Source organism: Ylistrum balloti, unplaced genomic scaffold (assembly GCF_031769215.1).
Source record: "Ylistrum balloti isolate Yb309-2 unplaced genomic scaffold, AGI_CSIRO_Ybal_v1 Utg371170, whole genome shotgun sequence".
Classification (NCBI taxonomy): domain Eukaryota; kingdom Metazoa; phylum Mollusca; class Bivalvia; order Pectinida; family Pectinidae; genus Ylistrum; species Ylistrum balloti.
The window spans coordinates 301,725-373,813 of NW_026782639.1; the positions used below are offsets into that span (position 1 = coordinate 301,725).

At 36.1% G+C, this 72,089-nt stretch overlaps 3 protein-coding genes across 3 annotated transcripts; 1 reads left to right on the forward strand and 2 right to left on the reverse strand.

The window, feature by feature from the left end:
* Window positions 1-13,184: 13,184 nt before the first annotated feature.
* LOC132561184 (GRIP and coiled-coil domain-containing protein-like) lies at window positions 13,185-14,000 on the reverse strand. Its single transcript, XM_060225912.1, has one exon. The coding sequence runs from the start codon at window positions 13,998-14,000 to the stop codon at window positions 13,185-13,187; it is 816 nt and encodes a 271-aa protein (XP_060081895.1).
* A 681-nt stretch (window positions 14,001-14,681) lies between these two features.
* LOC132561191 (lactoperoxidase-like) lies at window positions 14,682-48,549 on the forward strand. The gene is made up of 16 exons (XM_060225918.1): window positions 14,682-14,748; window positions 19,816-20,085; window positions 27,214-27,681; window positions 28,055-28,513; window positions 29,037-29,175; window positions 30,046-30,266; window positions 35,001-35,189; window positions 35,949-36,009; window positions 36,347-36,453; window positions 39,814-39,915; window positions 40,171-40,263; window positions 41,924-42,398; window positions 42,907-43,119; window positions 43,500-43,654; window positions 46,617-46,713; window positions 47,510-48,549. The coding sequence occupies exons 2-16, from the start codon at window positions 19,824-19,826 to the stop codon at window positions 47,562-47,564; spliced, it is 3,096 nt and encodes a 1,031-aa protein (XP_060081901.1). The 5' UTR covers window positions 14,682-14,748; window positions 19,816-19,823; the 3' UTR covers window positions 47,565-48,549.
* Window positions 48,550-59,252: 10,703 nt separating this feature from the next.
* Window positions 59,253-65,014, reverse strand: LOC132561185 (transmembrane protein 26-like). Its single transcript, XM_060225913.1, has 3 exons — window positions 64,773-65,014; window positions 61,001-61,130; window positions 59,253-60,014 (listed from the first exon to the last, which is right to left on the reverse strand). The coding sequence occupies exons 1-3, from the start codon at window positions 65,012-65,014 to the stop codon at window positions 59,253-59,255; spliced, it is 1,134 nt and encodes a 377-aa protein (XP_060081896.1).
* Window positions 65,015-72,089: the final 7,075 nt, after the last annotated feature.

Below are 72,089 nucleotides of genomic sequence, written 5' to 3' on the forward strand. Positions count from 1 at the left end.
GGGATAGGTGATACAGTATAACAAGGAGGTGAGGGACAGGTGATACAGTATAACAAGGTGGTCAGGGACAGGTGATACAGTATAACAAGGAGGTGAAGGACAGGTGATACAGTATAACAAGGAGGTGAGGGACAGGTGATACAGTATAACAAAGTGGTGAGGGACAGGTGATACAGTATAACAAAGTGGTGAGGGACAGGTGATACAGTATAACAAGGTGATTAGGGACAGGTGATACAGTATAACAAGGTGGTGAGGGACAGGTGATACAGTATAACAAGGAGGTGAGGGACAGGTGATATAGTATAACAAGGTGGTCAGGGACAGGTGATACAGTATAACAAGGAGGTGAAGGACAGGTGATACAGTATAACAAGGACAGTTGATACAGTATAACACAGTGGTGAGGGACAGGTGCTACAGTATAACAAGGTGATTAGGGACAGGTGATACAGTATAACAAGGTGGGGTGGTGAGGGACAGGTGCTACAGTATAACAAGGAGGTGAGGAACAGGTGATACAGTATAACAAGGTGGTGAGGGACAGGTGATACAGTATAACAAGGTGGTGAGGGCCAGGTGATACAGTATAACAAGGAGGTGAAGGACAGGTGATACAGTATAACAAGGTGGTGAGGGCCAGGTGATACAGTATAACAAGGAGGTGAAGGACAGGTGATACAGTATAACAAGGTGATTAGGGACAGGTGATACAGTATAACAAGGTGGGGTGGTGAGGGACAGGTGCTACAGTATAACAAGGAGGTGAGGAACAGGTGATACAGTATAACAAGGTGGTGAAGGACAGGTGATACAGTATAACAAGGTGGTGAGGGACAGGTGATACATTTAGATATATGTATGTACGAGGTTGTTGTATGATGTCCTCGAATGGGCCCGGATGAAGCTGTAGTCAAGGGAATCACCGTACATGATCACTAGGTTGGGGCAAAACAGTTCATTCTTCGAGTCCGGAGGGAGAAGATACTGTCAATCGTCAACAACCCGGTGAAATGTGTAGTAGAGAGATGGTAAAAAGACATCCTTTTAGACTAGAATTACGTAAGGTTGGGGAGCAAGTATACAAGACTGAATAGGATGGACACATCGGGACCGCCTGGGAAATTTAAGGCTTGCTTTTATCAACATGATGTTCTTCTCTTTCTAGGCTCTCTTGGACTCTTATACTGTACGAGTTACCACTGACAGCAGTTGAATCCCTTGAGAGCTGTGCCAGCAGGAGATTACACTTTTAGCTGTAAGTACCATAAGTTCCAATGCGCCAGAGCTGCACAGCAGAACATCTCACCTTCAGTTGCTGATGTCAAGTCCAAGGAGTCCAAAGACAACAAGGTACGGGAAGCTGTGTTAGTCACGAGGACAGATCAGAAAGGTCAGCTAGTGCTAAAGTGAACAAAACAGAGAGCACACTGGAGCTTCAGAACATCATCAGAAACATGTCCCACTTTCAAAAATGGTTAGCTTGTGCTAAAGTAAGCAAAGTAGAGAGGACACTGGAGCTCCAGAACATCTAAGGAAACAGCACAATTTCACAAACGTTTTCCCGGGAATCACGGGGCTGAAAAAGATATACATACTGCAATGCACTTCAATCAATTTAAGTATTTTACATGTAGAAGATCTGGGCCCTAGACTGGTAACACGATTTCTGTTTTGATCTTTTAACTAACGCAAATCAATGTATCTTTTGGCCTACTGGGCTTCCACCCCGTACACATACACACATAAGGCAGGCACAACATTTACCGACTCTATCTGTTGATCGGACAATAAACATACTATTAATGCACCTTTAAACCAAACTGTCTTTATGGAATATGACTACCTTAGCATGAAGCGTTTATTTGAATTATGAATTTTAGCGATGATTCATCCATAATAAGTGATTATAATTTCGGGATCAAAATGACAAATTTGTATCTGTCTGTTATTTTTTCCACAAAATGCGCACACTTCAGACGTGTCTTCTAAATTTATTATCAGCCAACTAATCATTGTGGTTAGCTAATAAAATAATTTAAAAATTTAAACAAATTTTAAACGTTTATAATTTGTTACTGGCGTTGATGTTATATCTCAAAACTAATTATAATTCGAATATCTTGATTAGAATGAATTAGAGTGGTATATTAAATAAGTCACTTTTATATAAAAAAAAGAGTGCAATGTTGAGAGAAATATTCTTATACACAGCAAAGTTAGTAACCTAACAGATTATCTTTAGATTACAGTTCCACCTTTCGTGTTCTGAAGAATAAAAAATCACGTTATCTTTAACATGCGTTCTTTGTTTTGTCCTTAACAAATTACGTATTTTGTTCTTATCAGATAACGCAATTTGTTAATTAGGCAAAGATATAATTAATAAATTTAATGTAAAATGTATGACCGAAGGGATAAGTTTTGATAATGTAAAGCAAGGAGCCGATCAAATGTCTCGACAAGAAAAACCGTCAGGCCGGTCCTAGTGGGATATTGATACAGATTAAAAGAAGCCCTTTACCATCCAACATCTTTAAAAATTAAATTCATCAACAATGTCTTCTTCTTTACATCAAATATATGTATATGTAATATAGATACTTTTCTGATGGCCATCACATATGTAACCCCTTATATACATGATAAATCTCTCTCTAGATACTTTTCTGATGGCCATCATATATGTAACCCCTTTTATATATGATAAATCTCCCCTAGATATTTCAGATGACCATCATATATGTATCCTTCCTATATATATGATAAATCTCCCCCAAGATACTTTTCGGATGACCATCATTTATGTATCCCCCCTATATATATGATAAATCTCCCCCAAGATACTTTTCTGATGACCATCATATATGTATCCCCCCTATATATATGATAAATCTCCCCCAAGATACTTTTCTGATGACCATCATATATGTATCCCCTTATATAATAAATCTCCCCCAAGATACCTGATGACCATCATATATGTATCCCCTTATATATATGATAAATCTCCCCCAAGATACTTTTCTGATGACCATCATATATGTATCCCCCCCCCATCATATATATATATATATAATCTCCCCCAAGATACTTTTCTGATGACCATCATATATGTATCCCCTATATATATATGATAAATCTCCCCCAAGATACTTTTCTGATATATATATATATATATATGATAAATCTCCCCCAAGATACTTTTCTGATGACCATCATATATGTATCCCCCTTATATATATGATAAATCTCCCCCAAGATACTTTTCTGATGACCATCATATCATATATGTATCCCCCCTATATATATGATAAATATACTTTTCTGATGACCACCAAGATACTTTTCTGACCATCATATATGTATCCCCCCTATATATATGATAAATATATGTATATATATATATATATGATAAATCTCCCCCAAGATACTTTTCTGATGACCATCATATATGTATCCCCCTATATATATGATAAATCTCCCCCAAGATACTTTTCTGATGACCATCATATATGTATCCCCTTATATATATGATAAATCTCCCCCAAGATACTTTTCTGATGACCATCATATATGTATCCCCTTATATATATGATAAATCTCCCCCAAGATACTTTTCTGATGACCATCATATATGTATCCCCTTATATATATGATAAATCTCCCCCAAGATACTTTTCTGATGACCATCATATATGTATCCCCCTATATATATATGATAAACGTCCCCCAAGATACTTTTCTGATGACCATCATATATGTATCCCCTTATATATATGATAAATCTCCCCCAAGATCTCCCCCAAGATACTTTTCTGATGACCATCATATATGTATCCCCTTATATATATGATAAATCTCCCCCAAGATACTTTTCTGATGACCATCATATATGTATCCCCCCTATATATATATCCCCCCTATATATATCTCCCCCAAGATACTTTTCTGATGACCATCATATATGTATCCCCCCTTATATATATGATAAATACCCCCATATATGTATCCCCCCTATATATATATATATATGATGACCATCATATATGTATCCCCCTATATATATGATAAATCTCCCCCAAGATACTTTACTGATGACCATCATATATGTATCCCCCTATATATATGAAAGATCTCCCCCAAGATACTTTACTGATGACCATCATATATGTATCCCCCCTATATATATGATAAATCTCCCCCCCTATATATATATGATAAATCTCCCCCAAGATACTTTTCTGATGACCATCATATATGTATCCCCTTATATATATGATAAATCTCCCCCTAGATACTTTTCTGATGACCATCATATATGTATCCCCTTATATATATGTATGACCATCATATATGTATCCCCCCCCCCCTATATATATATGATAAATCTCCCCCTAGATACTTTTCTGATGACCATCATATATGTATCCCCTTATATATATGATAAATCTCCCCCTAGATACTTTTCTGATGACCATCATATATGTATCCCCTTATATATATGATAAATCTCCCCCAAGATACTTTTCTGATGACCATCATATATGTATCCCCCCTATATATATGATAAATCTCCCCCAAGATACTTTTCTGATGACCTCATATATGTATCCCCCTATATATATGATAAATCTCCCTTTTCTGATGACCATCATATAGTATCCCCTTATATATACTTCCCCTTATATATATCTGATGACCATCATATATGTATCCCCTTATATATATGATAAATCTATATATATGATAATATATCTCCCCCAAGATACTTTTCTGATGACCATCATATATGTATCCCCCCTATATATATGATAAATCTCCCCCAAGATACTTTTCTGATGACCATCATATATGTATCCCCTTATATATATGATAAATCTCCCCCAAGATACTTTTTCTATATATATGTAAATCTCCCCAAGATACTTATATATATGACCTGATGACCATCATATATGTATCCCCTTATATATATGATAAATCTCCCCCAAGATACTTTTCTGATGACCATCATATATGTATCCCCCCTATATATATGATAAATCTCCCCCAAGATACTTTTCTGATGACCATCATATATGTATCCCCCCTATATATATGATAAATCTCATATATGTATCCCCCCTATATATATGATAAATCTCCCCCTTAGATACTTTTGCGATGACCTCATATATGTATCCCCCCTATATATATGATAAATCTCCCCCAAGATACTTTTCTGATGACCATCATATATGTATCCCCTTATATATATGATAAATCTCCCCCAAGATACTTTTCTGATGACCATCATATATGTATCCCCCCTATATATATATGATAGATCTCCCCCTAAATACTTTTCTGATGGCTATCATATGTATACACAATACAAATATCACACCCCTTTATTAAAATTAAGATTTGATTTTAAATATTTGTGTGGAATAGATTTTAGAACTGCCAGTCATCAATAATTTGACTCCTAGAAATTTTAGATAATGAAGCTTATGAAATAACAAAAAGGAAACAAATCTTTACAGAGAAGTTTGGTTAATCAGTGTCTTTATGTACAGTGTGTGGTAGACTGTAAATTTACATGTACCGATGTCTCCTCTCTGTCAAGTGTGCCCTCTGCTCTCTTTCTATAAAATACTGCTAGACCTTGACGTCTGTCGGCAAGACGATTGGAGTCAACACGGAAGGAGTCCCGGAAAAACCAGTAAACCAATCGCCAAGTGTTTAAGGTAATAAACCTCTCATATCCCTTCTACATCAGCACACCCACACAAATCACAGATATAACTATAAAAAATCGGTATAGTGAACAGATATATACATCAGCACACCCACACAAATCACAGATATAATTATAAAAAAATCGGTATAGTGAACAGATATATAAAGAAGAGAGAGGGTGCAGAAAATAATAGATATTTGTAAAGTAAAGTAGCTTAGTCAATATGATTTTAAATGTTTCAAGACGGTACAATAAAACAAGTGTTAATTATAATTACACCTGCACCGAACCACTAACCATAGTTCGGCGGATGGGACTTTAAACGGTGGCCTGTGTGAGGATTGTCCAAGCTCGCACTCTTAAGATCCCTCTGTGGTTTTTCGAAAAAGAGTTTGCGTGATAACGCCGGCCCAGGGGTCTAGGGATAGTGTCAGACTATACAATTTTTAAAGGCATTAGACAGACTTCAAATTACCCGGTCACAAACCAAGTTTAGATATGCCCAAAAACTCGTCCTTTCTGCTTCTGGACATGTTTCAACTGATAGAGTTAGGATAAGGGACTGTAAGGCCCTGGAGCCGTCTACAACAACAAGTATAATCAAACGATCACCGCTTCAGACGGTTCCATCCCACTGAGGGGGGTGCAGGTCCCCCAACCCCACAACCCCTCCTCACGTCGCCAGGACACTGACGTTCGTCGTTGAGACGATACCCGGACATGGGAGGAGTCACGGAGACAGAAAACGTGTCAATCAATCAAGTCATAAGCTAGGTACTTGCTTAAGTTGTGATTGTCGTCTCGTCCGATAAAAGATCAAAAGTTCATAATAGTGGACTTACAAACCTGTTAGATTAAAAAAATTATAATGAAAAAGTGATTTTCTTCCTCAAATTAACCTTACACAATGCGAATGAAAAAAACTTCACACAAATATCACTTTCCTTTATCAAAACAAAATTGCTTTGACATATTTGTGTACAATAGATGTTAAAACTGCCAGTCATCAATATTTTGACTCCTAGAAATTTTAGATAATGAAGCTTATGAAATAACAAAATGAAAACAAATCTTTCTAGAGAAGCTTGGTTAATCAGTGTCTTTATGTACAGTGTGGTAGACTGTAACACAGGTAAATTTACATATACCCAAGTCTCATATCTGGTATGTGTGCTGTCTGCTCTCTTGTTAAAAAATAATGCCAGACCTTGACGTCTGTCGGCAAGACGATAGGAGTCAACACGGAAGGAGTCCAGGAAAAACCAGTAAACCAATGGCCAAGTGTTTAAGGTAATAAACCTCTCATGCCCTTCTACATCAGCACACCCACACAAATCACAGATATAACTATAAAAAATCGGTATAGTGAACAGATATATACATCAGCACACCCACACAAATCACAGATATAATTATAAAAAATCGGTATAGTGAACAGATATATAAAGAAGAGAGAGGGTGCAGAAAATAATAGATATTTATAAAGTAAAGTAGCTTAGTCAATATGATTTTAAATGTTTCAAGACGGTACAATAAAACAAGTGTTAATTATAACTACACCTGCACCGATCTAACTACTAACCACTAACCAAAGTTCGGCGGATGGGACTTTAAACGGTGGCCTGTGTGAGGATTGTCTACTCTCGCACGCTAAAGATTCCTCTGTGGTTTTTCGAAAAAGAGTAGGAATGATAACGTCGGCCCTGGGGTCTAGGGATAGTGTCAGACTATACAATTTTTAAAGGCATTAGACAGACTTCAAAATTACCCGGTCACAAACCAAATTTAGATAGCCTCTATCTCGTCCTTTCTGCTTCTGGACATGTTTCAACTGATAGAGTTAGGATAAGGCAGTATTAGGCCTCTGATTTCTTTATGGTTGGGGATACAAATATGATTTGACACCTGCAACGAAAGAGCTGACAAACTAGCAAAGAACACACCACACCAAATTATAGCATACTTGACATCGAAACAGAAGCCTATACCTTGATCAATAAAAAATAACACAAAAACGGGATAGGATTTGGAGGGAATCTAGAAATTCAGATAACTTGAGCCAAATTATAGAAAAAAAATAGTTAAAATTATACGGTCACAATAAATCAGAAGACAATATCACAAGATAAATATCATGCCAAACAAAATCGAACTCAAACACGGATATTATGATGAAACACCTATCACCAAATTATGAGATCTGTAATAATGTGGAAACAATCGAACATGTTTTCTTCTGTCCCAAACATTTATGAACGGCAAGGACGGAACGCTGTAAGGAATTAAACAGTAATAAAATCCCTGTTATTTCCACCAATCATATTTTATCCGCACGAAATAGGCAGGGCATTGTCCACAACATAATAAATAGATATGTACATTTGGAGACTAGGGCCCGTACCTAGGACACTGTGGGGGACGTAGTAGCGCTGCTCTTCAAATTACCAGACCCTTACGCAATACTCTGCGTAACAGAATATGACTCCCAGGATACCCATGGAGACTGTACCAGGAAGTATTAATATGCATCATCTCATAAATTAGTGCATAGTGACCTAAGGACGTCCGAGGTGTCCTCTGTGCCCCATCCCAGCATACACATTGTAAAAATAGTTAACACTGCGAAGGCACTGCAAGAGCACTGCAAAAACAATATTGCATGGGATAAAGTTACAGAATGAACACCCGGACTCATACCTATGTCGCTGTAAGGGACACAGCACGCCTCCACTTCTGATTATCAAAGCTTAACACAATACTTGCATAACTGATTAGATCTTGTGTAACACAGCACCACATTGACTTATTTAATATTTCCAGGTAAGACACGACACGCCTTTAACATTTGGCAATGTAGACTTTACAGCAGGGTCTTTTTGTTGCAAGCAATAAACCCACATGGTTTTGTGTGTTTTTTTAACAGCTTTGTCAACTCGTCAGGTACACTTACCCCCATCTTAAGTGAAGATCTGTATTATCACATGAAACACACATAAAATATATTAGAAAACAGAATATCATAGCTTAACATCACATTCATACAACACCTGGTTTTATGTGTATTTTACAGCGCCCTCACCTCGTCAGGTGAACTTGTATCCATCTAAATTGAAGACCTGTACTATTACATAAAACAAACTGTAAACACACACAACTAGTCCCTCCTCCCCTATAAAGGTTACAATGTAAAATAGGACTCGCCCAATAGGAACGATACGTGTACTAAAACCTTGAGGTTTGATCGCAAAGAGCGAAGCAGATCGCACGGATTGAGCGAGTGTTGAGGACGGGGCGGGCAGCACGACCATGCACGCAATCAGTTTTCTGTCGTGAAGACTTGGCATCGTTCATCCTCACTCTATCCGCGATTGTCCCTCGATCAATACACCTAAAGCTCAGTTTTTTGACATGTGAAAAATCAAGCTATGACATTTTTTTCGGGGAGACCATTTCTCAACCATGTGCGACCACGAGAGGCTAATGCGTGATAAACCCTCGGTCAGCCATCGATTACGTGTATATATTCTACAATTCAGGATGTTTTTTTTTATCTTTTACAGCCGGTGTCGCTTTGTATCATTTCTGTTGCCTTGAAGTGGATATGTCACGAAAGAGATGAAAAGAAATGTAATAAAGACTGGCATCTTTCAATTTTTCTCACGCGTTCTCATTTCATCTATTGTTCATGTAACATTTATGTTATTTTAAACGTATCATTTTATTGTAACACTTGCAATGGGATTATTGGACACAAGTTTTCCAGCTGATATTAAGCCCTTTCCCCATAAAGTTTGAGATCATACAAGACAAAAAGGCGTGTTTAAATACGAAATAACAGAGAGAGAGAGAGAGAGAGAGAGAGAGAGAGAGAGAGAGAGAGAGAGAGAGAGCATGGAGTGTGTCCTATATCAATTTATGTAATTTCGTGTGTGCATTAGTATCTCCTAACCGGACAACACTAGTATAAGTTGCACTGTACTTTAATATTTAGGAAGTAGTGGAGTCTGTTCGTCTGACCGTGATCAAGGCCGTTTTAGATATTAATGTTTTGATATGTACTTTAACAATCTGAAGAAGTTGGTATGTTAAAAGGGGCTTGCATTCTACAAATAAAAATTTTATTGTAGGATAGAACTTTTATAAACAGCAAGAACTGGGTACTTAATGGATATAAACGTGACGAATCCAAGGCCAAGCATGAGAAACATCCAATAAGTGGTGATTTAAGCACAAGTACGATTTGTTGACAAAAAATAAAAATGAAATGAAAATAAAATTAAAATTTTCGTTTCCTATACACTGACACGTAATTGACATATGAAACGATGAAACGTCTCAATTGTGCAAATAAATGTGTAATAACTTCGATACACATTGACGGATCGTAAAAGGAGAGTTGTGGGCATGATAAGAGAGTTCACACCCAGTTAGACAGTCGGACAACATTAAAAGTTCACAACTACGCTGTAGTATTAATTACAAAAAAAGTGGCTGTAAGGTAATCGTTCCATTTCTTTGCACATACTAATACAGATTCATATCTGCAGTAATTCAAGCACGCACACGATGTAATTTTAATGGAGCAATTTAAAATGTGATTTAATAAGCAGCTTTAGCTCCGCTACTTCCCGATATTCTCACGTTTCAATATCCTTCGGCACATAACGTGTCTCTGTTGACGTAGATTTTTTTCCGTGATCAAATTGATACACCTATGATTTCACAGGTGAACCATAACTATCTAACCATTTACTTTTTTACGTACATAAACGTTATTATGGAAATTCCTTACTATTGCAAATTATTAACTTTAACACAGACATAACAAAATGTCCCCGTCACCTTTCTTCATCTGTCTCCTTTACGTATAAATTATCTTTATATATCATTGCAATATGAAATGTAAAATCTAGTCTGCACATGGTTAAACATGTTGATTTATTTTTATGTTTAGTCATGATTTTCCCTGGGAAATGAAAAAAGCTGTGAACTTTTCTCTAGATATAGACCACATATGAACAATCATAAAAGACAAGGTCTGTTAGAGACAGGTTACGGCTTCCCAATTGGGACAAATGTTAAGTATGAAAAATAACAAAAGACAATAAGAGAGTTGTGATTCTTGTGCATTGCCCTACTTCATATTGAACTTTATTTACTTATGAAGATTCATGATGATACCTTTTATAGTTTTCGTGTTATGCTTTGGACAAAATCATAACGGACGAACGGACGGACGAACGGTCGAACAAAGCGATGACTATTTGCTGTACCTTCGAGAAGCATACAAAATAAGTAGTCATCTCACTTCTGCTTGTAATCAAAGCCACAATAAATGAAATATTCGAGGAGCGAAAAACATTAATCATTTAATACCGAGTCCAAATATGACAACGTCACTACAATCACTAATACTCACGTATTACATCACTACAACCATAAATACTCACATATAACATCAATACGGCCATCCATACTCACGTATAACATAACGACAGCCAATAATAATCACCTATAACATCACTACAACCATCCTTACTCACATATAACATCACTACAATCACTAATACTCACATATAACATCACGACAGTCATCCATACTCACATATAACATCACATCAGCCATCCATACTCACATATAACATCACTACAGCCATCCATACTCACATATAACATCACTACAGCCATCCATACTCACATATAATATCACATCAGCCATCCATACTCACATATAATATCACATCAGCCATCCATACTCACATATAATATCACTACAGCCATCCAAACTCACATATAATATCACATCAGCCATCCATACTCACATATAATATCACATCAGCCATCCATACTCACATATAATATCACATCAGCCATCCATACTCACATATAATATCACATCAGCCATCCATACTCACATATAATATCACATCAGCCATCCATACTCACATATAACATCACATCAGCCATCCATACTCACATATAACATCACTACAGCCATCCATACTCACATATAACATCACAACAGCCATCCATACTCACATATAACATCACTACAGCCATACATACTCACATATAACATCACTACAGCCATCCATACTCACATATAATATCACATCAGCCATCCATACTCACATATAATATCACATCAGCCATCCATACTCACATATAATATCACTACAGCCATCCATACTCACATATAATATCACATCAGCCATCCATACTCACATATAACATCACTACAGCCATCCATACTCACATACTCACATATAATATCACATCAGCCATCCATACTCACATATAATATCACATCAGCCATCCATACTCACATATAACATCACTACAGCCATCCATACTCACATATAATATCACATCAGCCATCCATACTCACATATAATATCACATCAGCCATCCATACTCACATATAATATCACATCAGCCATCCATACTCACATATAATATCACATCAGCCATCCATACTCACATATAACATCAATACAGCCATCCATACTCACATATAATATCACATCAGCCATCCATACTCATATATAACATCAATACAGCCATCCATACTCACATATAACATCACTACAGCCATCCATACTCACATATAACATCACTACAGCCATCCATACTCACATCACTTCAGCCATTCATACTCACATATAACATCACCTCAGCCATCCATACTCACATATAACATCACTGCAGCCATCCATACTCACATATAACATCACTGCAGCTATACATACTCACATATAACATCACTACAGCCATACATACTCATATATAACATCACTACAGCCATCCATACTCGCATATAACATCACCTCAGGCATCCATACTCACATATAACATCAATTCAGCCATTTGTACTCAATTATTCAATTATACGTCTACCATTAATACTCGCATACAAATGTAGCATCTCTACAACCGTCAATATTGACATATATCACGTAACTACAGCCATCCACACTCATACAAAATAACTTCAACCATTCGTACTCACATTTATACTTAACAACATCTGTATATAACAAGGCTTTAACCATTTATACTCACATATGAACATCTGCACAGCCATTCGTACTCACATCTGTAACATCACTATCTGCATTCATACTCACATCTATAACATCACTATCTGCATTCATACTCACATCTATAACATCACTATCTGCATTCATACTCACATCTATAACATCACTGTCTGCATTCATACTCACATCTATAACATCACTATCTGCATTCATACTCACATCTATAACATCACTATCTGCATTCATACTCACATCTATAACATCACTATCTGCATTCATACTCACATCTATAACATCACTATCTGCATTCATACTCACATCTATAACATCACTATCTGCATTCATACTCACATCTATAACATCACTATCTGCATTCATACTCACATCTATAACATCACTATCTGCATTCATACTCACATCTATAACATCCTGTCTGCATTCATACTCACATCTATAACATCACTATCTGCATTCATACCAACATCTATAACACCACTGTCTGCATTCATACCCACATCTATAACATCACTGTCTGCATTCATACTCACATCTATAACATCACTGTCTGCATTCATACCCACATCTATAACATCACTATCTGCATTCATACCCACATCTATAACATCACTATCTGCATTCATACTCACATCTATAACATCACTATCTGCATTCATACCCACATCTATAACATCACTGTCTGCATTCATACCCACATCTATAACATCACTATCTACATTCATACCCACATCTATAACATCACTATCTACATTCATACCCACATCTATAACATCACTATCTACATTCATACCCACATCTATAACATCACTATCTGCATTCATACTCACATCTATAACATCACTATCTGCATTCATACCCACATCTATAACATCACTATCTACATTCATACGCACATCTATAACATCACTATCTGCATTCATACTCACATCTATAACATCACTATCTGCATTCATACCCACATCTATAACACCACTGTCTGCATTCATACCCACATCTATAACATCACTATCTGCATTCATACTCACATCTATAACACCACTGTCTGCATTCATACCCACATCTATAACATCACTGTCTGCATTCATACTCACATCTATAACATCACTGTCTGCATTCATACCCACATCTATAACATCACTATCTGCATTCATACTGACATCTATAACATCACTATCTGCATTCATACTCACATCTATAACATCACTATCTGCATTCATACTCACATCTATAACATCACTATCTGCATTCATACTCACATATAATATCACTGTCTGCGTTCATACCCACATCTATAACATCACTGTCTGCATTCATACCCACATCTATAACATCACTGTCTGCATTCATACCCTCATCTATAACATCACTATCTGCATTCATACCCACATCTATAACATCACTATCTGCATTCATACTCACATCTATAACATCACTATCTGCATTCATACTCACATCTATAACATCACTATCTGCATTCATACTCACATCTATAACATCACTATCTGCATTCATACTCGCATATAAACATCAATACAGGCAGTTATAGTCGTGTATCCGTGTTATATGAGTTTGAAGATTGAGGTTAAGCATTTTCTCGGATGACATATATGTTGTTTTTATATGTGAAATAGAACTGTTGATACCATAATGGGTAGGAATACATTAAAACTGTTCAGTAAACATTCAAACACATTCAAATGTTTCGTGTTAATCGAAATCAAATACGTAAGACGATGACATCTGTGAAGCCATGTGGAAAAATGAGGCTATATTTGATGATACCCTTTACTAAGTAACGCCAACCGGCACACGGAGCTGTGTAGGCGAAAATCGTGTTTTTTTCTCCAGCTTGACAATATAAAAGGCCTTTATTGTCGGGAAGACCACATCGGGAGAAGCTTTACCCGGAGTACCTTCTAACGAGGTACAGAAAGCAGCCAATTGATTTCTAAGGACACCCGTCAGGTGAGTTAATTTTAACGTCTAACTAGGCACAAAAGATTTTTTTTAATTTAACTATGTTATTTAATAGAGTAATAAATTCTGGCTGTTTCTCAATCTCTTGGAATATAGGATATTTTGTTCCAGTTCCTAAAAAAGGAGATGAAAATAACACCGATAATTATAAAGGCATTTTGGCCGGGTTGCGCATATTGCAAATCCGGGTATGATGAATGTCGGGCGGGCGGTGAAAAAGGGTACCAGTGTTGTAGAATCGACTCCTCCGACACTTTTTGATGTTAAAGCTTGAAACTTTGTATGATGTATATATATATATGTTGAAAATATGCACCTCCTATTATGGATTCATTCCGGATTTTTTTTCTGGATTTTCTGAGCTTTGGAACTTAGTAATTTTCCGCATATAAATCACCTTGAGGCCCTAGATGTCCATTGTCTATTTTTTGAACATCTCCGAATAAAAAATGGCTACAACTTCTTTCTTCAAATGCCTTTCTTCTGCACCAATTCATAAAATACAACCAAACATTCACTCTTATAACAAATATTCTACATACTCAACAAATGAAACACCCTTAACTGTCTTATAAATACCATATAACATTGCACTCATCCCGCAACCCGGCCAATTGTGGCTTTGCCCCATTTTTAGAACATCAAATTGATGATTCTCTTTTTATATCCAGTTTCTAGGAGAGTTGTACACGTCTATATCAAATGAAAGGTTTTTCGAGATATATGAAGAATATAACATTATTACAGGCGCTCTCTTTCGTAAAAGTCTTTCGATCCTCGATGCTATATTTGTCCATCAGTCTTTGATAAATAAAACTTTAACACCGTGTAGACACATTCTCCTATTTATATTTGAAAAAAATATTCCTTGAATATTGGATGTTTGAAGATAATTGCAAAACTAAGAATGTCGGCACGTGACTTGGAGATCGAAAGGAGAAGATACAGAAATATTGACAGAAATAACAGACTATGTGTATTATGTAATAATTGAGATATCGAAGACGAGTACCATTTTGTAATAAAGTGTCCATTTTATGCAGATATTCACTCGAAATTTATGAAGCCATGTTACATCAATCTTCCAAGCATGCTTCAATTCACACAATTTAAGAACGTAGAAAATACTAAAGAATTAAGCCATTCTGGGAAATACATAATGTTAGCGTCTAAAGGAAGAAAGGATGGTATTGGGTAGGATATGTTATAAGGATAGAACAGATACAGAGGATAGAATAGATACAGAGGATAGAATAGATACAGAGGATAGAATAGATACAGAGGATAGAATAGATATAGGATAGAATAGATATAGGGAGATAGAATAGATACAGAGGATAGAATAGATACAGAGGATAGAATAGATACAGAGGATAGAATAGATACAGAGGATAGATAGAATAGATATAGAGGATAGAATAGATACAGAGGATAGAATAGATATAGGGAGATAGAATAGATACAGAGGATAGAATAGATATAGGGAGATAGAATAGATACAGAGGATAGAATAATAGGGAGATATAGCTAGTATAGTTATTTGTGTATCTGAATAGATAGAATATATAAGATTATACAGCGGTTTGTGTGTAGTAATAGTATGTGTAGTGTTTGATGATAGAATGTATGATACGCGGTTTGTGTGTGCAGTATGTAAAGTTGTATGTGTGTTAGTGTTTGTTATGTCTAGATAAAGAACGGAGTATGCAATGCTAAATATAAACGCGGTTTGTGTGTGATATGTAAAGTTGATATGAATAGATACAGAGGATTGTATGCAATGCTAAATATAAACGCGGTTTGTGTGTGGATAGTAAAGTTGTATAGATATAGGGAGTATGCAATGCTAAATATAAACGCGGTTTGTGTGTGCAGTATGTAAAGTTGTATATGTGTTAGTGTTTGTTATGTCTAGTGATAAGTTGTGAACGTGACATTGTATGCAATGCTAAATATAAGCGCGGTTTGTGTGTGCAGTATGTAAAGTTGTATGTGTGAGTGTTTGATATGTCTAGATAAGAGGATAGACATAGATACAGAGGATATAGAACGCGGTTTGTGTGTAGATTTAACTGATATGATATTCTCTAGTATATGTTATTTGTGTATCTGAAGTAAAACGAATATTGAAATGAATATGACCATGTATATAATGTTGATTATAAACGCGGTTTGTGTGTGCAATATGTAAAGTTGTATATGTGTTAGTGTTTGTTATGTCTAGTGATAAATTGTGAACGTGACATTGTATGCAATGCTAAATATAAACGCGGTTTGTGTGTGCAGTATGTAAAGTTGTATATGTGTTAGTGTTTGTTATGTCTAGTGATAAATTGTGAACGTGACATTGTATGCAATGCTAAATATAAACGCGGTTTGTGTGTGCAGTATGTAAAGTTGTATATGTGTTAGTGTTTGTTATGTCTAGTAATAAATTGTGAACGTGACATTGTATGCAATGCTAAATATAAACGCGGTTTGTGTGTGCAGTATGTAAAGTTGTATGTGTGTTAGTGTTTGTTATGTCTAGTGATAAGTTGTGAACGTGACATTGTATGCAATGCTAAATATAAACGCGGTTTGTGTGTGCAGTATGTAAAGTTGTATGTGTGTTAGTGTTTGTTATGTCTAGTGATAAATTGTGAACGTGACATTGTATGCAATGCTAAATATAAACGCGGTTTGTGTGTGCAGTATGTAAAGTTGTATGTGTGTTAGTGTTTGTTATGTCTAGTGATAAGTTGTGAATGTGACATTGTATGCAATGCTAAATATCAATGCGGTTTGTGTGTGCAGTATGTAAAGTTGTATGTGTGTTAGTGTTTGTTATGTCTAGTAATAAGTTGTGAAACCCAGGGACGTATTACACGTCCCTAGTGAAACTTAATAAAGTAACTGAAGCCTGGAGCACCTAGATGCTAAGGTATATCAGGTGAACAAATTTGCATGCACTATCAAACTTCTAAAGAGTCCTACCAGGAAAGGAATTTTTTCCTGGTGTATCCGATTCAGTTTTTCAATTGAATTCAATTCCTTTCCAAATTCAGTATGGCATATAGGATATACAAGATAGATATATCATAGCATTTGTGTTTACAAGATGGCGGAGAACACAGTCGCAGCAATTCAGATGCATACTCATACATAAATTATAAACAAGACACTGATAAACCTAATTGTTGACACAGGTACAGTAACAATATACTTAAAAATACATAAGTTCAAACATTTAGTGGTGAATTGCTGTTCGACGAAGCGCTAATGTTTTAAATTTTTACTTTCAAATGCTTCAGTTAACTTTCATCCTCGATACTCCATGTGTTCTGATCACTTTTACTCTCTGCATCCCTGCAATATGCCGTTGCAAAATTGAAGGTTCCGGTGTGCGACACTTTGTGAACAAGGCAAAAAGACAAGTTTAATCCTTTGTTGTACATCAAACGATTCTAGAGGTCGCATAATGGTATGTTGCAATGGCTTTGAAGTTGGGTGTCGCTCCTTTGTAATCTTAAAAAAGAATTATATCAGTCTGTGATTGGACAATGTTTTTTCTCCTGGAATCAATTAACTTAGCTTGCGCCTTCAAATTTGCCATGACATGTTCCATGGGTGCAGAGAGCGAAAGCGATCATAAGCCCTGTAGTATTGAGGATGGTTAAAATATGGCTTGATATATTCTTATTTCCTGAGTAAGCGGAACGTGACTATATAAAGTGATTTTTTTCTTCAACGTCTGCTCTATTACATAACAACCTGAAGTGTCTAGGTATGCCTTGGTATCTACCAATTTCAACACTGAAGATCTGTGCTTGTGTCCTAAACTTAGTGAGAACATTCTTAAATTTAGTAGTCAAAGACTTATTAAGATAAAACTGCAGATCAAATCTATCGAAAATATCTTTGTATTAAATACACTTTTCAAAACTGTTTATCTCTTGGATATAAACACCATGTGCCGGTTGAGTATATAAAGACAAAAATATTTTTCATAAGGGATACACTTAGACAACCACGCATCATAAAATTCTTAACTACTTAGCTCCTATTTTCCATGACACATGAAATTCATCTTACAACAAGGTTTATTTACACTCCCTTTCATAAGTTCAATATAACATGATTTTAAAGGCAGTCATCCGTATTAAACAACTTCAGTCAATATTTTATAACAAGAATCTTACGACTAACACGAAAAAAAGCAACCCAGCTCAGAGTAGACATAAAGAAAATAAACAAGGTAGTTAATTTTACAGGTAATTTCTACTCTATAACGAGGTACATATGGTAAGTCAATTTTACAGGTATTTTCTACTCTCTAACGAGGTACATAAGGTAAGTCAATTTTACAGGTATTTTCTACTCTCTAACGAGGTACATAAGGTAAGTCAATTTTACAGGTATTTTCTACTCTCTAACGAGGTACATAAGGTAAGTCAATTTTACAGGTATTTTCTACTCTCTAACGAGGTACATAAGGTAAGTCAATTTTACAGGTATTTTCTACTCTCTAATGAGGTACATAAGGTAAGTCAATTTTACAGGTATTTTCTACTCTCTAACGAGATACATAAGGTAAGTCAATTTTACAGGTAATTTCTACTCTATAACAAAGTACATAAGGTAAGTCAATTTACAGGTATTTTCTACTCTCTAACGAGGTACATAAGGTAAGTCAATTTTACAGGTAATTTCTACTCTCTAACGAGGTACATAAGGTAAGTCAATTTTACAGGTATTTTCTACTCTCTAACGAGGTACATAAGGTAAGTCAATTTTACAGGTAATTTCTACTCTATAACGAGGTACATAAGGTAAGTCAATTTACAGGTATTTTCTACTCTCTAACGAGGTACATAAGGTAAGTCAATTTTACAGGTATTTTCTACTCTCTAATCGGGTAAAGAAGGTACGTTCAGTTTATCAGATGTACCTATCTTATAGCAAGATATAGCAGACAAGTCAATTTAAGCTGTATTGACGACATTTACGTTCAGTGGTTTAGATAAAGTTGTTTTTTCTCATATTTACATGTGTTTATATGATTCTATGTTTCAGCAAACACGATGATCTTTAATAAGTTGCTGACGTCACTGTACGCTTTGTTGTTGATGAATGCTGTTTTTGCGAACAACGAGAAAGTTTACGATGAGCTACTTGAGTTGCTAGAGGAACTAGAAAAAGACAGCGAAACGGACGGTGGAAAGAGGGAAACTCTCACCACTCGAGATGACAGCCAAATTAAGAGTGAAGTCGACAGAGCACTTACTGATGCAAAAATAGCCATCGATAAATTTAACGACAGAAAGATATTCTACTACAACAGAGGTAAGTCTTTATATTACTGCTATTGTGCATAACGAATCACATTTTCAAGGGTTGCACATAATAGAACTGTACAAATACCTGACAATGGTTTGAGAGCGGTTACGGTTATATAAGGTTGGTTACTTTACAGAGATATAAGGTCGGTTACTTTACAGAGATATAAGGTCGGTTACTTTACAGAGATCTTGTATAGGTTACTCTACAGAAATATAAGGTCGGTTACTTTACAGATATATAAGGTCGGTTACTTTACAGAGATCTTATATTGGTTACTTTACAGAGGTATAAGGTCTGTTACTTTACAGAGGTATAAGGTCGGTTACTTTACAGAGATCCTATATAGTTTACTTTACAGAGATTTCTTATCGGTTACTTTACAGAGATTTCTTATCGGTTACTTTACAGAGATATAAGGTCGGTTACTTTACAGAGATATAAGATCGTTTACTTTGCAGAGATATAAGGTCGGTTACTTTACAGAGATATCAGGTCGGTTACTTTACAGAGATCTTGTATAGTTTACTTTACGGAGATATAAGGTCGGTTACTTTACAGAGATATAAGGTCGGTTACTTTACAGAGATCTTATATAGGTTACTTTACAGAGATATAAGATCGGTTACTTTACAGAGATATAAGATCGGTAACTTTACAGAGATCTTGTATCGATTACTTTACAGAGATATAAGGTCCGTTAATTAACAGAGATATAAGGTCGGTTACTTTACAGAGATCTTATATCGATTACTTTACAGAGATGTAAGATCGGTAACTTTACAGAGATCTTGTATAGGTTACTTTACAGAGATATAAGGTCGGTTACTTTACAGAGATATAAGGTCGGTTATTTTAAAGAGATATAAGATCGGTTACTTTACAGAGATATAAGGTCGGTTACTTTACAGAGATCTTGTATAGGTTACTTTACAGAGATATAAGGTCGGTTACTTTACAGATATCTTATATCGATTACTTTACAGAGATATAAGGTCGGTTACTTTACAGAGATATAAGGTCGTTTACTTTACAGAGATATAAGGTCGGTTACTTTACAGAGATATCAGGTCGGTTACATTACAGAGATATAAGGTCGGTTATTTTACAGAGATCTTATATAGTTTACTTTACAGAGATATAAGGTCGTTTACTTTACAGAGATATAAGGTCGGTTACTTTACAGAGATATAAGGTCGGTTACTTTACAGAGATATAAGATCGGTTACTTTACGGAGATATAAGGTCGGTTATTTTACAGAGATCTTATATAGTTTACTTTACAGAGATATAAGGTCGGTTACTTTACAGAGATATAAGGTCGGTTACTTTACAGAGATATAAGATCGGTTATTTTACAGAGATATAAGATCGGTTACTTTACGGAGATATAAGGTCGGTTATTTTACAGAGATCTTATATAGTTTACTTTACAGAGATATAAGGTCGGTTACTTTACAGAGATTTCATATCGGTTACTTTACAGAGATATAAGGTCGGTTACTTTACAGAGATATAAGGTCGGTTACTTTACAGAGATATAAGGTCGGTTATTTTACAGAGATCTTATATAGTTTACTTTACAGAGATATAAGGTCGGTTACTTTACAGAGATATAAGGTCGGTTACTTTACAGAGATATAAGATCGATTACTTTACTGAGATATAAGATCGATTACTTTACAGAGATATAAGGCCGGTTATTTTACAGAGATCTTATATAGTTTTTTACAGAGATATAAGGTCGGTTACTTTACAGAGATATAAGGTCGGTTATTTTACAGAGATATAAGATCGGTTACTTTACAGAGATATAAGGTCGGTTATTTTACAGAGATATAAGATCGGTTACTTTACAGAGATATAAGGTCGGTTATTTTACAGAGATATAAGATCGGTTACTTTACAGAGATATAAGGTCGGTTACTTTACAGAGATATAAGGTCGGTTACTTTACAGAGATATAAGATCGGTTACTTTACAGAGATATAAGGTCGGTTACTTTACAGAGATCTTATATAGTTTACTTTACAGAGATATAAGGTCGGTTACTTTACAGAGATATAAGATCGGTTACTTTACAGATGTGTTGTCGAAAATGTAATAGATGTGTTGTCTAAAATGTAACAGATGTGTTGTTGAAAATGTTACAGACGTGTTGTCTACACTGCAATAGTCGGTTGTCTAAAATGTAACAGACGTGTTGTCTAAAATGTAATAGATGTGTTGTCTAAAATGTAACAGACGTGTTGTCTAAACTGTAATAGATGTGTTGTCTAAAATGTAACAGACGTGTTGTCTCAAATGTAACAGACGTGTTGTCTAAAATGTAGCAGATCTGTTGTATATAATGTAACAGGTGTGTTGTCTTATATGCAACATATGTGTTGTTTCTGATGTAACTGGTGTGTTGTTTATTATGTAACAGGTGTGTTGTTATATGATATAACATGTGTATTGTTTAATGATATAGCAGGTGTGTTGGCTATGATGTAACAGGTGTGTTGCCCATGATATAACAGGTGTGTTGTCTATGATATAACAGGTGTGTTGTCTGTGATATAACAGGTTTGTTTTTTTATAATGTAACATACATGTTGTTTTATGATGTAACAGGTGTGTTGTCTATGATGTAATAGGTGTGTTGTCTATGATGTAACAGGTATGTTGTTTTATGATGTAACAGGTTTTTTGTTTTGATGATGTAACAGGTGTGTTGTCTATGTTGTAACAGGTGTGTTGTCTATGATGTAACAGTTATTTTTTTTATAATGTAACATACATGTTGTATATAATGTAACAGGTGTGTTGTCTTATATGCAACATATGTGTTGTTTCTGATGTAACTGGTGTGTTGTTTATTATGTAACAGGTGTGTTGTTATATGATATAACATGTGTATTGTTTAATGATATAGCAGGTGTGTTGGCTATGATGTAACAGGTGTGTTGCCCATGATATAACAGGTGTGTTGTCTATGATATAACAGGTGTGTTGTCTATGATATAACAGGTTTGTTGTTTTATAATGTAACAGATATGTTGATTTATGATATAACAGGTGTGTTATCTATGATGTTACAGGTATGTTGTTTTATGATATAACAGGTGTGTTGTCTATGATGCAACAGGTGTGTTGTCTATGATGTTAACAGGTATGTTGTTTTATGATGTAACAGGTTTTTTGTTTTGATGATGTAACAGGTGTGTTGTCTATGATGTTACAGATGTTTTTGTCTATGATGTAACAGGTGTGTTGTCGATGATGTAACAGGTTTGTTGTTTTTAGATGTAACAGGTATAATGTTTGATGATGTAACATATGTGTTGTCTATGTTGTAACAGGTGTGTTGTCTATGATATAACAGGTGAGTTATGTATAATATAACAGGTGTGCTTTCTATGATGTAACAGGTGTGTTGTTTTATGATGTAACAGGTATGTTGGTTTTTTGTAACAGGTGTGTTGTCTATGATGTAACAGATGTGTTGTTTAATGATGTTACAGTTGTGTTGGCTATGATATAACAGGTATGTTGTTTAATGATGTAACAGGTGTGTTGTCTATGATGTAACTGGTGTGTTTTCTATGATGTAACGTGTGTTGTCTATGATGTAACAGTTATGTTGGTTTAAGATATAACAGATGTGTTGTCTATGATATAACAGGTATGTTGCCTATGATGTAACAGGTGTGTTGTCTATGATGGAACAGTTATGTTGTTTGATGATGTAACATGTGTGTTGTCTATGATGATACAGGTGTGTTGTCGATGATGTAACAGGTTTGTTGTTTTAAGATGTAACAGGTATAATGTTTGATGATGTAACATATGTGTTGTCTATGTTGTAACAGGTGTATTGTCTATGATATAACAGGTGAGTTATGTATAAAATAACAGGTGTGCTTTCTATGATGTAACAGGTATGTTGGTTTTTTTGTAACAGGTGTGTTGTCTATGATGTAACAGATGTGTTGTTTAATGATGTTACAGGTATATTTCTTGATGATTTAACAGGTGTGTTGTTTTATGATATAACAGTTGTGTTGGCTATGATATAACAGGTATGTTGTTTAATGATGTAACAGGTGTGTTGTCTATGATGTAACAGGTGTGTTGTCTATGATGTAACAGGTATGTTGCCTATGATGTAACAGGTCTTTTGCCTATGATGTAACAGGTGTGTTGCCTATGATATAACAGTTGTGTTGTCTATGATATAACAGGTATGTTGCCTATGATGTAACAGTTGTGTTGTCTATGATGTAACAGATGTGTTGTCTATGATATAACAGGTATGTTGCCTATGATGTTACAGGTGTGTTGTCTATGATGTAACAGATGTGTTGTCTATGACATACGTAACGTGTGTTGTCTATGATGTAACAGTTATGTTGGTTTAAGATATAACAGGTGTGTTGTCTATGATGTAACAGGTGTGTTGTCTATGATGTAACAGATGAGTAATGTATGATATAACAGCTGTGTTATCTATGATATAACAGGTGTGTTGTCTATGATATAACAGGTGAGTTATGTATAATATAACAGGTGTGCTTTCTATGATGTAACAGGTGTGTTGGCTATGATGTAACAGGTATGTTGGCTATGATGTAACAGGTATGTTGTTTTATGATGTAACAGGTGTGTTGTCTATGATGTAACAGTCATGTTGTTTTATGATATAACTGGTGTGTTGTTTTATGATGTAATAGGTGTGTTGTCTATGATATAACAGGTGTGTTGGCTTTGATGTAGTAGGTGTGTTGTCTATGATGTAACAGTTGTGTTGGCTGTGATGTAACAGGTGTGTTGGCTTGGATGTAACAGGTGTGTTGTCTATGATGTAACAGTTATGTTGTTTTATGATGTAACAGGTGTGTTGTCTATGATGTAACAGGTGAGTAACGTATGATATAACACGTGTGTTGGCTATGATGTAACAGGTGTGTTGTCTATGATGTAACAGATGTGTTGTCTATGATGTAACAGGTATGTTGTCTACGATGTAACGGTTATGTTGTGTTATGATGTAACAGGAGTGTTGTCTATGTTGTAACAGGTGTGTTATCTATGATGTAACAGGTGAGTAACGTATGATATAACACGTGTGTTGGCTATGATGTAACAGGTGTGTTGTCTATGATGTAACAGATGTGTTGTCTATGATGTAACAGGTATGTTGTCTACGATGTAGCGGTTATGTTGTGTTCTGATGTAACAGGTGTGTTGTCTATGATGTAACAGTTGTGTTGTCTATGATGTAACAGATTTGTTGTTTAATAATGTTACAGGTATATTGCTTAATGATTTAACAGGTGTGTTGTTTTATGATGTAACAGTTGTGTTGTCTATGATGTAACATGTGTGTTGTCTATGATGTAACAGGTGTGTTTTCTATGATGTAACGTGTGTTGTCTATGATGTAACAGTTATGTTGGTTTAAGATATAACAGGTGTGTTGTCTATGATGTAACAGGTGTGTTGTCTATGATGTAACAGATGAGTAATGTATGATATAACAGCTGTGTTATCTATGATGTAACAGGTGTGTTGTCTATGATATAACAGGTGAGTTATGTATAATATAACAGGTGTGCTTTCTATGATGTAACAGGTGTGTTGGCTATGATGTAACAGGTATGTTGTTTGATGATGTAACAGGTGTGTTGTCTATGATGTAACAGGTGTGTTGTTTTATGATGTAACATGTGTGTTGTCTATGATGATACAGGTGTGTTGTTTATGATGTAGCAGGTGTGTTGGCTATGATGTAACAGGTGTGCTGTTCATGATGTAAAAGGTGTGTTGTCTATGATGTAACAGTTATGTTGTTTTATGATGTAACAGGTGTGTTGTTTTATGATGTTACAGTTGTGCTGTCGATGATGTAACAGGTGTGTTGTTTTATGATGTTACAGTTGTGTTGTCGATGATGTAACAGGTATGTTGTTTGGTGATGTAACATGTGTGATGTCTATGTTGTAACAGGTGTGCTGTTCATGATGTAACAGTTGAGTTGTCTATGATGTAACAGGTGTGTTGTCTATGATGTAACAGGTGTGTTGTCTATGATGTAACAGGTGTGTTGTTTTATTATGTAACAGATGTGTTGTCTATGATGTAACAGATGTGTTGTCTATGATGTATCAGGTGTGTTGTTTTATTATGTAACAGGTGTGTTGTCTATGTTGTAACAGGTGTGTTTTCTATGATGTAACAAATGTGCTGTCTATGTTGTAACATATGTGTTGTCTTTGATGTAACTGGTGTGTTGTCTATGATTTAACAGATGTGTTGTCTATGATGTAACAGGTATGTTGCCTATGATGTAACAGGTGTGTTGCCTATGATGTAACAGGTGTGTTGTCTATGATGTAACAGGTGTGTTTTCTATGATGTAACAAATGTGCTGTCTATGTTGTAACATATGTGTTGTCTTTGATGTAACTGGTGTGCTGTCTATGATGTAACAGGTGTGTTGTCTATGATATAACAGGTATGTTGTTTTATGGTGTAACATGTGTATTGCCTATGATGTAACAGTTGTGTTGTCTATGATTTAACAGATGTGTTGCCTATGATGTAACAGGTGTGTTGCCTACGATGTAACAGGTGTGTTGTCTATGATGTAACAGGTGTGTTTTCTATGATGTAACAAATGTGCTGTCTATGTTGTAACATGTGTATTGCCTATGATGTAACAGTTGTGTTGTCTATGATTTAACAGATGTGTTGCCTATGATGTAACAGGTGTGTTGCCTATGATGTAACAGGTGTGTTGTCTATGATGTAACAGGTGTGTTTTCTATGATGTAACAAATGTGCTGTCTATGTTGTAACATATGTGTTGCCTATGATGTAACAGGTGTGCTGCCTATGATGTAACAGGTGTGTTGTCTATGATGTAACAGATGTGTTGTTTTATGATGAGCAGGTATGTTGTTTTATAATTTAACAAGTATGTTGTTTTTAATGATATAACAGGTGTGTTGTCTATGATGTAACAGGTGTGTTGTTTTATGATATAACAGGTGTGTTGTCAGTTAAATAAAAGCGTGGTAACATTGACGGTGTACAAACCTGATCAATTAGATCTTGACAACAGGTAACATACCAATATTATCATTTTAGGAGGAAACCTTGATGCTTTTGAAACTATTCAACAATCAGCCGGCAATGACTACAGATACACACTGTTGAGCTCCCCAGGATGTGCAGCGGAAGCTAAATCTGTCATCTTCGATGCTAGAGCCTGTAGCGATGTTCATGTTGGTCTAAAAGTAGATGAAGATCCTAAAGGTGACTTGTACGAGATCGTTATAGGAGGCTGGAGCAACACACAATCAGCAATCCGCACTGAAAAGCAGGGAAACAATTTAGTTGAGGTGAAGACAGATGATGTTCTCGACTGCGATAAGTACATAACCTTCATGGTGGGCTGGGCAAGTGGACACATACAAGTGTTTAAATTGACTGGTCAGTCTGGCTGGAATGAATTTATGTCTTGGTACGACCCAAACATACCAGTAAAAGATGTTAAATTCGTTGGTCTTACAACTGCAAACTGGACGTCTGGATACTTCAGAACTCCCAAGCAAGGTAAGATACATCACTACAGAATATATATCTACATTAGATAACAAATCTACATCACTACAGAATATATATCTACATTATCATAGATAACAAATCTACATCACTACAGAATATATATCTACATCACTACAGAATATATATCTACATCACCACAGATAACAAATCTACATCACTACAGTATATATATCTACATTATCATAGATAACAAATCTACATCACTACAGAATATATATCTACATCAACATAACTTCAGACAATGAAGTTTGTATACATTTGATATTTGTAAACATGGAATTATATCATATGCTAAGTACATCTGTCTAATATTACGTGTCCTTCACGTTTCATCTGAGTGCCATTTTTTTGACGTTTTCAGGTGATGATGCAATTATCGACACTCACAAACAGTTTAACGTTTATAACTACACGCTGCTACAGGACCACGGCTTCCCATTAGTACAGAGACCCTATGTAGTGTTCGAAGTCAAGACATGCAATGACGCATATATTGGACTTTCCAAAGCATATGACCAGGGTTATGAAGATGTTGAAATTGTAATTGGCACGGACCTTAACACGAGGTCGGCCATCCGCATAAATGATACTGACCAAGCTTTCATAGACCTTGCCGATGTAGTGGACTGCGACAAGTATACGACGTTCTTCATAAGCTGGGCTGACCGAAACATACAAGTGTTCAGACAAACGACCAAAGGATGGACAAAACTCATGACGTACACCTACGGCGGCCCTGAGATACCAATCAACTTTATAGGATTTTCGACAAAACGTTACGCAAGTGGATCCTGGCGAATTTCCAAAACATTTGAAACGGGTATGTATCAAGATGACCGTTGTTTATTATTTCTTTTTCAGAGAAGAAAAATTTTCGTTGATTCGTTTTTTCAGACACTTATATGTATATAGAGCTATTATCACCAGTTATTTATTTTCGGCACAAGATGTTCATATTTGCTTCGCTCAAACAAATCCAAAAAAAACAAAAAACAAAAACAAAACAAACAAAAAAAAAATACAAAAAAGAAGGAAGATAAACAAAACAACAACAAATGAAAATTAAAAATTTAAATAAAAAAAGGATTCTGCGAAAAGACAGAAATGAATGATAATTTGGCTTGGTTTTCTCGCCATAAATGATTTGTTGCTTCATAACTTAAGCAAAAAAGGGCGTTCTAGAAAGCTCCATGATCTAAAATAAATTTCTGAGTGCTTAGGAAGTTTTCATTTCTCAGAATTATCTACAACAAATCCCTCATTCACATTTTTCTGGCATCAGTTTACTCTGTGCCTGCTTAAATTGTGTTTCCAAATAATGAACCAGGCCATGTCAATGTTAGGTCTGGACGCCCCTCCCGGAGACTCTTCCCCTGAAGCATTGGCAGGCCTAAATAATGTGGATACAGATAAAACAGAAATCGAAAAGGAAGAACATGCAGCTGTGATGTCACTTGCAGCCACCAAACTTCTTCTCGACAGGTAAATCAGATGACGTCATACTCACGTTTTCCAGACAGGTAATTTACAGGTGACAATCAAACTTCTACTCGACAGGTAAATCAGAGGACGTCACTCTAACATCTTTCAGGCAGGTAAATCATTTTTGACCATCAAACTTCACCTAGACAGATACATCAGATGACGTCATACTCTCACTTTCCAGACAGGTAAATTACTGGTGATTATCAACCTTTCCCTCGACACGTTAATGGAATGAGGTCACAGTGACATATTTCAAGCAAATGTTTGATTTTTTCTTTTCTTTTCCCTCGATCATCTCAATATTCCCCGCGTAGCTTAAGTGTGGTGTACGATGTTATTGTCCCGTTTATCCTCTTCCCTTCCGTCTACCCACTATTCAATGTTCCATAACTCCTTGAAAAGACTGGGATGCAGTTTGATTAAAATAACGCCATTCAATTCATTTCGTACCTCGTTACAAGAATATTTAACGCAGGGGTCAAGCTTTGAACAATCCATCGAATTCACTCAGTCAAATTTTGGATTGGCAGGCTTCACAAACATCAATGTTATGACAGCACTAAGGCCTCGCTAACGAAGCCAAAATGGCGGCAGTAACAGCCCACAGCAAACAGAATATGCTCATTTAAAAACATTCATTTTCCTTAAAATAGAGAGCAGTGGGCGCTTTATGGTATTGTGAGTGATAGGTCAAAGATCAAGGTCACTGTTACTAAAACAGCTTAACAAATTTATGATTGTTATAATCACTAGTAGTGAAAAAAATGCCAATTTTGGTTCAAAATTTAAAACATTTTCTCTAATTCTTGGCCTTCGACGAAACGTGGCTACATTTGATACCAATATCTCGATATTTTCTCATTAAAGAGGGGTATTTAAAGACCTGCAGGAGCTGAAAGCTAACAAAATAGCACTCGAACTTTGGAAAACGTTCTTTAATAACCATTGTGATGAAGGAGCCTCGACGTCTTGTTCCTCGAACAACCCGTACAGAACCATCACCGGCGAATGCAACAACCTGGATAATCCTCGTTGGGGCGCTATAAATACTGTACAAGTACGACTTGTACTGTCAGCATATGATAATAGTAAGTATATAGATTGATGCTTATAGACTTAAATGAGATGCAGAATAAGATAAATAAAAATATCGACATGTAGCAAAATCATGGGAAAACTTAATATTACATTAGGTAAATGATCAGTTGAAATCAAATGGAACTTCGATATACGCGCTGATTATGCAAATGGGAAACGGAAGTATACTCAATGTTCAAGATCCTGTTTAGTTCTCTCCAGTAATCCTCACCTGTAATTCTCCTATATAATCATCCTGTTTAGTTCTCTCCAGTAATCCTCACCTGTAATTCTCCTATATAATCATCCTGTTTAGTTCTCTCCAGTAATCCTCACCTGTAATTCTCCTATATAATCATCCCGTGTATTTCTCTCCAGTAATCCTCACCTGTAATTCTCCTATATAATCATCCCGTGTAGTTCTCTCCAGTAATCCTCACCTGTAATTCTCCTATATAATCATCCCGTGTAGTTCTCTCCAGTAATCCTCACCTGTAATCCTCCTATATAATCATCCTGTGTAGTTCTCTCCAGTAATCCTCACCTGTAATTCTCCTATATAATCATCCCGTGTAGTTCTCTCCAGTAATCCTCACCTGTAATTCTCCTATATAATCATCCTGTTTAGTTCTCTCCAGTAATCCTCACCTGTAATTCTCCTATATAATCATCCCGTGTAGTTCTCTCCAGTAATCCTCACCTGTAATTCTCCTATATAATCATCCCGTGTATTTCTCTCCAGTAATCCTCACCTGTAATTCTCCTATATAATCATCCTGTTTAGTTCTCTCCAGTAATCCTCACCTGTAATTCTCCTATATAATCATCCCGTGTAGTTCTCTCCAGTAATCCTCACCTGTAATTCTCCTATATAATCATCCCGTGTAGTTCTCTCCAGTAATCCTCACCTGTAATTCTCCTATATAATCATCCTGTTTAGTTCTCTCCAGTAATCCTCACCTGTAATTCTCCTATATAATCATCCTGTTTAGTTCTCTCCAGTAATCCTCACCTGTAATTCTCTATATATCCTATATAATCATCCACCTGTGTGTAGTTCTCTCCAGTAATCCTCACCTGTAATTCTCCTATATAATCATCCTGTTTAGTTCTCTCCAGTAATCCTCACCTGTAATTCTCCTATATAATCATCCCGTGTAGTTCTCTCCAGTAATCCTCACCTGTAATTCTCCTATATAATCATCCTGTGTATTTCTCTCCAGTAATCCTCACCTGTAATTCTCCTATATAATCATCCCGTGTATTTCTCTCCAGTAATCCTCACCTGTAATCCTCCTATATAATCATCCTGTTTAGTTCTCTCCAGTAATCCTCACCTGTGTTAGTTCTCTCCAGTAATCCTCACCTGTAATTCTCCTATATAATCATCCTGTTTAGTTCTCTCCAGTAATCCTCACCTGTAATTCTCCTATATAATCATCCTGTGTAGTTCTCTCCAGTAATCCTCACCTGTAATTCTCCTATATAATCATCCTGTGTAGTTCTCTCTCCAGTAATCCTCACCTGTAATTCTCCTATATAATCATCCAGTGTAGTTCTCTCCAGTAATCCTCACCTGTAATTCTCCTATATAATCATCCTGTGTAGTTCTCTCCAGTAATCCTCACCTGTAATTCTCCTATATAATCATCCTGTCCTATATTAGTTCTCTCCAGTAATCCTCACCTGTAATTCTCCTATATAATCATCCTGTGTAGTTCTCTCCAGTAATCCTCACCTGTAATTCTCCTATATAATCATCCTGTGTAGTTCTCTCCAGTAATCCTATATAATCACCTGTAATCACCTGTAATTCTCCTATATAATCATCCTAGTTCTCTCCAGTGTAATTCTCCTATATAATAGTTCTCTCCAGTAATCCTCACCTGTAATTCTCCCATATAATCATCCCGTGTAGTTCTCTCCAGTAATCCTCACCTGTAATTCTCCTATATAATCATCCTGTTTAGTTCTCTCCAGTAATCCTCACCTGTTATTCTCCTATATAATCATCCTGTTTAGTTCTCTCCAGTAATCCTCACCTGTAATTCTCCTATATAATCATCCCGTGTAGTTCTCTCCAGTAATCCTCACCTGTAATTCTCCTATATAATCATCCTGTGTAGTTCTCTCCAGTAATCCTCACCTGTAATTCTCCTATATAATTATCCTGTTTAGTTCTCTCCAGTAATCCTCACCTGTAATTCTCCTATATAATCATCCTGTTTAGTTCTCTCCAGTAATCCTCACCTGTAATTCTCCTATATAATCATCCTGTGTATTTCTCTCCAGTAATCCTCACCTGTAATTCTCCTATATAATCATCTTGTTTAGTTCTCTCCAGTAATCCTCACCTGTTATTCTCCTATATAATCATCCTGTGTAGTTCTCTCCAGTAATCCTCACCTGTAATTCTCCTATATAATCATCCTGTGTAGTTCTCTCCTCTCACCTGTATTCTCCTATATAATCATCCTGTTAGTTCTCTCCTCCTATATAATCTATATAATCATCCTGTGTAGTTCTCTCAGTAATCCTCACCTGTAATTCTCTATATAATCATCCTGTGTAGTTCTCTCCAGTAATCCTCACCTGTAATTCTCCTATATAATCATCCTGTGTAGTTCTCTCCAGTAATTCTCCTATATAATCATCCTGTGTAGTTCTCTCCAGTAATCCTCACCTGTAATTCTCCTATATAATCATCCTGTTTAGTTCTCTCCAGTAATCCTCACCTGTTATTCTCCTATATAATCATCCTGTGTAGTTCTCTCCAGTAATCCTCACCTGTTATTCTCCTATATAATCATCCTGTTTAGTTCTCTCCAGTAATCCTCACCTGTAATTCTCCTATATAATCATCCTGTTTAGTTCTCTCCAGTAATCCTCACCTGTTATTCTCCTATATAATCATCCTGTTTAGTTCTCTCCAGTAATCCTCACCTGTAATTCTCCTATATAATCATCCTGTTTAGTTCTCTCCAGTAATCCTCACCTGTAATTCTCCTATATAATCATCCCGTGTAGTTCTCTCCAGTAATCCTCACCTGTAATTCTCCTATATAATCATCCTGTTTAGTTCTCTCCAGTAATCCTCACCTGTAATTCTCCCATATAATCATCCCGTGTAGTTCTCTCCAGTAATCCTCACCTGTAATTCTCCTATATAATCATCCTGTTTAGTTCTCTCCAGTAATCCTCACCTGTAATTCTCCTATATAATCATCCCGTGTAGTTCTCTCCAGTAATCCTCACCTGTAATTCTCCTATATAATCATCCTGTTTAGTTCTCTCCAGTAATCCTCACCTGTATATTCTCCTATATAATCTCCTATATAATCATCCCGTGTAGTTCTCTCCAGTAATCCTCATCTGTAATTCTCCTATATAATCATCCTGTTTAGTTCTCTCCAGTAATCCTCACCTGTAATTCTCCTATATAATCATCCTGTGTAGTTCTCTCCAGTAATCCTCACCTGTAATTCTCCTATATAATCATCCTGTGTAGTTCTCTCCAGTAATCCTCACCTGTAATTCTCCTATATAATCATCCTGTAGTTCTCTCCAGTAATCCTAGTTCTCTCCAGTAATCCTCACCTGTAATTCTCCTATATAATCATCCTGTGTAGTTCTCTCTCACCTGTAATTCTCCTATATAATCATCCTGTGTAGTTCTCTCCAGTAATCCTCACCTGTAATTCTCCTATATAATCATCCTGTGTAGTTCTCTATATAATCATTCTCCTATATAATCATCCTGTGTAGTTCTCTCCAGTAATCCTCACCTGTTATTCTCCTATATAATCATCCTGTTTAGTTCTCTCCAGTAATCCTCACCTGTAATTCTCCTATATAATCATCCTGTGTAGTTCTCTCCAGTAATCCTCACCTGTAATTCTCCTATATATAATCATCCTCACCTGTATTCTCCTATATCTCTCTGTTTAGTAATCCTCACCTGTAATTCTCCTATATAATCATCCTGTATATAGTTCTCTCCAGTAATCCTCACCTGTAATTCTCCTATATAATCATCCCGTGTAGTTCTCTCCAGTAATCCTCACCTGTAATTCTCCTATATAATCATCCCGTGTAGTTCTCTCCAGTAATCCTCACCTGTAATTCTCCTATATAATCATCCCGTGTAGTTCTCTCCAGTAATCCTCACCTGTTATTCTCCTATATAATCATCCTGTGTATTTCTCTCCAGTAATCCTCACCTGTAATTCTCCTATATAATCATCTTGTTTAGTTCTCTCCAGTAATCCTCACCTGTAATTCTCCTATATAATCATCCCGTGTATTTCTCTCCAGTAATCCTCACCTGTAATTCTCCTATATAATCATCCCGTGTAGTTCTCTCCAGTAATCCTCACCTGTAATTCTCCTATATAATCATCCTGTGTAGTTCTCTCCAGTAATCCTCACCTGTAATTCTCCTATATAATCATCCCGTGTAGTTCTCTCCAGTAATCCTCACCTGTAATTCTCCTATATAATCATCCTGTTTAGTTCTCTCCAGTCATTCTCAAATTCAATCCCAAACGTCAAATACCATCCCTAATGTTTCAGTGTACAAATATATCGATGCATTTCATTCTGCTTTGATACATCCCTCGCGAAGTCAAATAAATAAAAGAGATAAGGTTACTACAACCAAAACTGTTTTAATGATAACAGGATGTTTTTTACGGGAGTTTAAATCAACTAGACAATCTAAATAAAACAATTGACCACAATTTTAGAATTTAGTAGCCCACGGAAGACGTCTGTAAGCGGTTCCGACCTGCCAAGTGCAAGAACCGTATCGCGAACGGTGTTCAAGAAACCGGATGGTGTCAGTGAAGCACCGACTGACCCCTTAAGGAGTCTAATGATGATGGTTTGGGGCCAAATCTTGGATCACGACATCGGTGAAACACCTATCTCTAAAGGTATTTATTCATTTATTATTTATTTAACAGGTTTTACACCCAGACTCTTTATTCAGATTCTTTATTAGCCAGGAGCCTTACGGCTCATAGGCGCTATTTCCGCCTTTCAGCGGACGAATTTCTAAGATTTGTACCAAGATAAACACGAGACCTTTCTATACCAACTGAATAGGATAGAGCCAAACGTTTCGTCCTTGTAGGATTCGGAAGTGATGCCAAGAGTCTAAATTATGAAACCAAGGAGGGTACTTGGATAAATCAAACCATTTCAAAGAAATGTTAATATCTAGACGGGGAGACACATTAATCCTATAATGCAAATGTTATTGTCCACAAACACTAGACTTCCATTCCACTCAAAGGTTTTATATATATATATTTTTCGCCTAACAAATTAATCCTGAATATGTTCATGTTTCATTACACAGAAATATTCCATTAAATTGTACACACACACACACACACACACACACACACACACACACACACACACACACACACACACACACATATATATATATATTGAAAATGTGGTGAATTATCCGTGCCCAGTAGATATAGAAAAAAATTAAACCACTGCACAACACACGATGTAACACATGAGCGCTTTCATTTCTTTTTCAGATGTTTTATGTTTGGTATATTACGTGTTAACGAGTAAATGATGGATCTAACCCAGCCATAGTTAAGTCTGTAATTCAACGTATCTAAATGAAACTATAAACACAACGCTGACCTGATTTTCTGTCATACGTGCAGGTTTCAATGGTGTTACAATCCAGTGTTGCAGTATAATAGACGTGTTCGTCAGGAAGGAAAGGTGAGTACCATTGTCAGTGTTGTAATATATTAGATATTTTTGACCGCACTGTGGTTTGAAAGCATGGGTCTGCATTTTCTCGATAGAATTTATTGTAAAAATAATATATGTTTAAACCCCAAAAAGGAAAATAGCAAGGCTGATATATGAAAATAAAGTTTTTTTAATTGTTAGATGATAGATTTTATCACGGTCAATTGTCAAAGATTACACCTGATTACTTTCGAAAAAAAGAAAGAACTTGTGTAAAAGATATTTCATGAAGTCCTTCGCAGCTTTTGTTAACCAAATTATCGCTGTTTTCACTGAAAATGATAATCGCTTTAATCAACATCAGGGAACAGTGCTTTCCTATCCCAATCGATCCGCAGGACCCAATCTTTACTCGCAAGTGCATGAACTTCATCAGGTCGTCTGCCGCCACTGCTCATCACTGCGAACCAGGTAATGATCAAACAATCAATTATTTGAATTGTTTTACAGACGTTTCTGTCAACACTAATAAAAAGTAAATGTTTTTATTTCCGATTTAGGTTGAATATAAACAACAGAAGGAATTCATTCATTCAGATCAACTAAATGTTTTGATTTAATTTAGGCGTACGTGATCAACTAAATGTTTTGATTTAGGCGTACGTGATCAACTAAATGTTTTGATTTAGGCGTACGTGATCAACTAAATGTTTTGATTTAGGCGTACGTGATCAACTAAATGTTTTGATTTAGGCGTACGTGATCAACTAAATGTTTTGATTTAGGCGTACGTGATCAACTAAATGTTTTGATTTAGGCGTACGCGATCAACTAAATGTTTTGATTTAGGCGTACGCGATCAACTAAATGTTTTGATTTAGGCGTAAGTGATCAACTAAATGTTTTGATTTAGGCGTACGCGATCAACTAAATGTTTGATTTAGCGTACATGATCAACTAAATGTTTCGATTTAGGCGTACGTGATCAACTAAATGTTTCGATTTAGGCGTACGTGATCAACTAAATGTTTCGATTTAGGCGTACGCGATCAACTAAATGTTTTGATTTGATTTAGGCGTACGTGATCAACTAAATGTTTTGATTTAGGTGTACGTGATCAACTAAATGTTTTGATTTAGGCGTACGTGATCAACTAAATGTTTTGATTTAGGCGTACGTGATCAACTAAATGTTTTGATTTAGGCGTACGCGATCAACTAAATGTTTCGATTTAGGCGTACATGATCAACTAAATGTTTCGATTTAGGCGTACATGATCAACTAAATGTTTCGATTTAGGCGTACATGATCAACTAAATGTTTCGATTTAGGCGTACGTGATCAACTAAATGTTTTGATTTAGGCGTACGTGATCAACTAAATGTTTTGATTTAGGCGTACGTGATCAACTAAATGTTTTGATTTAGGCGTACGTGATCAACTAAATGTTTTGATTTAGGCGTACGTGATCAACTAAATGTTTTGATTTGATTTAGGCGTACGTGATCAACTAAATGTTTCGATTTAGGCGTACGTGATCAACTAAATGTTTTGATTTAGGCGTAAGTGATCAACTAAATGTTTTGATTTAGGCGTAAGTGATCAACTAAATGTTTTGATTTAGGCGTTCGTGATCAACTAAATGTTTTGATTTAGGCGTACGTGATCAACTAAATGTTTTGATTTAGGCGTACGTGATCAACTAAATGTTTTGATTTAGGCGAACGTGATCAACTAAATGTTTTGATTTAGGCGAACGTGATCAACTAAATGTTTTGATTTGATTTAGGCGTACGTGATCAACTAAATGTTTTGATTTAGGCGTACGTGATCAACTAAATGTTTTGATTTGATTGAGGCGTACGTGATCAACTAAATGTTTTGATTTGATTTAGGCGTACGTGATCAACTAAATGTTTCGATTTAGGCGTACGTGATCAACTAAATGTTTTGATTTAGGCGTACGTGATCAACTAAATGTTTTGATTTAGGCGTACGTGATCAACTAAATGTTTTGATTTAGGCGTACATGATCAACTAAATGTTTTGATTTAGGTGTACGTGATCAACTAAATGTTTCGATTTAGGCGTACGTGATCAACTAAATGTTTCGATTTAGGCGTACGTGATCAACTAAATGTTTCGATTTAGGCGTACGTGATCAACTAAATGTTTTGATTTAGGCGTACGTGATCAACTAAATGTTTTGATTTAGGCGTACATGATCAACTAAATGTTTCGATTTAGGCGTACATGATCAACTAAATGTTTTGATTTAGGCGTAAGTGATCAACTAAATGTTTTGATTTAGGCGTAAGTGATCAACTAAATGTTTCGATTTAGGCGTACATGATCAACTAAATGTTTCGATTTAGGCGTACATGATCAACTAAATGTTTCGATTTAGGCGTACGTGGTCAACTAAATGTTTTGATTTAGGCGTACATGATCAACTAAATGTTTCGATTTAGGCGTACATGATCAACTAAATGTTTTGATTTAGGTGTACGTGATCAACTAAATGTTTTGATTTAGGCGTACGTGATCAACTAAATGTTTTGATTTAGGCGTACGTGATCAACTAAATGTTTTGATTTAGGCGTACGTGATCAACTAAATGTTTTGATTTAGGCGTAAGTGATCAACTAAATGTTTCGATTTAGGCGTACGTGATCAACTAAATGTTTTGATTTAGGCGTAAGTGATCAACTAAATGTTTCGATTTAGGCGTACGTGATCAACTAAATGTTTCGATTTAGGCGTACATGATCAACTAAATGTTTCGATTTAGGCGTACGTGATCAACTAAATGTTTTGATTTAGGCGTACGTGATCAACTAAATGTTTTGATTTAGGCGTAAGTGATCAACTAAATGTTTTGATTTAGGCGTACATGATCAACTAAATGTTTTGATTTAGGTGTACGTGATCAACTAAATGTTTTGATTTAGGCGTACGTGATCAACTAAATGTTTTGATTTGATTTAGGCGTACGTGATCAACTAAATGTTTTGATTTAGGCGTACGTGATCAACTAAATGTTTTGATTTAGGCGAACGTGATCAACTAAATGTTTTGATTTAGGCGAACGTGATCAACTAAATGTTTTGATTTGATTTAGGCGTACGTGATCAACTAAATGTTTCGATTTAGGCGTACATGATCAACTAAATGTTTCGATTTAGGCGTACGCTATCAACTAAATGTTTCGATTTAGGCGTACGTGATCAACTAAATGTTTTGATTTAGGCGTACGTGATCAACTAAATGTTTTGATTTAGGCGTACATGATCAACTAAATGTTTCGATTTAGGCGTACGTGATCAACTAAATGTTTTGATTTAGGCGTAAGTGATCAACTAAATGTTTTGATTTAGGCGTACGTGATCAACTAAATGTTTTGATTTAGGCGTACATGATCAACTAAATGTTTTGATTTAGGCGTACATGATCAACTAAATGTTTCGATTTAGGCGTACGTGGTCAACTAAATGTTTTGATTTAGGCGTACATGATCAACTAAATGTTTCGATTTAGGCGTACATGATCAACTAAATGTTTCGATTTAGGCGTAAGTGATCAACTAAATGTTTTGATTTAGGCGTTCGTGATCAACTAAATGTTTTGATTTAGGCGTACGTGATCAACTAAATGTTTTGATTTAGGCGTACGTGATCAACTAAATGTTTTGATTTAGGCGTACGTGATCAACTAAATGTTTTGATTTAGGCGTACGTGATCAACTAAATGTTTTGATTTAGGCGTAAGTGATCAACTAAATGTTTTGATTTAGGCGTAAGTGATCAACTAAATGTTTTGATTTGATTTAGGTGAACGTGACCAACTAAATGTCATCACATCGTTCATTGACGGTTCAATGGTTTATGGATCGGAAGACCATGTAGCTCACTCACTACGAACTTTCCATGGTGGTTAGTAATTTATAACGTCATATTACATCGATCTCCAAATTTTCTATGAAATAACAGATACAGTTTAATTCTCATCAACATGATAGAATCCATTTAACAGAAATCTATAGAACTTGTCGACAAGGCGTGTTTAATGGAGATGTAAAAATATTCATTTGATAACGTACTAATATTTTGATAAAATTCTTTACACTGATATAACAACAAAGAGAAAACAACCACGTCTCAAGCTGTTTAGCATTCAATTTTATTCAGGAAAGATGAAAGTTGATCCATCGAATCTTCTACCTAAAAACGACGACAGCGCTTGTGTTCTAAATCAACCTGGCACTCACTGTTTCCTAGCAGGTAAGATCATGATACACCAATATAAGTATGTCACAAGATAATTAGACAGGACAGGTAAGATAATGTGTACACCAATATAAGTATGTCACTGGATAATTAGACAGGACAGGTAAAATTATCTGTAAAACAATATAAGTATGTCACTGGATAATTAGACAGGACAGGTAAGATAATGTGTACAACAATATAAGTATGTCACAAGATAATTAGACAGGACAGGTAAGATAATGTGTACAACAATATAAGTATGTCACAGGATAATTAGATAGGACAGGTAAAATTATCTGTAAAACAATATAAGTATGTCACTGGATAATTAGACAGGACAGGTAAGATGATGTGTACAACAATATAAGTATGTCACAGGATAATTAGACAGGACAGGTAAGATAATGTGTAAACAATATAAGTATGTCACAGGATAATTAGACAGGACAGGTAAAATTATGTGTAAACAATATAATTATGCACTGGATAATTAGACAGGACAGGTAAGATAATGTGTACAACAATATAAGTATGTCACAAGATAATTAGACAGGACAGGTAAGATAATGTGTACAACAATATAATTATGCACTGGATAATTAGACAGGACAGGTAAGATAATGTGTACAACAATATAAGTATGTCACAAGATAATTAGACAGGACAGGTAAGATTATGTGTACAACAATATAAGTATGTCACAGGATAATTAGATAGGACAGGTAAAATTATCTGTAAAACAATATAAGTATGTCACTGGATAATTAGACAGGACAGGTAAGATAATGTGTACAACAATATAAGTATGTCACAGGATAATTAGACAGGACAGGGAAGATTATGTGTACAACAATATAAGTATGTCACAAGATAATTAGACAGGACAGGTAAGATAATGTGTACAACAATATAAGTATGTCACAAGATAATTAGACAGGACAGGTAAGATAATGTGTACAACAATATAAGTATGTCACAAGATAATTAGACAGGACAGGTAAGATAATGTGTACAACAATACAAGTATGTCACAAGATAATTAGACAGGACAGGTAAGATAATGTGTACAACAATATAATTATGCACTGGATAATTAGACAGGACAGGTAAGATAATGTGTACAACAATATAAGTATGTCACAAGATAATTAGACAGGACAGGTAAGATAATGTGTACAACAATATAAGTATGTCACAGGATAATTAGACAGGACAGGTAAGATAATGTGTACAACAATATAATTATGCACTGGATAATTAGACAGGACAGGTAAGATAATGTGTACAACAATATAAGTATGTCACAAGATAATTAGATAGGACAGGTAAGATAATGTGTACAACAATATAAGTATGTCACAAGATAATTAGACAGGACAGGTAAGAGTATGTGTACAACAATATAAGTATGTCAAAAATTAAAGCTATAGAGATCAGGTAACCTTTTCGTTCTGATCGGGCAAGGACATAAAAGTGTCTTTCTTCACCCTCGCCAAAATACAGTTTATATTCTAAACCACTGAGCAGGTATTCACTATTCTTTTTTTCTATAGACATCAGATAATTGTTTAGTTACGGTAAGGGTTTATCTATGGATATATAAGCTATAGACATCAGATAATTGTTTAGTTACGATAAGGAAATAAATATATCGATTTGAACGAAATTGCAGGAGATATTCGAGTGAACGAGAACGCCCTGCTGGCCAGCATGCACACGGTGTTAATAGTATATCACAACATCTTAGCCGAAAGATTGTCCAACTTAGCCAACAATACTTTGGATGACGATGAAATCTATGAAAGGGCTAGACAGATCATCGGTGCTCTCATACAGCAAATCACCTACTCTAAATGGCTACCAAACGTGTTAGGGTCCAAATTAATGACGTATTACAAGCTAGATCTCGGCATGGACGTCCCTTATGACAAAACGGTGAATCCTGGAGCACAGTTGGCTTTTACTACTGGGGCAATGAGATACGGACATACACTAGTTCTGAATGACATCCCCCATATGAGTGAGGATGGCCAAGATACAGGCAGCAATCCTTTGAGCGAAAATTTTTTCGTCACCAATCCAGTGTTTTCTGATGCCAAGGGGCTCGTTTCTGCAATGTACCAAAAACCTTGCGGAGCTTCAGATGGGTAAGTTACTATTTGGCAATGTGCCTGCTATTAATTCTACATTACAGTGAATATCATGTATGACCTAAAATGATACTTAATTTTGTAACACTGTATTGTGTATCATGCATCTTTTTATGATAAAAATTGAAACCAATACAGAGGTTGTGTGTTGCTGTTCGACATAAACGATTGTTCTGGCTTACTGCTACACATGTACGACTGTTTTGTGTTTCTCTATGGGTTACTATCAAACCGGTACCATGGTTCAGTGTTATTGTTAGACCGATACAATGATTCTGTGTTATGGTTAGACCGGTACAATGGTTCTGTGTTATGGTTAGACCGGTACAATGGTTCTGTGTTATGGTTAAACCGGTACAACGGTTCTGTGATTCTATTAGACCAGTACCAAGGCTCCGTGTTATTGTTACTTGTATAATTATGAAAGGTTTCCATCTGTAAGGCAGAAGTATATATATTTATTTTATGAAATCTTCCCGCTGCATCGTTTTTACGTAACTTTCAGTACATTTGCCGATGCTATTGAGAATCATCTGTTTGAGAACAAAGGCCCGTTCGGTCTGGATCTTAGTGCTTTGAACATTCAGCGAGGTCGTGATCACGGTTTACCTGGCTACATAAGTTACCTCAAGTTGTGTTTCGATTCACAACCAGGAGAATTCTCCGAATTATACAATCACGATGCCGAGGCCCAGGAACTCTTGAAGAAAGTCTACAGGTATAACTATGTCACTTTTGCGGCAGGTATTTTGAGTAATTATGAGAAGTCAAATTAGAATTAACAGAATTTATTTAAAATTGATAATTTTAAACAAGAACAATATCTAATATATATATCCTATAGGACGAGTTCAGTATCAGTGAGATATATGCGTACCTTATACAAGCATGATAACAAGATAAATTTAGAAAACATTTATGATATATCAAACTTGTTTTCCAAAACAAAATGTCAGATTACCTTTTGTTTCCTTAAAAGGCATCTTAGGTCCATTGTTTCTGTAAGTGAACTTTTATTATTCAAACGTTAATGATGTCTGTCTGTGAGCTTTCTCAGAGACCTGTTTTGTGTTACAAAATAATCACTGATTACTATAGTGATGTAGAGGACATCGATCTATTTGCTGGTGGGATGACGGAGAAGAACGTCGAAGGTGGACATGTGGGAGGAACTTTCGGATGCTTGTTGGGGAAACAATTCCAAGCATTGAAAGAGGGTGACCGCTTTTGGTACCAGAACTCTTTAAATAGACGTAAGTCAGCTATATGACAGAGTAAAACTATCACAAATTTTAAATATTCGATACGCTATGACAGGGATCACTGTGACCGAGATGTAAGTATATCACAGAGATCAAAGTGACCGAGATGTAAGTATATCACAGAGATCAAAGTGACCGAGATGTAAGTATATCACAGAGATCAAAGTGACCGAGATGTAAGTATATCACAGAGATCAAAGTGACCGAGATGTAAGTATATCACAGAGATCAAAGTGACCGAGATGTAAGTATATCACAGAGATCAAAGTGACCGAGATGTAAGTATATCACAGAGATCAAAGTGACCGAGATGTAAGTATATCATGTTGACCTTGGTAATTGTCTGCCTTAATTGTAAGATTTACTTAATTTGTCAAAAATAAATAACTGTAGGTATAACATGAAAACCTATTGTGTTGAGCATGCACTAGCCTCTAGGGGTACATTACCGGACTTCTTATGTTTGTAGTATTTTGAGTCTATCTCACGATATTGTTTAGAGACATTGACAGGGCAACCACCTGACACTATCAAAATGGTTAAACTCTACATTGCAGGTGTATCAAATGTTAAACCACTGTTAATTTTCTCTCATCCATTTCATTCAAGAGCGATCTCTGACTTCAAATAGGTTCAATAGGTGTCATATCCATTGTCATTTGTTCATAAATGAGATATATGCAACTATTATCTGGTACTGTACCTGAACACTTTAAAGTCTGCATTTATAACTTGGCCGCGATATCCAAACGTTCTAAAACTCATCAACGACTAGTTTAGACCGCCAACCATTGACTATCTTTAGACCACCAACCATTGACCACATTTAGACCATCAACCTTTGACTATATTTAGACAATCACCCATAGACTACCTTTAGACCATCAACCATTGACTATCTTTAGACCATCAACCATCGACTATATTTAGACAATCACCCATAGACTACCTTAAGACCATCAATCATTGACTATATTTAGACCACCAACCTTTGACTATATTTAGACAATCACCCATAGACTACCTTTAGACCATCAATCATTGACTATCTTTAGACCATCAACCATTGACTATCTTTAGACCACCAACCTTTGACTATATTTAGACAATCACCCATAGACTACCTTTAGACCATCAATCATTGACTATCTTTAGACCATCAACCATCGACTATATTTAGACAATCACCCATAGACTACCTTAAGACCATCAATCATTGACTATATTTAGACCATCAATCATTGACTATCTTTAGACCATCAACCATTGACTATCTTTAGACCATCAACCATCGACTATATTTAGACAATCACCCATAGACTACCTTAAGACCGCCAACCATTAACTATATTTAGACAATCAACCATTGACTATCTTTAGACCACCAACCTTTGACTATATTTAGACAATCAACCATTGACTAAATTTAGACAATCAACCATTGACTAAATTTAGACAATGAAACCATTGATTACCTTTAGACCATCAACCTATGACTATATTTAGACCGCCAACCATTGACTTTCTTCAAACCATTAACCAATGACGAATATATATATATAAAGGATGGCACTCGAGCTGTCATAACTAGCTTTCAGACCCCAGCTGCTCAAAGCTTAGTTTAGGTTAGTGAAAAAAATCTCAAATATGAATTAAACAAAATTGGTAACATTCTTCATTATTCAACGACTATAGCTTTGTTTCAGTTCCAACTGATTTTTTGAGAGTCAATTTTGCTTAGAAAATGGCAACATTTTTGTTTTCGATAGTTACTAGATAACCAAACTTTTATCAAATGGTGTCAAGAAAATTAGGTATGATAGAACCATGTAAACTAAAACAATCGGTTGTGTATAACTGTTAGAATATGGCACTAAGCGACACAACAAGGCATACAAAAATATATTTTTAAAAAAAAACCATTTCAGTACTTTCCAACAATATTGATACGGAATAATTTACCAGAAGTTGCTGTCACAAAATCTCCTGAAAACGAATTAAAACGGAAAATAAACTATCTTTAGAGAAATCAAGACGCAGATTTTAACTATAAAATAACGATAAAACAGACAATAACTTAAACCGGAAACAGTATGTACCAATTCAAAGCAGTAATCAAACAATAGACAATAACTTAAACCGGAAATATCATGTACCAATTCAAAGCAGTAATCAAACAATAGACAATAACTTAAACCGGAAATATCATGTACCAATTCAAAGCAGTAATCAAACAATAGACTATAACTTATACCGGAAACAGTATGTTCTAATTCAAAGCAGTAATCAAATAATAGACAATAACTTATACCGGAAACAGTATGTTCCAATTCAAAGCAGTAATCAAACAATAGACAATAACTTAAACCGGAAACAGTATGTACCAATTCAAAGCAGTAATCAAACAATAGACAATAACTTAAACCGGAAATATCATGTACCAATTCAAAGCAGTAATCAAACAATAGACAATAACTTAAACCGGAAATATCATGTACCAATTCAAAGCAGTAATCAAACAATAGACTATAACTTATACCGGAAACAGTATGTTCTAATTCAAAGCAGTAATCAAATAATAGACAATAACTTATACCAGAAACAGTATGTTCCAATTCAAAGCAGTAATCAAATAATAGACAATAACTTATACCGGAAACAGTATGTTCCAATTCAAAGCAGTAATCAAATAATAAACAATAACTTATACCGGAAACATTATGTACCAATTCAAAGCAGTAATCAAACAATAGACTATAACTTCTACCGGAAACAGTATGTACCAATTCAAAGCAGTAATCAAACAATAGACTATAACTTATACCGGAAACAGTATGTACCAATTCAATGCAGTAATCAAATAATAAACAGTAACTTATACCGGAAATATCATGTACCAATTCAAAGCAGTAATCAAACGTTTTATACGTATTTTACTAATTTGTATTTCCAGGTCAAAAACGGAATGTGGACAAGGTATCTTTATCAAAGATTCTATGCGAGACCTTCAAGTTGGACGAGGTTCCAGAAGACCCCTTCCTTCTCTCAGAGTAAATACATTTTTAAGTTGCAATTACATCATGTATCTAACAGTATGACACGCAATGTTTCAAACAGTCCTTCACCGATGTGATACTCTGAGTCGCAAATATTCCTTTATTGTTGAAAACAATTAACAGCGTGAAACGTTTGGTCTGAATATCACTTAATTTGTGTTATCCCTTTACCGGCGTGAAACATTCGGTCTGAATATCACTTAACTTGTGTTATCCCTTTACCGGCGTGAAACATTCGGTCTGAATATCACTTAATTTGTGTTATCCCTTTACCGGCGTAAAACATTTGGTCTGAATATCACTTAATTTGTGGTATCCCTTTACCGGCGTGAAACATTTGGTCTGAATATCACTTAATTTGTGTTACCCCCTTACCGGCGTGAAACATTTGGTCTGAATATCACTTAATTTGTGTTATCCCTTTACCGGCGTGAAACATTTGGTCTGAATATCACTTAATTTCTGTTATCCCTTTACCGGCGTGAAACATTCGGTCTGAATATCACTTAACTTGTGTTATCCCTTTACCGGCGTGAAACATTTGGTCTGAATATCACTTAACTTGTGTTATCCCCTTACCGGCGTGAAACATTTGGTCTGAATATCACTTAACTTGTGTTATCCCCTTACCGGCGTGAAACATTCGGTCTGAATATCACTTAACTTGTGTTATTCCTTTACCGGCGTAAAACATTTGGTCTGAATATCACTTAATTTGTGTTATCCCTTTACCGGCGTGAAACATGTGATCTCAAATTATCTTAGATTCTTTTTTTTTTCCATTTTTCAGTGAGCGAACAAAATGTTCTGAACTCGACGACATTGATTTGAAGCATTGGTTATGAACATCTGACCAGAGGTGTGCACAGATTTACCCATATATTATCAGTTTTCGATTAAATATCTATTCCTTTAAATAGCCCTGACATTTATTAACAAATATACACAGTTTGTTTCATCTTGTAAGGCATCAGGTAGCAGTACACAGTTTCTCGGTGTAACCATGGGTGATATTTTTGTTCATTAGATTACCCCCTTATAAAGGTTTTAATTAAAATTTAGAAAATGAATCCTTGCTAAAAATTGGTCTTGTCATCCTGAAGTGGACAATGTGGGGTTTCATTTTTTCATAAGAATATTTTAAATTTGTGTTAGAGATTATTATTTTGGCAGTCTTGGATCTGTGTCTACACACCAAAAACTAGCTTTACAGGCAGTGAAATTTCCATAGTGTTTACACGTGGTCATGTCGTGAAGGCTTTCCGGGTTGAAACTTTGCTGAAATGTAAGTAGTTTGTTACCATGACAGTGATTTTGATTTCAAAACAGGAGTTCAGAAATAAATTTCTTCTATAAATTTGTAGTGTTTACGTTGGAATAAGTTAGCAGTATTTTTGCATTTTAAGTATTTTTTGAGTTGGTAACCATGGCAATCACATGTCAGAAATCAGAGGAATTTTTTTATTTACGTAATTTTTATCTCTCTACTATTAATGTAATTGTTGTGTAGTTTATGAATATACATACAAGTAGGGATGTATTTTTCATAACCAAACTGCTATGCCTATATATCTCAAACATGACCAATAATTTCAGATAAAAATGGCAAATGAAGTGTTTCCTGCTACCTTATGACGTCATCCTTATCAGTCAGTATTGATTACTGACGAGTCCTTCATGATCTTCCTCTGTTTTATCCAACGATCTCGATCTTAATTATATCTCCATTTGTTTTGATTTCTAGTATGTTTCTGTCCTTGTGTATTAATATCTTCGTTTTGTGATGCAATAACTTTTTATCTGTTGATTATATATATTTTTATGCTATACTCTAACCAGTTTACTCATTAAAGTGCTGCATGTTATTCTGAAGTCTTCTGTATTTAATGCTTTGGTCTTTCACGGAGGTAAACGAGTATAGCTAATAACAAATTTCAGATTCAAACGGAACAATTGTAACTCAAAAATTGTGATATGAATTTTAATTTTGAAATTTGACACAAAATCTTAATGCATTAACAGATATTTACACTGATATTTAACTTACATGTAATAGATTTCGCGCGTACAAAACTGTTCTTAGGACTTGAACAAAACTTCTATTTCGCGCGTACAAAACTGTTCTAAGGACTTGAACAAAACTTCTATTTCGCGCGTACAAAACTGTTCTTAGGACTTGAACAAAACTTCTATTTCGCGCGTACAAAACTGTTCTTAGGACTTGAACAAAACTTCTATTTCGCGCGTACAAAACTGTTCTAAGGACTTGAACAAAACTTCTATTTCGCGCGTACAAAACTGTTCTTAGGACTTGAACAAAACTTCTATTTCGCGCGTACAAAACTGTTCTAAGGACTTGAACAAAACTTCTATATCGCGCGTACAAAACTGTTCTTAGGACTTGAACAAAACTTCTATTTCGCGCGTACAAAACTGTTCTAAGGACTTGAACAAAACTTCTATTTCGCGCGTACAAAACTGTTCTTAGGACTTGAACAAAACTTCTGTTTTGCGCGTACAAAACTGTTCTAAGGACTTGAACAAAATTTCTATATCGCGCGTACAAAACTGATCTTAGAACTTGAACAAAACTCAGATTTCGCGCGTACAAAACTGTTCTAAGGACTTGAACAAAACTTCTATTTCGCGCGTACAAAACTGTTCTTAGGACTTGAACAAAACTTCTGTTTTGCGCGTACAAAACTGTTCTAAGGACTTGAACAAAATTTCTATATCGCGCGTACAAAACTGATCTTAGAACTTGAACAAAACTCAGATTTCGCGCGTACTTTGGACTTGAACAAAACTTCTATATCGCGCGTACAAAACTGATCTTAGAACTTGAACAAAACTCAGATTTCGCGCGTACAAAACTGTTCTAAGGACTTGAACAAAACTTCTATATCGCGCGTACAAAACTGATCTTAGGACTTGAACAAAACTCAGATTTCGCGCGTACTTTGGACTTGAACAAAACTTACAGAGTAGTTCATCAAGGTTCTCTACTTTTGGCCATACATTATTTTTCTACGAAAGTCTTAAATGACATTACTGAAATGAAATAAAATGAAATAAAAAAGTTTACCACAACCACGTCATAACTTGACCTACACCTTACATAATGACATAACAAGCTGTAGTATATGTATCCGTATAAGAGAAATTCCGAGGAAAACAAATTATGGCGAAAGTACGACCAAGGACAGTGCGTTATATGTATACGCATTTGGTTCGACCACTGACACAGAAAGTCCGTGGCTTGGCGTAAACCCGCCCGACGTAGGAAATTGGGTCGACTAAATTAATCTCATTGCAAACAAACAAAAATATTATCATTAATATTATTTCAAGTTAATCAAAAAAGGTTTTTTTATATTACTGCATATCACTGTGTCTAAGAAATGCATATTATTTTCTTTAGAAGTCCCAATAGTGTGGTTCTGTGACACAAGAGTTTTTTACAAAAAAAAATGAGAGGGGGGGGGGGGGAAGGGAGAGAAACCTGTGTGCAAGGAAAAGATTTTTGGTACATTATTTGTGTATTCACCTGTTTCAATTGAAAACATATAAGAGGAGAAAAAAATATCCCGGTTGAGCTACGAACCCTGCAGTACCATCAAACCCATCACAGTTTGTCATTTCTACCTGATTTATGCCTGCATCTGGCGATTACCTAGTCTTGTCATTGATGAACATCGCATGAATATCATTCATAAGGATTACTTAAAACATGTTGAAGTTCTACGAACTAAGAATACCTCTGATTAACAAACATTTGCTGTTGATTGACTATTGCACATGGAAGCCGCCATCTTATGTATGTATGGCGTTGGCCGTTAGCCAGGAAGCAGACGACGTTTTGACATAAATTCCAACTAGACAGTTTTTCCCAAAACGTGTTGAAAAGAAGAAAAAAACCGGTTTAATCTAATGATTTTATTAAAGTGATAGAGATGAAAAAAATTATAATAAACAATCGAAATAAAATTTATGCTTAGAGAGTTCATGTTTAGAACATGGTTGTTGAGATGCTTTGCATTACTGATTCTTTCAAGCGCACGTGCGATCCTAACCAACAATGTAAAGAGGAAAACATTGAAAGGATTGACGGGAGTCCTGAATTGGAATTAAAAAGCATGTACTTCGGCAAGAAAATCTTGTGCATTGTCCCAATGTGGTCGGACCATCTAGTTTAACCATGATCTACTTGGATCCTTTGTTGTTGCCTTTCAAGGGATATTTCAAACAAGTTAGGATTTCATGGGGTGCTTTTGAAGGAAACTGTCTCCTTATGTTTTTATGGAAATCGTGCACATCAGTTAGTAACCATTTAAACAAACATGACATGTGATATTTAATTTGCGGAAGTAGAAATTCGAAATTAGAAAATAAGCCTGATGAATTAATAAAATTGTAACCCCAGCAGAAATTTTAGCGAATAGCATACACACTTGTGTATTTACCCAATACTCTACAAAAATCTATGATACAGTGACCTTTCGGTTCCGGATTTCCAGCTTCGCTATATTTAGACGGTTTGGTTAGGAGTATTCCCGCCAATGACCACAGGAGAGATACTTTGATGCTAACAATATTTTAAATGGTCATTAGAATGAGTTCTGTCCCTTTTTTCAGATTGGGCGGACTATCCTTTTAACATAAAATATAGTATTGTTATATGAATTAATAAATAATTACAAGCTAACTGTATTTATATATTGCTGCATACCGTATACAACGCATGGAATCTGCGTTTTTTAATTAATTAAAACAGTAAGCCTGACATGTCTATGGGATATTTACAATATCACTGCAGCATCACGTCACGTATTTATATATTGATGCATACCGTATACAACGCATGGAATCTGCGTTTTTTAATTAATTAAAACAGTAAGCCTGACATGTCTATGGGATATTTACAATATCACTGCAGCATCACGTCACGTATTTATATATTGACATGTCTATGGGATATTTTCAATATCACTGCAGCATCACGTCACCCTGACATGTCTATGGGATATTTACAATATCACTGCAGCATCACGTCACGTATTTATATATTGATGCATACCGTATACAACGCATGGAATCTGCGTTTTTTAATTAATTAAAACAGTAAGCCTGACATGTCTATGGGATATTTACAACATCACACTGACATGTCTATGGGATATTTACAACATTACACTGACATGTCACGTACCCTGACATATCTACGTCACGTATTTATATATTGATATTTACAATATCACTGCAGATATACAACACACACTGACATGTCTATGGGATATACAACATTTTCTATGGGAATATCACTGCAGCACGTAACAGTAAGCCTGACGTGTCTATGGGATATTTACAACAACACACTGAAATGTCTATGGGATATTTACAACATCACGCTGACATGTCTATGGGATATTTACAATATCACTGCAGCATCACGTCACGTATTTATATATTGATGCATACCGTATACAACGCATGGAATCTGCGTTTTTTAATTAATTAAAACAGTAAGCCTGACATGTCTATGGGATATTTACAATATCACTGCAGGGATATTTACAATATCACTGCAGCATCACGTCACCCTGACATGTCTATGGGATATTTAAAATATCACTGCAGCATCACGTCACTGTGACATATCTATGGGATATTTACAATATCACTGCAGCATCACGTCACGTATTTATATATTGATGCATACCGTATACAACGCATGGAATCTGCGTTTTTTAATTAATTAAAACAGTAAGCCTGACGTGTCTATGGGATATTTACAACAACACACTGAAATGTCTATGGGATATTTACAACATCACGCTGACATGTCTATGGGATATTTACAACATCACACTGACATGTCTATTGGATATTTACAACATCACACTGACATGTCTATGGGATATTTACAACATCACACTGACATGTCTATTGGATATTTACAACATCACACTGACATGTCTATGGGATATTTACAACATTACACTGACATGTCTATGGGATATTTACAACATCACCCTGAAATGTCTTTAGGATATTTAAAATATCACTGCACCCTGACATGTCTATGGGATATTTACAACATCACCCTGACATGTCTATTGGATATTTACAACATCACCCTGACATGTCTATTGGATATTTACAACATCATTCTGACATGTCTATTGGATATTTACAACATCACACTGACATGTCTATTGGATATTTACAATATTACTACAGTGTCACGTCTCCATAACATACCTTTGGGATATTAACAACATCACCATAACATACCTATGGGAACTTTACTATGTTACTGGTTTCTTAAAGAAATATTTACGAAAGCAAATAAAATCATCGAGACGGCGTTAACATTCTTAAGGCATGACACGTAGACAATAAATACAAGAACTACTGTATAAGAAACGTGAGGTTTTTAAATGTAAAACCAATTTTCATGATGTGATACTTACCGTAAATTTAGTTTGCAAATATGGTACCTACACCCATCTTTATATCCCAAAAACAAAAGATTAAAAAATCCCACCCTCACTACGATCCATGAGCCTTCACGGCAGGAACATAAAGTGATCTCCCTTCCTCTAGCCTTTAAGGGGCACCGCAGAGGGGCAGCCAGGCAGATAGGAAGAAGGAAGGACAGGATGGGACTCCATAAAGTTATGGTAAGTATTACCTCATGAAAATTGGTTTTACATCAAAAAACCTCAATTTCATTTCAGTAATAATTACCATAACTTTAGTATGCGAATTCGTCTTACCGTATTGGTGATTAGCAGCCAGGCAGCCCATCCAGCACAGCCGAAAATGGTAGGGATGGGGGACAGAGCAGGTATACCCACGTGCCGCCGTACGGAAAAGACCAGCCCCGGGGCTAACTGGGAGGTACAGCCACTGACTGTACCACCACCAGAGGTCCCAACGAATACAGACCTTCTGAGTGGGAAGCTAGGGACCGCAGATAAAGATCTGTGAATCCCTGCTCCGCCAGAAGGCAGCAGACATGACCTCCTGAAAGGAGGGCCAATTAAGGAGGGCCCAGGACGCAGCGAGGGCCCTGACCTCATGAGCCCGTACTTTCACCCTCGCCCGAGCCTGATCATCAGAATACTCATAAGCGTACTTAATGACCTGGAAAACCCACCTAGAAACCGACTGGGGGGAAATATCTCGCTGTCCCTGTTTGATGAGGTCGAAGTCTCCGACAAATCGCCAACACCGAGCTGCAGACCGGCAAAACCCGGAGCACGGGTAGAGGAGAAGTTCTTCTCCAAAACCCGAGCCCGGGCAGTAGCCAGAGTCCCCTTGGGAGGAACAGGGGCCGCCAGAGGAGCCATTTCCGGAGATTGGGACTCCTCTATACGGCGTTTAGGCGCAGAGCGTCTAACAGCCGTAGCTGTAGGCTTGGATCGGAGACCCAAAGCCGACCCCTGGGAACAGGAGACCGACGGGTCCGCGCGGGAGGCGGAAGTCCTAAAGGCCCGGCGAACCTTTTAAGGACCGGCCGACAAGGCCCCCTAAGTAGCAGAACGTTGGGGGGGATTCCGCACTGCTATAACGTCTCCTAGGGGGAGAGAACAACCCCATGGGTTCCACGAGGGAAAACCTATGGGGTTAAACCCAAACCCCTGAGTAAAAGGGAACGGTCCCGCGGGCTGGGAGTGACCCCAGAACTGGCCAAGATGGCCCGCCTTAGTCTTGGGCTGGAATAAGTGCCCGCAGGCACCACGGCACCCCGAGCCCGGGGGAAAGGGTGACGGAAACCGTACGCCTGGCCTGAAACCCCAAGCCCTTGGGGAAACCCCCTGGGAAACCCTGCACCGAGAAATCTGGACTGGAGCGTAAAGTCTCAGAGCCAGAAGCCTTTGAGGGTGGAAAAACAGGCCCCGCGCTGACACCAGGATTAGTGAACTCAGGTACAGGCCCGGAGTCAAAGCGGCCCCCACTAACGACGCCACCTGGCGCGCCGAGGCCAATTCGACCCTAGACTGCGCCGAGTCAGGGTCGGGCTGCCCCCCACTACTCCAGGACGCGCCTGGACAGGGAGAGCCTTCCCCTGCTCAAGGGCGGAGCTCGGCGGAACGAGAGCACCCCCAGCAGGAACATCAAACTCACCCACCGGTTCAGAACTGGAGGTGAAGGACCTAGAGGGATTACTTCTCTTGCCAGAAGAAGAGGACGAATCCCTCTTCCGGCTAGAAGTTCGCCGCACGGGCAGGTGAGCCTTGACAGCGGAAATGGGGAAACCCATGTGCCGAAACACGGGGTAAACCCGCACTAGCCATACTTGAAACAAGAAAGAATGAAGATAAAACGGCAACAATTTTTTTTTTGAGAAAAATACAACGAAAAAAAAAAAAAAACCACGAACGCAAGCCCAAAACTAAAGTAACGTAGCAAATAAATAACAAAAAAAATGGTCATATAAAAAAGACGACGGAAAAAGGCAACAAACTTCACGAAAACCGAACGACGAAAAACACGTCGTCATGCGCTCGGACACGTGGAGTAGGGAAAGGCCGAACAAAGGCCGAATTAAAGCAGAAAATAGCCAAAATATAACGTCTGCAAGAAACTGTTAAGTTGGGAGATGGGTTTGAGAATAAAACCGAGTAAAATTACTCAGCTACAAGAAAGAAATACCACAAATGTAAAAAGGAAAGCACTCAGCTCAGTAGTACGTCTGCCCATGGATCGTAGGGAGGGCGGGATTTTTTAATCTTTTGTTTTGCGATACAGAGATTGGTGTAAGTACCATATTTGCATACTAAAGTTATGGTAATTATTACTGAAATGAAAATGGCAGTTGTTGTATTCACCGATACAAGGACTACCTACCACTGCGGTTGACCTCCGTTGTAAAACTGGTGGTAATTGATATTCATTAGCTACAGATGTGACCATTGGTTACAGCTTTGAACACTAGTTTCAGATTTGACCATTTGTCTCGGAATAGTGTGAAAAGACTGGATGTATATTAACACAACAAATGCTTTGTGTAGGCACTAGAGAGCCTGTCACGTAAGCATGTATATTTTGTATACACTTGGGGTAAGTCACCTTAATGGTAGGGTACCGCTAGGCGGAATTGCGTCACGGGTAAAGGGTGAGATTCATGACAGGTATTGTGTTATTGTTACCGTGCACCCGATATGGATTTATCGGCATTTAAATATAACAGGCTGCAAGAAACTGTGCTTCACAGATGGGTTTGACAATTATAAAACCAGGCAGGCCTCTCCTTTAAATTACCCAAGCTACAGGACCGACCAGAAGTAAACTTTCATTCAAATGTAAAAAGGAAAGCACTGCCAGGGTCTCAGTTGATTCAGCATTTAATCAGCTGTCATGTCATTGACATAACTGTGTGGTAATTGATATTCATTAGCTACAGATGTGACCATTGGTTTGACAGGAACACTGTTCTGTTTCGTGAGCTAGAAGCTACAGGGACACTTATCATTATTTGGTTTATGAGTGTGTGAGTTAGCGAGTGTGACATCTTTAAATATATAGTTTATTTGTTTCATTAAATAAACATCATTGTTATACTGTGATCGGTTCTTCCAGCTTTCTTTTCCCGGATCACCAACCGTCGCTCGTCCCACGTTAACAGAGCCCTTTAACTGGACGTCTGAGTGTGACGTCACATTTGATGTTATCTTTCCTACCCTGGAGTATAGCATCCAGGTATGTCATGTACCTTTTATATGCTGTAAAACTTTCCTTCTTCAAGTTTTCATATCTGATAATTTTGTATGATGTTTGTTTCTTAACTGGAACAGTACTATCTTCTGTTTATGTATGTTGTCAATTTTCCTTCTATGACTGGGTATGTTTACGTATGATGTGGCGGCAGATTATAAGCCCCATCTAAGACTTGTTCGGTCTATTTAAATGATAAATGTTTAACTAAATAACAAATGTCGTTTACTACAATAAACGGCCACATTCAATTCACATCTTGTGTCCTAGTTGTTGTTTCTATGATTATCTTACTAATTTGCCATGGTGGAGGTCCGGTATAATAAGTCAATATTCGTCAAAGCAGTTAAATGTTGTAAACCAAGCATGTCCACTCTTTTCTCCAAACAACTTCACTTTGCCAGCATATTTACATCTATTAAGACTTGTGGTTGTAATTTACCATTGCCGTAAATGATGTAGGTTTAATTGTTTGGTGGAATCGCGGATAGATAGACAGAACCGTTCGGACTTATGTGTGGTATTCATCAATGCGAGTGGCGGACATACACATTGCACAGTAGTGAGCTTGTTAAACTGGATCTACGCTTACCTTGCAGCCTTTCTGTGGCTGTAAATTTCCATCCCGATTTACTAGTTTTCTGATTCCCTAGGTCATTATGAAGATAAGGCATTGTAAAAAAAGATCTGGTGTAAAATGTAGTTACATATCATTTTGTTTGTGATTCTGTCGATTTAAAAGACGAAATTTATAGTATGTTTCCATTAGTACATATGTTACGGTAGTAGTGAATCCGGATTTCAACAAACATCGTTTATCGATAGAATGATAAAAGTATACCCTTGTATGTCATCTTAAAACAGCTGATGAACATTTATAACAGAACTGGCGACACAAAACCTACAGTTTTTATGTCTATTACGTACCAAAAAAAGAAAAAAACACGCCCCCTGGCGGGACTTTGAGGCGAAGATCGATTGCTGGTTGTCGCAAATCAATTTTCAGGATCGGGTTATATATAGTGTATATCATATATTATGATTATTTGTCTGTCATTTTCTCATATGAGAGATTTTGTTTCTGTATATTAAAATTCAGGGACCTTGAAAGTTGATATCTTGGGATGATTGAGGCCAAATCAAACAATATCCATATTTATTCAATGTGCGTTTTAATATCACAATCAAATACTTAAAAGCCCGGGCAATTACTTTCTGTACATGTTTATTCTTAGTAGAAATATCATCTTAGTAAAGATATCTGGAAATAAAGAATGGAGTCGGCTGCTAAAATATACATCTCATAGTACATTGACCAAACCTGCAAAACAGTCACATGATTTTGAACAAATAATATGGGTATGTACTACATATAATTGCGGTTTTTTTTTTTGTTTTTTTTTTTTTTATCTAATTGCAAAATATTTTTGGCAGGCATTACCACAGTAAAATAACCCTTTGATTATAGTATCTAATGGTTAATTTGACATGACTTTATGAATACATCTAAAAAATTTCTTTCCCAATTGGTACATTTTATGTACAAAATGTGTTGTACGTAATTTTAATACAATTATGCAGTTACATTCGTCTTTTTGATATCACTAGAAATATTCTATTTCTTTCTGCAACATGAATCTAGACGTATCTGATGCTCGTTAGTTTGCTCGTTAGTTTCCTTGTGCTAACATTGTTCTCATTTCGGAACATGCCATTATTTTCGTTGAACTATAGATATTTACATGGCGGGTGTCGTCGATGAACCAGAAGACGCTTGCTCTTCCTGAACACCTTGCACGTTCACCGGTCTGTCCTAGATATTTTTCTCTTTTGTCCTTATTTTTCCATAGCTTCATCGACATTGATTTTGAATTAAAATCTATTAACGCGTCGGTAATGTTTTTGCTTTTTTTTTCAAACATAATCCATGAAAACGTCCATATCAGGATGGCTTTTTTTTCGCAAAATCATCAGATTATCGGATATGATAAAACATAAAAAGTAAAGATATGTATTGCTCAGATTAATGAACTACACTAATTTTATCTATTCAGTAGAAATTTCATGTGATGAAGTTTTCAACTTGAAGATTTTACCATATTTGTATCCCCATCTTACCACACTTAGTAAACTTGATGATCAGATATCTGGTCATCGGCACAATTGACGAGTTTGAAGGCAATATCTTAGTGGTTCTACGGTGAGTTATGTAACATAAATGAATTAAGCATCATATATTTGCAATAAGCTTAATGTTGAAATTAAGAACTAGCATTTTCTGTATTTACAAAGAAAGTTAAAGCTTAAATCATCTACTGGAATTGTTTTAGGTCATATTGAATATTTAAAAAAAATCGTTACACAAAAGGAAGATATCACAGAACAAACGTGATTAAATATGCTTACATTAGTTTATATTTGGTCGCATATAGGAATTATGTTGATAAATTTTGCTACAACCATTTCCAAGGTTGGGCTCTTGTTCTTTTGTAAATGGACTGGACTAACAAGATATAGAACGATTGGACATAATGTTGACAACTTGATGGATATTGACCAATGATTTTACGACACCTCGGCTTGATGAACAGTCGAAGTTCATTTTCATCCTCGTATTTCATACAATATAAAACGGACTTCGCCCTTGCTATGAAAACAGCATTTCCTCCGTAGATAACGCGTCATTTCCTGACTGTTTGTTTCCTTCCCAATATTTCGGATATCCTCCTCCGATATTAACAATAACCTTTCCGAATACATGTCATGAGAGACTCTCCTCAAACACAACTCTGGACGCCGATAATCTTTGTCTAAGAATTGATATAATCATCGATACCAACAACAAACGTTTCCGGACGTCTTTTTGGTCGATTTTTGGACAGGTACTTTACGTCACTTCCGGGATTTGTGTCACTTCCTGTATCGACAAAAGCATCTCGCTTTACTACCTTGTTAGATGGGTCCTCCATTTTCCGAAATGTACCAGATAAACGATTCATTGAAGGTGATATTCTGTTATTTTTAAGCACTCGTGTCTCTCGGACGTCATTGAAGACACTGAAGAGTCGATACGCCAGCATAGTAATCATTAACATGTTCTTTGCAGCAAAGAAAATTATACTGTAAGTCACCAAATTGTACGTTGCAATTGCGTACATCCTCACAACAAAAAAAGGGATTTCTTCCATGACCAGTGAGACGATGTTACTCCAAACGTCGGTCTCCAGACAGGTGTTCATTATACGATTTTCATTCTGAATGTCGTCACTTCCGGTTTCTTTGTCTTTTGTTTCGGTCAACACAAGGCTAAACTGAAGAACACTGAGAGTCCAGATGCTGAGAATAGAATACACTACTACATCGTCGCGCTTCACCTGGTTTTCATCAAACAACTGGAAAAAATCGGTAACGTCAGATGCCTTGCTGAGAAAGACAAAAAGAAGCTGGGAGAGTTTGTCTCTGGTAAGTCTTCCTTTGGGAAGTATCCATCTAGCGAAGATGATTAAAAGGAGAAATGTCTGTTCAATTGTAAACACCCAAGTCTCGTTTGTTAAGTTCACGGAAAGTCCATCCTGAAAAAAATATCCGAGCTTTAGTTACAATTTATTAATATTTGTAAATAGTCACATCTTGTCAATGTGTTATCATGAATATCAGTTATGTCATTTTCGTCTAGAAGTGTTGACACACTGTTTCCAATAGGGTGTCAGTAGCTTGAATAACTTGCCTGTCCGGGGAGGAGAGGGGGGATACCTGTCAGTGGTGTGAATAAGTTGTCTGTCCGGGGAGGAGAGGGGGATATCTGTCAGTGGTGTGAATAAGTTGTCTGTCCGGGGAGGAGAGGGGGATACCTGTCAGTGGTGTGAATAAGTTGCTTGTCATTGGGATCGATCGATTGCCCATCAGTAGTGTGGGTAAACTGCTTATCAGTTTGGCAAATAAACTGCCTGTCTTTGGGGTAAATAATTTACCCGACAGTACGGTGAATATCAAAGGAGTGGATAAATTGCCTGTCGTGGGATGGCCGAATGGTCTGTCGATAGGGTGATTCTATGATTTTTCCAACTTACCCCGTACCGTAGGTTTCGTGTCGCGCCTGATTTTCCAACTTACCACGTACAACAGGTTTAGTGCCTCGGCGGTCGATTTTCCAACTTACCCCATACAGTAGGTTTCGTGTCGCGCCTGATTTTCCAACTTACCCCGTACAACAGGTTTAGTGCCTCGGCGGTCGATTTTCCAACTTACCCCATGCAGTAGGTTTCGTGTCGCGCATGATTTTCCAACTTACCACGTACAACAGGTTTAGTGCCTCGGCGGTCGATTTTCCAACTTACCCAATACAGTAGGTTTCGTGTCGCGCCTGATTTTCCAACTTACCCCGTACAACAGGTTTAGTGCCTCGGCGGTCGATTTTCCAACTTACCCCATACAGTAGGTTTCGTGTCGCGTCTGATTTTCCAACTTACCCCGCACAACAGGTTTAGTGCCTCGGCGGTCGATTTTCCAACTTACCACATACAGTAAGTTTCATGTCGCGTCTGATTTTTCAACTTACCCCATACAGTATGTTTAGTGCCTCGGCGGTCGATATGTTACGGTTCGGCGTGCCATTTATCTTGTCTAGCTCAAGTCTCCAAATACAGGGTACGTTTATCAGTGTAAACACGAACGTACATAGCGACATCCTAAAATGAAATACAAGATGAAACATTTTTAAGATTAAACCAAACTTTCTCTTAGACAAATTGAAATGTACAGGGCACGTTCTTATTCAAATTAACACATGTTATTACAAACCTGGCTACATACAGGTCTTTTGTAAATTTTCATTATTATTTTTTTCACAGCACTGATATATATAATGTGTTTGTAAATTTAGGTGAAAGAAAAATGAAAGTTAACGTGAAATTCCCATTGACCTTAAAATTGATTGTTTTCTTTTATTCAATGTTTACAATAGTAAATATACATGTATATTATTTTATAAACTTAGGAATATATACATATATATTCTTTGGTCAATTCACCAATTTTATCTTTTCTACATGCATTTCACAAAATTCATCATTTTATCTACAGTTTAGATATTATTGTTCATTAATATACATGTACATTACTTAATGATATATATAAAGTCTTTATTTTAAACAGAGTTGTGGTTCTTTGCGGTCAATCTGATCGACCTCACTATTAAGACCACCTCGCTATAAAGACCACTTTTGTCCAGTCCCCAAAGTGGTTTTAATAGCGAAGTTTCACTGTAAGTGGTTTCCGCCTTTTAAACATAATTTCAATGAAATAAATTGTTTTTAATACTGAGCCCGAAGATTTTTTAAACTACCCGCTACACCGACTGGCTGTAGTAGAGATAAGGACAGTTTAACCCCAACTATGATACCTTGTGACTGACACAGGTCGGGTATGGTTTACACAAACACTGTCATTTTACTCCAGTAATGAACATACCTTAAAGGTAAACACACCAACAAATAGATAATTATCGGACTGACAGCCGCAGTCAACAGTAAACTTATCACTTCAGTACTACTGATGATGATCTGTCTGTGTCTGTTTTAAATCTCAAGGGGACCAGCGCAATATCATAATAAAAGATGTTTGTTATATCTACAAACACTTCAAACCAAGGAGGAACGTTATAATCGAAATATTTCCTGTCCTACCTTTGTATATACAACATAATATCAGAACTATTACATTTCCTGTCCGATCTTTATATATATACAACATATATCAGAACTATTACATTTCCTGTCCCACCTTTATATATACAACATAATATCAGAGCTGTTACATTTCCTGTCCGATCTTTATATATACAACATAATATCAGAACTGTTACATTTCCTGTCCTATCTGTATATATACAACATAATATCAGAACTGTTACATTTCCTGTCCCACCTTTATATATACAACATAATATCAGAGCTGTTACATTTCCTGTCCCACCTTTATATATACAACATAATATCAGAGCTGTTACATTTCCTGTCCCAAATTTATATATACAACAGAATATCAGAACTGTTACATTTCCTGTCCCACCTTTATATATACAACATAATATCAGTACTATTACATTTCCTGTCCGAGGTTTTTTTTTTCAAATATAGTCGATATATTTCCCCTCTAATTCTGTAGTTGAGAACTTACTTAACTGATAATTACATGCACATTTAATTATTGATAAGACCAATCTTCTCTTTTTAAATAATTATTTGTTGAACTTTACCATTGAATTTTTCGTGAAAAGTGTTGATTCAAACATTAAATTCATCACAACCATTTCGCTAATGGGGTAATGGCTGTTTATCTCTTAAAATTATTTAAAACCCAAAACTTAACATTTTTCTTGATTCGTGATTTTTTCAGTTTGTACCATAATCGCAATTCTGTACTGTTGCCATAAAATTACTACGTCATGTAACATACTTCTTCAATAAAAGATCATTATCTGTAGATTAGGAGCATTGATAAACAGTTTGTAGAAGAAGTATATTTTATATAAGTCAAACAATATGCGGGACGGCACCAATATCTATATATATATGTATGTAATATGTATGTAATTAGTGGTCAGCCATCCTACATACAAGGTAGATAATTCACATATGTGAAATACAAACAGGATCTTAAATGAAAACTTAATTTCATGTGAAATTTTGTGAAACCAGCCTTAAAAATATTTTTACGAGTCTTGGCGAACATTAACAAAAACTCCAAAACAAGTATCATAAAATCTTGTTCGAAATATAGAGCAAACGCAAGCAGATATTATGTTGCGACATTTTAAATTCGTGATATTACGTCATATTATGACATCACAATCGATTTCCAGAATGAAATTTCTTACAACACAATCAGTAGATAATTTCAGCGTGACGTTTCGATGACTCCTCGGTCACCTTCGTCAGACAAATGGCCAGTGTAAATTGTATCAGTATTGGTAATGCGCATCGTTAAAAAAGAATTTGAAGAAAGCTAAATGTCTAAGAGAAACGCCAATTATTACTCAGAGGAATTTTTTGCCGCCAACAATCGGGTGATGTAATGAAAAAATATCATATAACGTGGTGTATTTCACGAGTGTGACAGAATATCTATATTGTATACAAAACACGAGTGAAGCAATGTACATTTAGATATATTTTACCATAAGAGTGAAACAATATACATTTAGATATATTTTACCATAAGAGTGAAACAATATACATTTAGATATGTTTACCATAAGAGTGAAACAATATGCATTTAGATATATTTACCATAAGAGTGAAACAATATACATTTAGATTTATTTTACCATAAGAGTGAAACAATATACATTTAGATATATTTTACCATAAGAGTGAAACAATATACACTTAGATATATTTTACCATAAGAGTGAAACAATATACATTTAGATATATTTACCATAAGAGTGAAACAATATACATTTAGATATATTTAGATATATTATACCATAAGAGTGAAACAATATACATTTAGATATATTTACCATAAGAGTGAAACAATCTACATTTAGATATATTTCACCATAAGAATGAAACAATATACATATATTCTAACATATATATGAAATTTACATGGAGTCATTAAATTTTCTTTTTATTATATTTTCTAAAGGAAAAGTGAATAGAAAAAAAAACATTACAGATACCGGTGTTCAAAAACGTTTTGGTAATACAGGTATTGTGTTTTTGACGTCAGACCGTTTGGCGTTAAGCTTGACAACAAGACGACGCCGTTTTGAATAGAAAGCTTCACATGGTAATTTGTCATTTTAAGCTGTAATCTTACATAAACTAGTTACAAAACTATTTATATGAGCATGATTGCATGAATAGAGAAAACCCGAACGCACCGCTCTGATTTTTTGAAAAGTACAAATGTATATTATCACCGGAAATATTTACAGCACTGCAGTGATGATACATTCCTATATTTCCTCGTCTAAGACTTGTAAAAAACCTGATCATCATGTATTTTTATCGATAAGTACAAACACGGAGGTTAGTAAGCTTATGTTACTTAAATTTAATTAAACTTTACGACCTAACTAATTGCCCGTTATCTTTCAGCTAAATAACATATTTGTGATTTGCCTGTTTTTACATTAGCTTGATCTAGTCGATCTCTACTAAAGTTTTCACATTCTTGCGATGATTCTGAGAATCTTTTCACCTCGACAATTAGCGTTGGTTCTCACTTCGACAATTCCTATTCTATTAATCTTATCCCTAAGCTCTAGTAGTGTTTATGAAATGACACCAATTATACAGCTGTTTAATTAGAAACCTTACCATGAATGTTCCTTGCCTTTCCTAATTTTGAGACAGTAGGCTGTTTCTACTATCACCAATAGGTAGGTGCTGCAGTAGACCCAGTACAAGGGGTCTCCTATCACAGTAATTGTCCTCCATATTGCCACAAAGTTGTGAAGACAGAACAGAAATCGGACGAATAACGCCTTGACAATGTACATTTTCTCGGCTCGGGTCATAGCTGGGCTGTCTCCAGCACTCGGTGTGGTCGACGGTTTCATTTTGATATCCCTCCACTGAATGTTGTTTGTTGAAATAAGCACGAGGATTTTAAAGTAAAATTAACAACTTACACAAGCATTGAAATAAACACCACATCAATATTATCTTTCCATGTTTTGTTACGTACAAACTATCAAAAGCATATCAATGATGCTACCCCCACCCATACGTAACGGAGTGTACACGGAGAGCGATCTTATTATTAAAACATTCCCGCTGATATCGCGCTGTTTACTTTTATCATATAGAAATAGTAATGAATACTTAAAATTATCTCCAGGTCGTTCAGGCTCCAGGATCAATAAACTGAGCATATAAATGACTCGAACTGCGAATAAAAAGTTAGCAATTATGATAAAAGGATTCGGAAAAAATTGATATTTTTCTTTTTGGGATTTTTTAAAAATTCAATACTGCTTATCACTTCAGATTTACGGAAGCGTATTCCGGCCACGTTGTGTTTTATTTTATCTCGAAATTTCGAAATAGCAACTCGAAATTTCGAGTTAGTAATCCGAAATTTTGAGATTACTAACTTAAAATTTCGAGTTACTTTTTCGAAATTTCGAGTTAAAATAAAACCCAACGTGGCCGGAATACGCTTCCGTACAAATTTCCTTTCTCTTTCGTATTTGTTAATTTCACTAAAGGACGAGTGTCCTTAGCAGTAATTTTAATACACGGTTAGGAGACAGAATAGAAATCAATTGTAATTGCTTACAGTGAAATAGTACTATATATTACATGTAGAAATATAAAGGGACAAATTTTGGACCCAATTCAATCATCGATCAGTCCTGTAAATTTTTCTATGGAAATTGTCTAAAATTTTGGCGATTTTTCTTTGATAAATGCTGAAAAAAATTGAACTGTTAATTGGGGGGTTATTTGTAGGAGAAGATCAGAGAGGTGTAGGGCGAGTCGAATACTATAACCTACCCATCATCAATACAGGTGTTAGACAATATTCAGTATTTTGATATTCATTTCCTGTAATATTGTTTCATATGATACCTTCATAAATCTCAACAACTTTTTTATATCTTGCTAAATTTGTGTATTGTTATACTTGTCTTTTGGATACTTAGAAATTCTTAAAATAATTTTTTAACGAAAAATTTAAACGTTGAAACTCCTTTCACTCATAAACTCGGATAATTCGAAGTTTTTTCACAATACTGACAACTTCGAATTAAGAAAGTTTGACTGTATATGTATCTATATTTGGAATCAGTAATGTCAAAGATTTGTAAGAATGTTTAACCAATTAGGATAAAGGCATATTTGATTTAAAATTTGCACTGTTTTATTCTGAATTTCTGAGTTTGAGATAATACAAAATTATGTTTATATGTCGCAATGACCTCCAAACCGTTCAGCGATACTTGTCACGCTCTAGATCATAGGCAGTGCTTATTTTCAAATCCACATGTTTTACATGTTATACATCATTTTTTACGGACCTTATGGAGACACTTCCGATTTTTTTTTACAACAACACAATACCATATAAGATGGCAAAATGAGTAATAATTCTGTTGTTGAGGAGTTGAATGACAAAACAAATACAGAAGTATTTCATGATTGTCAATGATGCATGGATTCTGATATTATAGTGTGATTGCGATTTTTGGTAAATCGAGAATGTAATACCACCGTCTGTGTTCCGTAAAGCGACCCAACTAGGACATGACACCAGTTAAAGTTCCCGGATGTCCTAGATTGTCCGTTTTGAGACCTTTTGACTTCCAGCTTCTGCCCTTGTGGGTCACCGGTGTGACCAATGTTTCTCACTACCCGACATGAATAACATATTTTGTTCAATCCTTGAGTTACACTGCTCACGGAGTTTTCTAGACTCTGTGTATCATAGAGTTACAATGCAAGCTTTAATCTACATCTATAAACGGCCTTGATGTGTCTCACATGGGTTTCGCTATGTCCATGATCTCTAGTCGTTTGTGATCAACCAGTTATTTACCCTGAGTAGTAATAAAGTACACCAGCTTGGCTAAACACAAATAACATTCCTGAAGCAATGATGGACGAAAAGTTATGTTAGTTACCAATAGCAACACTACAACAAAATGCCACCTTCATTCAAATTCCACTAAACACCCGTAATATAATTCTAGGTTAATTCAAGTATGGCCATGTTGTTAAATTAGAACTAGGTCTATGACGATAAAACCACAAATCACACTGGCGAGCTGTAAACTTCATATCGCACACGCAATTAAAATTATATTTGCCATTAAGGTCATGATGCAGTCCATCAAACTTTCCCAAGGTCTCCATCAGACCTTTCAAACCTTTCTGTTGTGATAAAGTTATTTTGATTTAAACAATATTTTATTGAATTGCACAAATATATAACATATTACACAAATTGTATCCAGAAAAATGGTTCGTTTGTACTTGTAGACACTGGCCAATAGCTCAGCATGACAGAATTCTGTAGGAGACATCACCACATGTATCATACATATAAAAGATGTCATCACTAATTTTCATGCCACCGCTCGGAATCGAACCTAGAACCCCTGGCTTCCTAATCTGACGCTCAACCGATCGAGCTAAACGTAAGTTCTCTCTAGCGTATTGCGGCTAGGGGGGGGCAGAAGTTCTCAAAATCCAGTCAGTTATGTACAATTGTAGTGTGTACAGTCTGGCAAACATTACATTACCATGTCATTGAGTATACAATTTACAGAGCTTTCATATGGAAACAAAACTTTTACTTTTTGTTACGAATATCTGAACAGTCTTAAAGATTTCTTTTTTTTCTGTTTCGGTACGTTTTGAATCGATTTGAAATACATTAGAGCCAAACAATTAGACTGTATCATACAGCTGTTTTGTCCTTCTAAGACTCGTCAGTGATGCTACATCATACAGCTGTTTTGTCCTTCTAAGACTCGTCAGTGATGCTACATCATACAGCTGTTTTGTCCTTCTAAGACTCGTCAGTGATGCTACATCATACAGCTGTTTTGTCCTTCTAGGACTCGTCAGTGATGCTACGGACCTAAAATGGACCTAGAAGGCGACTTATGAAAATCCAAAGTGGTAAAAGAAAAGTGAAAATCAAGACGGGGAGGGTAAATATATTTGTAGATTGGATTTAACCAGTTACAAAATATGAATTTTCAATCAAGTTGTTGTTATGCAGATGTTCCCGAAGACAGCCGCATTTTAAGCGAAGGCTAGCGTGATATGTTTTTCCTCTTTGTTTAGCAATATTGTAAAACAAAGAAACCTTCGATTTATCAACATTTGAGGAGAGAAATAGACATATTATTCCTTATTGTCAAATTTCTAGTTAGAGGAAAGAAATAATGGTAATAGAATGTTGTATCATATTGTAGTTTAATGATATTCTGAGACTGACGCGCAGTGTAACCTTACCTTTAATTTATTTTATCAGGTAGTATATATATCAGATGATATATCTGCCATATACGTCTTTCTTTGAATGACATTGTGAAGCTGAATCCCTTTACGTCAGCGCCAGTTTCTATAAAGAGATTCGTTGTTACTTACTATAGATTGGCACCACGTGTCTTTCTTAGTATGTTCATTGGATATGTTGTCCTATACTTCATCAACTGACAAATATAAATGTGTTAGAGTCTTTTGCTATCAATTTTGAATTTCAACTAAGAATATTGATACACTCTGACGATTTATCCATATCGTTAAGTTTCTTGTTTCCTATTGTCGTTGATAGAACCGGTAACATTACAAAATAAAGTTATCTGAAAGGTGTCAATATCTTTCACGAAAATCGTGGCATTTGGGAACTAACCTTTGAATATTGAATTAACTGCGACATATCAAAGCCGTAGGTTTGGTAAGCAGGTGTGACTATCTAGAAATGGCAACTCAACGTGGAGTTCGAAAAATATTAAAATGATTCAGCCTTCTCCATCTCAACATCTTCACCAAACGATCCCAAGAAAGCCCATTATCCAAGCAATCTCCAATAAGCAGAGCACACCTGTTGCGTTTCTTAAGTTTTTCCCCTAATTACTTATAATTTTTCATTGTACTTTATTAACAAGAAGAGACTTGTTAAAGTTTTACAACTTTTGCAAAACCTTTTTTTGGCCAATTGACTATAAAAGTATGTTTAAAGTCATTGAAAGTCGAAGGTCATAACACATCATTCGGAGACCTTTCGAATATAAACAAACAGCATGGCTAGTCTCTAGTAGTACCAGCTACAATATGAGCAACATGACAATGTTTCTATAAAGAAACCTTTAGAGATACGGGAGAACAAAAATCAGCGGCAGAGCAGCTGGGAACCATGCACGAGATAACACGTGGGTGTAGCACGTGAGAATAGTACGCAAAGCAATGCTTTGGAGCAAAAAGTTGAACAATAGATACTAATAGCAACGAATTTTTTATGCACGTGACTAGAACGTGGGTACCGAAATTCGGAAGAATTCGTGAGAACCACACAAGATGCACAAAACAGAATAATGAATTACAGCATAAATGTTTATCAGTACTAAGTAAGTATCCCCATAAGTATACAGAAAGGATCGATACTATTGGGTGAATAGCTGATCACTGTCTGCGTCTATTTACATAGAAACGAATTAAATATTTTACGTGTAGATCAAATCGATTTAAGGTAATTACTTGTACTATTTTATTGTATTAAATCTAACGTTATCGACATCACGGTGACGTCACACTGGTGCCCAATTATAGACACGCTGTCTGTATTTCTGATGGTTTCAGTCATGAATCGATTTCCAATATCGATGGATTCTCTATAATATGTTGTCTTGTTTACTCAGTGTCAATAAGGCTTTGTACTGACCAAGATACATTTCTATAAAAGACACTTAGTATCGACATTTATTTCGGAGCGTACCGTGCCATGCTTCGGTGAGGTATTTACAGGAGGACGAATAACTGTTTTCTCTTTACTTACATCGATATGTAATTAATAAGTTTTGTGTTATTGTTAATTATGGTGGAAGCAGATCGCTGGCTACAAAGACCACCTCCCCGAGCCTACAGACGTGTGGTCCAGATGTTCACGCTAACATAGCGTTGACAGATCAATTGTACGCTTTTATGATTTGGACTGGTAATTTAAATTCCAAAACACATTTGAACTACCAATAATGAATATCTGTCATGATACATTTTCCATATCCGCATTTGATGTGATTCGAGAAAGGCATACTCAATACTCCTCTTCGTCGCAAGCATTTTCACGACACCAGACAGTCTACATCAGAGGATGTCACGTCAGACAACCTTTCATCGATAATTCAGCCTGTCTGATGGTAAAATCGTGTTGTCTGCATCACTGCACAAACAAATCAAACTTCTCACTTAAATACTCCGACATAACGAGGTAATGAAATATGCTAAATCAGTGGTACGTTTGAAAGTATTTCAGGAGATTCTTTTAACAAATTAACCATGTGGAGATCTCGAACACATTTTCTTCATCCAAATTACATATCTGTTTTAATCTTTAAAAAATAATAAAAATAAATAAATAATTCATTCACTTTCACTGACATATAAACAGGGTAGTATGTCGCTAACACTATTTTCCTCAATGCAGTTTTGTTGATACTGGTCACACCTGAATGTTTGTTGTTTTTTTATCTTTAAATGTAGACCATAAAATAACCCCAACAACTGGAAAATAGATCTGCGGAACAGAAAAGATGTACACGACCCAATACCAGTCTATAACCCACTGTCAAAATACCTTAACATTCATGTACAGTCTCCATCACCCACTGTCAAAATACCTCAACATACAGGTACGTTCTCCATCACCCACTGTCAAAATACCTCAACATACAGGTACGTTCTCCATCACCCACTCTCAAAATACCTCAACATACAGGTACGTTCTCCATCACCCACTGTCAAAATACCTCAACATACAGGTACGTTCTCCATCACCCACTGTCAAAATACCTCAACATTCACATACGGTCTCCACCTCCCACTGTCAAAATACCTCAACATTCAGGTACGGTCTCCATCACCCACTGTCAAAATATCTCAACATACAGGTACGTTCTCCATCACCCACTGTCAAAATACCTCAACATTCAGGTACGTTCTCCATCAACCACTGTCAAAATACCTCAACATTCAGGTACGTTCTCCATCACCCACTGTCAAAATACTTCAACATTCAGGTACGTTCTCCATCACCCACTGTCAAAATACCTCAACATTCAGGTACGTTCTCCATCACCCACTGTCAAAATACCTCAACATTCAGGTACGTTCTCCATCACCCACTGTCAAAATACCTCAACATTCAGGTACGTTCTCCATCACCCACTGTCAAAATACCTCAACATTCAGGTACGTTCTCCATCACCCACTGTCAAAATACCTCAACATTCAGGTACGTTCTCCATCACCCACTGTCAAAATACCTCAACATTCAGGTACGTTCTCCATCAACCACTGTCAAAATACCTCAACATACAGGCACGTTCTCGATCACCCACTGTCAAAATACCTCAACATTCAGATACGTTCTCCATCACCCACTGTCAAAATACCTCAACATACAGGTACGTTCTCCATCACCCACTGTCAAAATATCTCAACATTCAGGTACGTTCTCCATCACCCACTGTCAAAATACCTCAACATTCAGGTACGTTCTCCATCACCCACTGTCAAAATACCTCAACATTCAGGTACGTTCTCCATCACCCACTGTCAAAATACCTCAACATTCAGATACGTTCTCCATCACCCACTGTCAAAATATCTCAACATTCAGGTACGTTCTCCATCACCCACTGTCAAAATATCTCAACATTCAGGTACGTTCTCCATCACCCACTGTCAAAATACTTCAACATTCATGTACGTTCTCCATCACCCACTGTGAAAATACCTCAACATACAGGTACGTTCTCCATCACCCACTGTCAAAATACCTCAACATTCAGGTACGTTCTCCATCACCCACTGTCAAAATACCTCAACATTCAGGTACGGTCGCTCTGGACCGCTATCAAAATATACATGAATTCATCAAACCCATTTGATATGATTTTT

Excerpts from the sequence above, each read along its gene's own strand:
- LOC132561185 (XM_060225913.1), bottom strand. The coding sequence starts at position 65,014 with ATGAAACCGTCGACCACACCGAGTGCTGGAGACAGCCCAGCTATGACC. Across the intron at positions 61,131-64,772 it reads AAAGGCAAGGAACATTCATG|GATGTCGCTATGTACGTTCG; the intron begins GTAAGGTTTCTA and ends ATTTCATTTTAG. Across the intron at positions 60,015-61,000 it reads CACTAAACATACTGTATGGG|GATGGACTTTCCGTGAACTT; the intron begins GTAAGTTGAAAA and ends TATTTTTTTCAG.
- LOC132561191 (XM_060225918.1), top strand. The coding sequence starts at position 19,824 with ATGATCTTTAATAAGTTGCTGACGTCACTGTACGCTTTGTTGTTGATG. Across the intron at positions 35,190-35,948 it reads TGAAACACCTATCTCTAAAG|GTTTCAATGGTGTTACAATC; the intron begins GTATTTATTCAT and ends TCATACGTGCAG. Across the intron at positions 43,655-46,616 it reads CCAGAACTCTTTAAATAGAC|GTCAAAAACGGAATGTGGAC; the intron begins GTAAGTCAGCTA and ends TTGTATTTCCAG.
- LOC132561184 (XM_060225912.1), bottom strand. The coding sequence starts at position 14,000 with ATGAATGCAGATAGTGATGTTATAGATGTGAGTATGAATGCAGATAGT.